General features: G+C 37.2%; 5 protein-coding genes and 1 non-coding gene across 8 annotated transcripts in view; 1 reads left to right on the forward strand and 5 right to left on the reverse strand.

The window, feature by feature from the left end:
* Nucleotides 1-21,238: 21,238 nt before the first annotated feature.
* Nucleotides 21,239-22,668, reverse strand: LOC106394916 (transcription initiation factor TFIID subunit 14). 2 transcript variants are annotated; one of them, XM_048762583.1, is made up of 6 exons: nucleotides 22,498-22,668; nucleotides 22,326-22,414; nucleotides 22,032-22,253; nucleotides 21,781-21,968; nucleotides 21,581-21,708; nucleotides 21,239-21,491 (listed from the first exon to the last, which is right to left on the reverse strand). In XM_048762583.1, the coding sequence occupies exons 1-6, from the start codon at nucleotides 22,576-22,578 to the stop codon at nucleotides 21,429-21,431; spliced, it is 771 nt and encodes a 256-aa protein (XP_048618540.1). In that variant the 5' UTR covers nucleotides 22,579-22,668; the 3' UTR covers nucleotides 21,239-21,428. The 2 variants fall into 2 exon arrangements, with proteins under 2 accessions (XP_048618540.1, XP_022557918.1); XM_022702197.2 differs by having other exon boundaries at nucleotides 21,581-21,968.
* A 764-nt stretch (nucleotides 22,669-23,432) lies between these two features.
* On the reverse strand, nucleotides 23,433-25,560 carry BNAC07G48120D. The gene is made up of 3 exons (XM_013837184.3): nucleotides 25,303-25,560; nucleotides 23,859-24,665; nucleotides 23,433-23,770 (listed from the first exon to the last, which is right to left on the reverse strand). The coding sequence occupies exons 2-3, from the start codon at nucleotides 24,647-24,649 to the stop codon at nucleotides 23,596-23,598; spliced, it is 966 nt and encodes a 321-aa protein (XP_013692638.1). The 5' UTR covers nucleotides 24,650-24,665; nucleotides 25,303-25,560; the 3' UTR covers nucleotides 23,433-23,595.
* Nucleotides 25,561-44,132: 18,572 nt separating this feature from the next.
* On the forward strand, nucleotides 44,133-45,778 carry LOC106451665. 2 transcript variants are annotated; one of them, XM_013893620.3, is made up of 7 exons: nucleotides 44,133-44,393; nucleotides 44,575-44,822; nucleotides 44,912-44,942; nucleotides 45,014-45,087; nucleotides 45,172-45,299; nucleotides 45,384-45,464; nucleotides 45,554-45,778. In XM_013893620.3, the coding sequence occupies exons 1-7, from the start codon at nucleotides 44,228-44,230 to the stop codon at nucleotides 45,606-45,608; spliced, it is 783 nt and encodes a 260-aa protein (XP_013749074.2). In that variant the 5' UTR covers nucleotides 44,133-44,227; the 3' UTR covers nucleotides 45,609-45,778. The 2 variants fall into 2 exon arrangements, with proteins under 2 accessions (XP_013749074.2, XP_048618541.1); XM_048762584.1 differs by having other exon boundaries at nucleotides 44,142-44,393; nucleotides 44,480-44,822.
* Nucleotides 45,611-46,253, reverse strand: LOC106451666. Its single transcript, XM_013893621.3, has one exon. It carries the CDS (start codon nucleotides 46,251-46,253, stop codon nucleotides 45,750-45,752), a length of 504 nt encoding a protein of 167 aa, XP_013749075.2. The 3' UTR covers nucleotides 45,611-45,749.
* Nucleotides 46,254-64,037: 17,784 nt separating this feature from the next.
* LOC125590945 lies at nucleotides 64,038-64,145 on the reverse strand. Its single transcript, XR_007326942.1, has one exon. It is a non-coding gene; the product is annotated as a small nucleolar RNA R71 (small nucleolar RNA).
* A 7,078-nt stretch (nucleotides 64,146-71,223) lies between these two features.
* The window catches only part of LOC111201742 (exopolygalacturonase-like), a 9,041-nt gene continuing 8,175 nt past the window's right edge, over nucleotides 71,224-72,089 (reverse strand). The window contains exon 4 of the mRNA XM_048763820.1: nucleotides 71,224-72,089. This exon is cut by the window's right edge and continues 2,284 nt beyond it. The gene's annotated coding sequence lies outside the window, so the exon portion shown is untranslated.

A 72,089-nucleotide genomic window follows, 5' to 3' on the forward strand; every position in this document is an offset into this window, starting at 1 on the left:
CCCCTCCTCATTCAACTCATTCACACTTCATTCTCTCTTCATTCTCTTTAGTCATAACAATTCCGTGAAAATCATGTCTTCAGAAGTTTATTATCGTTCGTGGATGGATAAACCTCATTTGGATCCGAACACCAATTTGCTTACGGAAGAATACGTTCAAGGGATTGGAGAATTCATGAGGCTTGTTCAACAGCAACCGGATGCAAAAAGTGGTATGTTAAGATGTCCCTGCTCTACTTGCAATAATAATAAGGTTATAAAAGAATTTGATGTTTGGACTCATTTGTATATGAAAGGGTTTTCACGTAATTATAAAGTTTGGTACCTTCATGGGGAAACTGGTTATGAATATGGTAGTACTAGCGAACCTCAGCCTGTTAGTGAACTTCAGCCTGATATTAGGTTAGAAGAATCTAGAACGGATATAGATTATGGTGTAGGTACTGAGCAGATGGTACATGATCATTATAGAGGGGAAGAACCAAATCCCGAATCTAGGAGATTTTTTGACATGTTAGATGCAGGAAAACAACCTTTGTATCAAAATTGTAGAGATGGTCATTCAGTCTTATCATCTGCAACTAGATTAATGGGTATTAAGACAGACTATAATTTGGCTGAAGAATGTATGGATGCGATTACTGATTTTGTCAAAGGTATTCTACCTGAGGATAACCTTGCACCGGGTTCATACTACGAGGTTCAGAAACTTGTTGCCGGTCTTCAACTACCGTATGAAGTGATAGATATATGTATTGACAACTGCATGATCTACTGGAGAGCGGATGAGACACGGAATGTATGCAAATTTTGTGGGAAACCTCGTATCAGGAGACGAGGGGAAGAGTTCCGATCCCATTCAAAAGAATGTGGTATTTAACTTTGACGGAAAGATTGAAGAGGTTGTATCAGTGTGAGCGCACAGCAAAAGCAATGAGATGGCATGCAGAGCATTCCACAAATGGTGAGATTAAACATCCTTCAGATGCGAAGGCTTGGAAACATTTCTAGTCAACATATCCAGAATTTGCGGAAGAGAGAAGAAATGTTTATCTTGGATTATCTACTGATGGTTTCAGCCCATTTGGAAAGCATGGAAGACAGTATTCTCTATGGCCAGTTATTGCGACACCGTACAACTTACGGCCGAGCTTGTGCATGCGACGAGAGTTTTTGTTTCTCTCAATTCTCGTCCCCGGGCCAGATCATCCTAAAAGATCACTAGATGTGTTTCTTCAACCACTGATATATGAGTTGCAACAACTATGGGCGCATGGTTTTGAGACATACGATGTTTCGTGCAAAGAAAACTTTCAGATGCGGGCAGTACTTATGTGGACAATAAGTGACTTTCCAGCATATGGTATGTTATCTGGATGGACAACACATGGGAGGCTATCATGTCCATATTGTCAAGATGACACAGATGCTTTCCAACTAAAGAACGGAAGGAAAACGTGTTGGTTTGACTGTCACAGACGATTTCTACCACCTGATCATCCATACCGCAGGAGTAAGACTTCGTTTACGAAGAACAAGCAGGTGTTTGATGGTCCACCTGAGGAAGTTAGTGGGAAAGATTTGTTGAAGCAGTTTAGGTATTTTGATGCAGAAAGGACGCCAGATGTAGGTGGACATGAAAACATTCGAGTCAGTGCGGTTGGAGAGCTACATAACTGGCACAAAAAGAGTATTTTCTGGGATCTGCCATATTGGGAGAGTCATCTATTGCGGCATAATTTAGATGTCATGCATATTGAGAAGAACTTCTTCGACAATCTGATGAACACAGTCCTTAACATCCAAGGTAAAACGAAGGATAATTTGAAGTCAAGGTTGGATTTAGTCGATATCTGTGATCGTTCTGAACTTCACGTTGATGAGAACGGTACGGCCCCTTTTCCCATTTATCGGCTGGATGGTGCTAGAAAAGAAGAGTTCTTTGATTGGATTACAGATAAAGTGAAATTTCCTGACGGATATGCATCAAATTTGGGGAACTGCGTTGATAGAAGCGAAGGAAAGTTTACTGGCTTGAAGAGTCATGATTGTCATGTAATTATGCAGCGCCTCCTTCCGTTTGCTTTTTCAGCATTATTGCCACGTAATGTTCATGAAGCAATTGCAGGTATCTTATATTTTTACAATTTAATTTATTTTTATATTTAACAATTATGCTTATAAAAACTTAATACTTACGAAAATTATGTCTTTTATCTATGTAGGGATTAGTGTTTTCTTCCGCGACTTATGCAGCAGAGTAGTGACTGAAGAGGGTATTAATAATTTGAAGACAAACGCACCAGTCAGCATGTGCAACCTTGAGAAGATATTTCCTCCATCATTCTTTGATGTAATGGAACATCTTGCTATTCATCTCGCAAGAGAATTGGAACTTGGTGGTCCTGTGCAGTACAGATGGATGTATATTTTTGAGCGTTATATGCATCATCTGAAGAAGATGGTCAAAAATCAAAGCAGGGTGGAAGGATCTATAGTGGCACAGGTGATCAATGAAGAAACTGCAATCTTTGCTGAAAATTATTTTCCACCAGAAGTGCATACAAAACACCGAAGACCTGCTCGGCATGATGATAGAGGGGAGAGAGCAACATATCATGTTACTGTCCCAAGCATGTTCAAGGAAATAGGACGACTTAGTGGAAAATTCACGAAGCGGAGACTTACGGACACTGAGCACGCTCATTTGCAAACATATTTGCTCACCAACTGTGAAGATGTTCTACAATATGAGAGGTAAAAATATTTATTCATTTATTGTTAGATTAATATTCAATAAATTTATTTCATATTGATAATATTTTTTTATATAGTGTATATATGGCGGAGTTGCGTATGACTCACAGGCATGCAACAGAAGATGAGCTTCGACAACTTAGAGATAACGGATTTGCTGCGTGGCTTCGTAGTTATGTGAGTCATATATCATATTACCCTATGCAAATGATTAGTTTAAATTTAATATAAACTAATTAACTTTTCAATCATATATGTTTTTAATTTATAGGTGAATGATGGTTTGGCCAGAGGTCTTGTGTTCGATGATTGGATACGCGAATTTGTGCAGGAACCAAACTATGTGGTCAAATCATATCCTAAATTTTGTACGCGAGGATATGCATTCACAAGGAAAGGTCATTCTAAGACAACATATGATGCTGGTGTTTCATCTTCTTCCGGTGACGATGTCTACTACGGCAACATAAAAGAAATATTGGAAATCCAATTTCCTGGAATGGTTGGATTGCGTTGTGTAGTATTCTATTGTGATTGGTATGACACCACCCCAGATAGAGGAGTGAAGATTGATGCGTTTGGTGTTACATCAGTTCATTCGCGGCGAAAACTTCAATATTATGATCCCTTCATTCTTGGTTCGCAAGCTGATCAGGTATGTCAATCTATTCATAATTTTTTACCAATATAATTAATTAATGTTATATATTTTACTAATACTTGTATAATTGATATGTATAGGTGTGCTACATCAGTTACCCTCGGGTGACGTACAGAGACGATCCATGGGTTACTGTAACGCAAATCAACCCAAGAGGACGAGTGGATGGAACTTCTGATGATGATGAACCATTGCAACCAGAGTCTACCAGCAACGCCCAGGCAGTTGAAGATTTGGAAAATGTTCAACTTGTTGAGAATTTGACTGTGTTTGGACATGATGCTGTTGTACATTCGGAGCCAGAAGCCGAGGTTGGGGAGTTTGATGAAGATTCAGAAGATTCTGATTAGTTTTTTTTTTTTTTTTTTTATTGGTCCGTCGGAAATCCCTCCCAATATACCGACGACATAGCGACGACCAAGGGTTTCGTTGAAGTTTGTAAAGGTCGTCGGTAATTCGTCGGTATATACCGACGACATTCCGACGAACTAGACAAGTTCGTCGGAATATCGTCGGTATATTCCGACGAATTACCGACGACATGTGTTTCTAAAAAATTTCAATCATAAAAATCTATAAATTTAGATGCCAAAACTATGAAAATAACACATAATAAGTGTTTAGTATAGTATTAGATCGCAACCGTTCAAATATAACAAATCATTAAAATATTTATGTATGCATATCATTGTTTTCATAACATCTCATCTTAACACTCATATACTTATACAATCATATTCATATAATCTTACATTACAAAAAATGTTGTTGTGTAAAATCGTGTTATAAAAACATTTTTATTGTTAAATCTTTATGCAAATACTATATATCTTATCAAAGATATGGATTTTGCATTTAGAAACTTGTAATCAACACCCTAAACACTAAGTCGTCGGAATTCCGTCGGAATATACTGACGGACACATTCCGTCGGAAATCCAATTTGCCCGGAAGAACCAAACCGCGTGAAAATTTTCGCGGATCGCCATTTGGTATATTTTAATTATACCGACGGAATACTAACGAACCCGTGTCCGTCGGAATCATCAGATATAATAACCCTTCTTCTTCCTTCTTTGTTATTTCCGCCTCTCTCAAACATCCTCTCTCCGGCGATTTCTCTCTCTCCGGCGATTCCGGCCCTTCTCCACCTCCCTTCACCGGCGAATCCTATTCTCACCCTCATATCTCTTCCCCAAATCCCAAATCATGTAAGAATCATCCCAAACCTTGTTTTATATCAATTGTTTAGGGTTTTGGAAGTTAAATCTCGGATTTTAGGTTGTTTGATTGAAAATTTTAGGATTGAATGGATAGTTTAGGATATATAAGTTAGGATTGTTGTTTGGATTGTTGTTTTAGTTTTTTTTAGAATTTTTTTTTTGTTAAAATTCAAAACGTTTTAATATTTTAAAACGTTTTTTGATTTTTAAAAACGTTTTTCAAGTTTCCAGTAATGAAATATATATAATAAAACGTTTTTAAAATTTTTTTTAAATATTTGACAACATTTTTCTATATTTATAAATTTTTTATAATTTTGTATACATATATATATATATGTATAAATCATGTATAATAAAATTTTTAAAATTTTTTATAAGTTTCCACTAATAAACTATGTATAATAAAACATTTTTTTAAAAAAATTGTTAAATATTTAACAACATTTTTCTACATTTATAAATTTTTTATAATTGTGTATACATATATATATATATATATATATATATATATATATAAATCATGTATAATAAAAAAAATTTAAATTTTTTATTATTTTTTATAAGTTTCTAGTAATAAACTATGTATAATAAAAGGTTTAATAGTTTTTTTAAAAACGTTTATAAAACTTTTTGTAAATATATAAATGAAAACATTAAAAATAGAAATGATTTGAAAATATTTTTGATGTTTTAATTTTTTTTTTAGGCCCCGCCCCACAACCCGTCTTCGACGTAGTTCGGTGAGCAGTTCCCATGCATCGGGATCGTCTCATGACTCGGTTCCCGCATATATTCCCGCTCCAGCTCCCGCTGCCCCTCGCGCTGCTGCTCAACAGGATCCGGGGGTCATGCCAGTTCAACTATTGGTTCAACAACCAGGTCGAGAGCATCTTCCGGTTCTCCAACCCAACCCACGACGAGGACATAGCACTTGGTTAGTATTTTTTTTATTTGTATGTTTTTTTCCTTTAATTAACTTGCTAACTTGTATTTTTTTTAAAGGTTCACCAAGTCGAAAAATGGCATTAGCCGGAGCATCAACCAGATGATGTACTCCATGCTCCGTTTTGGATATCCAAAGTGGAGTATGATCCATTCCGACGAACGAGAGTTGTGGTTTCGTCAGTTTGCGGTATAGTAACTCTTCATTTTTTTAAAGTTTTTACATTTTTTTAAATATATTTACTTATTAAATTATGTTTGTTTTGTAGCAAGAGTTCAACTGGCACTCCGATCTTACGGAAACAGTCCGTAAGAAATTCAACGAAAAGGCCATGGACTCTTATACGAAGCAGATAAACGCGTGGAAGACAGTTTGGCAGAAGAACAAGAGGCCACGGTTCATCAACGGGACGGTGTGGGAGCAGTTGATAGCTCATTGGGAGAAGGAAAAAACTGCAGAGACGTCTTCTAGGAACTCCAAGAACCGGAAGAGCGATCGTGGCGGGAAAGGTATGTATGTGCACAACCTCGGCGCTTGCTCTATGTCTACTAAGGAGGATGAACTTGTAAGTTTTTTATTATTATTTATCTTTATATTTTTTAAATAAATATTTTATATATTCGTTGGCTAATAATGGCGGTTTTTTTAGATCGAAGCAAATGACGGTAATCCCGTTGATCGTCTCCAACTCATTAAGGTGGCTCACACTAACAAGACGACGAGTCAAATTCAGGACCCCGTGATCAAAGGTGTCGTTGATTTGGTGGAAGCTGAAATAGTATCTCAATCTCAGCCTCTCTCTGATGACGGCGATTCTACGGGAGCTTCAACCAACTTGTCTCTATTGCAAATAAATGAGATGGTTGAAAAGGTAATTTTTTTTATTAATATATTTTTTTAATAATGTCGATTACTAACTTGTCTCTTTTTACTAACTTTAAATATTTTTGTAGGCGGTTCCTAAAAGGAAAGGAGGCCGTTTAGTTGGGTTGGCCCGCCGTGCTTCTTCGTATCCGGCATCTTCTTCGCAAGCTCCGTATGCCGATCCAATGATTCTCGAGCAGCTACATGACAAAGATGAACGGATTGGGGCATTGGAGGAGCAGAACACCACTATCCTTTCTGAGAATGCCACTATCCATTCGGAGAATGCCACTATCCTTGCTAGGTTGGCATCCCAGAAGAAGTTCAACACCGAGATAATGCAGAAGCTAGATCGTTTGATGTCTTCGAGTTCATCTTAGTTTTTTCGGCTTTTTAAAACTTTCTGAATGTTTTTTTTTCTATTTCGGTTTGTATGAATTTTAAACTTTCTGAATTTTTTTTTTCTATTTCGGTTTGTGTGAATTTAAATTCTATAATATTATTAGTTTTAAATTTCTGATTTTTTAATTTATTAATTAATTTTTAATATAAAAAAATATATAAAAATGCAAAATTAATTCGTTTTTAAAATTGGTATATTCCGACGAACTCTGGGCGTCGGAATATACCGACGGACAACGGTTCCTCGGAATATACCGACGAACCAACATCCGTCGGAATTTACCGACGAACCAATATCCGTCGGAATATACCGACGAACAAATATCCGTCGGTATATTCCGACGAACCAATGTCCGTCGGTATATTCCGACGAACCAACGTCCGTCGGAATATACCGAGGAATCCACTACGTCGGAATTGTCCGAGGAACGTTCTCCGTCGGTACATAATTTTTCCGATGAACTCTGGTCTCGTTTGTCCGCATCGTAATATCGTCGGAAGTTCGTCAGAATGACGTTTCTCGGTATTCGTCAGAAAGTCGTCGGAAGTTCTGACGAAATTCCGACGAATTTTTTTTTCCGACAAAACGATACCGACGGACAGGTTCGTCAGAAATTCGTCGAAATCGGTCTATTCCGACGAATTTCTGACGATTTCGGCCATCAGAATCCCTCTGTTTTCTTGTAGTGCAAGAACAACCTTCAAACTAGCATGAAGACCGAGTGATAAACTAACTCCTATCCAGACTCATCAGACCAGACTGTTTTCACAGAGCTACACCTCCAACAAGATGACGCCTTATTGAGGGAAAGAGAGATACTTACGCGCTGCCACAATCAAGAGCCCAACTTCAGAAGACAGAGACCACCAAGGAGACGCGGATGCAGTCTCGTGACTCGTCACGTGCTGCCACAGGAACTTCCCTAACTCGGGCGACAACACCGAGAGAAGAAACTCCCCACACGCACTCACGGCTGAGAAACAGCAATGAGATCTTCCTGAAGCTATGCGGAACTGGACGGATCCAAGAAACTGAGGCTTAACCCAGCCAAAGAACATAAACCTCACCGTAGAAAAGGCGTGACAATGAAGAACCGCCGGAAAAGAGATTTATCTAGACTCCACGCGCCGTTACTCTCATGGTCGGAACCCTAGATCCGGGAAAACGTTGTAGAATCTCCATCGACCTGAAGCGAGAAAAGGGATAACGCTGGCCCTAGCGCGCACCTCTCCACCGCTTTGGTACCATCAAATCTACAGCAGGAGCTACAACAAAGATACAAACGGCGACGACCACCCACATAGCCGGCTCCGGGGAGAAACCCTCGCCCTAATCGTTGTCGCGACACCAGACCCGCCACCGTGATGTCCAAATCGCCGAATCTATCGCAAATAGAAGAGGGATCTGAAAGGGGTGGAACAGATCTAGGGCTTTGGCAAGACCGAGAAGAGGAAGGGACTAACCGACGGAACAAGAAAAAAGAAAGCAATAGAGGAAGCCTCCGACGATGGCCTGAAGACCACCACCGCCAGAGCAAAGAGAAGCAAATCTAAATTTGGATTTAGGTTAGAGAAAAAGGAGAGGAAAGTCGTTTAAAGAGAGAAAATCCTTTTTTCACCACAAGAATGTTTCTCCATGATTATAATGAAACTATATTTGTTTTATCTACAAACCAATGGATAAATTTATTTATATCAAATGGCGGAATTTTTATGCACTTTTATTTTAACAAATACTAATAAATGTTATTAATATTTAGCTAGATACCAAAATCTATATATACGCATAATACAATACCTAAGATGGCAAGCATAAATGATCTATGTCCCCATGCGAGAATTACAACAATGATTAGGCTTGAACCTAATCTTTTGTGAATTTATCCTCGAAATTGAGGCTTTGCGTTCACATACTTCTTCGACGTCCTTAATCATTTTCTTAATCGAAATCAACTTCTTCATCGGTTTTTTTCATAATTTCTTATTTGATCATAACCAAACCATAAAGTCTTAGTTTCCACCTTCGATTTATAGTATTCTATTCAATCTATACTCTTTTTTTTTGTAACATATTCTATTCAATCTATACTTGTAAAAACGAATTCTATATGTCAAATCTACAACGAACAATTAAAATAAAATTCCTTATGTTTATCATATTAATTATTGGTGATGACGAATAAAATTATAGAATAACATCAAATTGCGATGATACTAGCATGAAGTTTCATGCAGAACTTCTTGATTTATAAATTATTATATACATCGAATGTTCAATCATTCACAACATTTATATTTTACAGAAATATTTACTCTTTGCATATGCCGTACCGTGAACATGTTAGGTTAATGGTTAGAAGTATTAAACAATGACACTCCTAGTTACTCAATCCAGTATTTTATACGCTATTCCTTTTCATTAAAATTTTTCTTAGTTTCATGATGATGTTGATTAATATGGTTTAGTAGTTACTAGCTAGATTGTAGCCTATCTGAATCAAAGAGCGATAGAAAATGAATCACTATTAGTCAAATCTTCAGAAGAAAACAAAACAATAAACAACAGAAGAATAAACACATTAATAAAAAGTCAAAAGGATGGGTGGTGTAGGATCAATGGGTGGACAGTGAGATGATGGTGGAACAATAACACTCGGCTGACTATAAATGGGACACTTGTTTTGTTGTGGTTACAACTCGGAGACAAAATATCAATCCATTCTTCCTTGACACCAATCGAAAGCCCCAACACACCTTCTTCTGCTTATGATAATCTTCTAATTTCCTGTTCTCACTCAATGATTCTTATTGTAACATTTTTTTCATTTACTAGTTTTTGAAGAAAACTTATCGTTAGGACTTTCACATTAGATCATCTATATCTTATAATATATAACTTTTTTTTTTTTTTTTTGGTAATTCTGGTATCTGGACAGCCACATTCCCAACTATCCCCCGTAGAGGGTCCAGCGCCCCAACGGAAGGGATGGTAAATCTGCTGTAGCCAGGGCTCGAACTCGTGATGGCGGACACCTCAACCGAGGTTCCTATACCACCAGACCACGAGGTCCAATTATAATATATAACTAATTTTCTTGTAAGTTAGTTAGATAATTAACTTTTAAGCGATAAAAATACAAGCTAGAATGACAAAGTGTGATCAAAACTATTTCTTTCAATTTCTTTTATTTTCTCTTCTTCATTATAACCTTTTTATTTAATAGCAAGATACTCATTAAAAATCATTGATGATGATGTCTTTACATGGTTGACAAAGAAAAATATATAGTGTTCATGTATAGGGGATAAGCTAATATATTATAGGCAGTTGATTTTAATTTACAAACTCATGAGACTGAACATAATATCTGCACACGTTGACTATATCAAACTAACCCCAATGCGAGCTAATTTTTTGAAAATCTACACCGAGTCAACTGATACAACGAATCTTACAGTAATATATATAAACTAGGGTTAATTAGCTCAATATACAAAATGTTAGGAAAAAATTAGGTGATCATGCAATTTTTTTATTAATTTGCAAATCATGTTTCGCATAGTTGGAAAAATACAAAACTAACCCTATACCAAAAAATAGGCACACCGAAGAAGCACCTGTAACCGGAATAGGAGTATGACATAATCCTTTTTCAGATACTTGTCAGGATATTGTCTGTAGTAATATAAAATTAAATTTTTTTATCGAAAATTATATTAAAAATTGGGCCAATGTCTCAGAGATAAGGAATTGTGAATTTGGATTTTAGAAGACAATCAGAGATACACATCATTATGCGCAATGTCCCATTTGTGATAAAAACATGTGGTTAGATATTCGCCACAAGAATTTACACTGCTACGATTACAACATAGGTTTAAACTGAAAATACTAGTCTTTCATAATGTAAACAACAATAGAAGTTAATCCTGAACATCTGATTAGGTTGTTTTACTAGTAAATATCAATGTTCTAAAACGCGGCTCAGGAGACCGATTAACGGCGTTGAAGCGTTCACCAGTGGATGGCCAAGGCGATTTTGCCATCCTCGGGCAAAAAAACCGGGTTCATTATTTTGTTTTTGATTTTGAATGACTAAAATTGTAAGAAAATGGTAGATCTACTCATTTAACTATAAAAGGAAGATGATAATGCAAAAAAAAAAAAAAATCAATGGCATATGATGAAAATATGCACCGTGGCCATAAAGTAAATTGCAGAAAAAAGAGAAAGATCTAAGGAAGATGATAAGTTAATTATGATATTGCCACCCATTCAAAAAAAAAAAACCAAGAAAATGCATTGTATCCGGTTTTTTAATTTATAATCGGTTATATGTGGTTGACTAAATTATTTGAACTAAATAGGATGTGAAATAGGTTTCATACTTTATCCGGATAAATAAAATGTAATCTGGTAAAAATAAAAACTATGTAGCAATATATTTTATAGTTGAAAAATGAAAACTAAAAACTAAAAACTGAAAATTCTCAATAATTACTAACATGAGCGTGGAAGAAATTAGCGTGATTCTGAACATGATTGAAAACCCAACACTACAAGAAAACAGCGGTATTCTGACGGACATTCCGACGGAAAATGAAATCCTCGGAATATCCCGAGGAATTTCCGAGGAAACACAAAATTTAGTTTCCTCGGAATTTCCTCGGAATATACCGACGGAATTCCGAGGAAATATCAATCCGTCGGAATATTCCGAGGAAATTCCGAGGAAAAATGTGTTCCTCGGAAAAAACCGATGAATTCCGAGGAAATATTATAACCGTTGGAGAGCCGTTGGGGGATTTTACAAAATTCCGAGGAAATTCCGTCAGCCGTTGGCGTCGGAATTCCGTCAGAATTTCCTCGGTCTGTCGGCAGGATTTAAACTATAAATACAAGCAGTCCTCTTCCTCTTCATTCACTCCATATCTTCATCCTCCCTCTTACTCTATTTACACACGAATTTGATTTATAAAAAATATGTCTTCTTCAAATTATTTTCGTTCTTGGATCGATCGACCTCATTTGGATCCGAACACGAGATTGCTTACGGAAGAATACCAACGAGGTATAATCGAATTCATGGGGTTAGTTCACCGACAACCGGAAGAAAAAACAGGTATGTTAAGATGTCCTTGCTCTAATTGTAAAAATAGAAAGGTTATTAAAGAGTGAGATGTTTGGACTCATCTATATTTGAGTGGGTTTACACGAAGTTACAAAATTTGGCATCATCATGAGGAAACTGATTATGAACATGGTAGTACTAGCGAACCTAGTGTATACCAAGCCCCAAGATGAGAAAATTTGAGTAGATTGAGTGGTCAGTCAGTTTGAATCCTTTGAACATTCTTAAAAGCATGGATGTTGTTGGTTGATCAATGTTTGTGGCTTTTCCATGTTTCACAGCCTGCAGTTGATAGCTGAAAGAATGATACTCAGATATTAGTTATTTGGTTTATCTAGTAAGGCAAAGCTGAATACGAATTAAAAACTACTCAAAACACAACCAAATAAAGATCGATCGATGCATTTTTGTACAAATAAAGATCGATCGATGCGTTTAAAAAAGGCTCCCGAGATTTTGTTCGATCCATCGATGGGATAATCTAATCGATCGATCACATTGCTACGCTTTGGTCCATCTTAGTGATCGATCGATGCGTTTACTGACATATATCCATCGATCGATCCGTTTATACAAAAACTTACAAGATTTTCCGAGGACATTCCGAGGAACGCTTGAGATTATCGATCGATCGATGGGATAATCAAATGGATCGATCACATTGTTACGCTTTGGTCCATCTTAGTGATCGATCGATGCGTTTTCTGACATATATCCATCGATCGATACGTTTATACAAAAACTTACAAGATTTTCCGAGGACATTCCGAGGAACGCTTGAGATTCTCGATCGATCGATGGGATAATCTAATCGATCGATTACATTGTTACGCTTTGGTCCATCTTAGTGATCGATCGATGCGTTTTTGGATATATATACATCGATCGATCCGTTTATAAAAAAACGTACGAGATTTTGCTACCCCAAACCCTTTTTCCTCGGAAAAGCCTCGGAATATTCCGAGGAAATTCCGAGGAACACCTGATATACTCTATCGATCGATGCGTTTTGGTACATATATCCATCGATCGATCCGTTTAAAAAAAAATTGACGTATTGAAACCCCAAACACTAGTTCCTCGGAATATTCTGACGGAATTCCGAGGAAGAAAAGGGTTTCCTCGGAATTCCCTCGGAATAATCCGAGGAAATTCCGAGGAAATAGAGTTTTTAAACCGAAAACAACGTTTTGCGGTTTGAATAACACCTATATAACCCTTATTAAGTGTCTTACGTTCATTATGAAGTCAAAAATTTGTTCCTTACCGTATAATTAACACTTTTCCGATTGTAAGAACGAAATCCCACAACATAAGAGAAACACTTATACCTTTTAATGAACGGTAAAGGGAATACTTTCAATTAGTTTTGAAATTTGTTATTTCATGGTTTATGCTCATCTATACAAAGAATCCTCAATGGTATGCATTACAATTGTATAAGAAATGAAATACGGCAAAAAAAATTGATGTTTTGAAACCCCAAACACTAGTTCCTCGGTATTTCCTCGGAATATTCCGAGGAAATTCCGACGGATATTTTACTATCCGTCGGAATTTCCTCGGAATATTTTCATTTTACCGGGCAAATATTTCGCGAAAATTAAAATTAGAATTCCGACGGAATTCCGACAGATAATATCCGTCGGACCCTAGGTTTTATAACCACGAGCCCCTTCTTCTTCCCATTTCTCTCTTCTTCCTCTGCGCGACTCCTCTCTTCTCTCCGGCGATTTCCCCCTGAAATCCAACGATATCTCCGGCGATCTCCCCCTTCTCTTACACAAATCATGTAAGGACCCTATCCCACTCTCTTAGGTTCTATTTGTTAGGTTTTTGTGTAGTTTTGATAGATTTTTGTTAGGGTGATTGGTTAGGATTGTGATTTGGTTGTATAATAGGTTTAGAATTGTGATTTGGTTGAATAATTTGTTTTGTTGAATTGATTTAGAATTTTTTTTTTTAAATTTTTTAATTTTTTTTGTATTTATAAAATTGATTTTTGTATATAAAATCAATTTTTGTGTATAAAATCGATTTTTGTATTTTACAAAACGATTTTTCTATATAAATTCGATTTTTTGGATTTTACAAAATCTTTTTTGTATATAAATTTGATTTTTTGGATTTTACAAAACATTTTTAATATCTATAAAACTTTTTTTGTGATTAAAAACTATTATTTGAGATTTAAAAATATTTTTAATATATATATATATATATATATATTATTAAAACTATTTTTTGTAATTATTAAACTATTTTTTATTTATTAAAACTATTTTTTGTTTATTAGAACTAATTTTATACATTTATTAAATATTTTTAATATCTATAAATCTTTTTTTGTGATTAAAAACTATTATTTGGGATTTTAAAAAAAAAATTAATTTACATATTTCTGTACTTATTAAAGATATTTTTTTAATTTACAGGTCTCATGATGATCAGACACGGCCTCGACAGCGTCGTGGTCGTGGTGGTACGGGGTGCCAGTCTCGGGATACCAGCCATTTTCAGGATTCCCCTTCGCCAGCAAATGATGGAGATGATGCAGAGGATGTACCCGAACGAGGTGTTCCCGGACGTGCCAGACCCGTAGTTTTTTTTTTCCAAAAACTCGCAATGTTTTATTTATATTTGTGAAACTTTGAATATTAATTAATACGATTTCAATTTTAATTTTAATTTTATATTTTCGAATTTAAATTTCATAAATTTTATTTTTTTTTTAAATTAATATTTTTTACATTCCGAGGAAATTAATTATATTTTTTACTCGATCGATCGATGCGTTTTTGGACATATATCCATCGATCGATCCGTTTATAAAAAAACGTTCGGAATATACCGAGGGACATCTTCCTAGGAATATTCCGAGGAACATGTCCCTCGGTATATTCCGAGGAATTCCTCGGTATATTCCGAACATGTTCCTCGGAATATTCCTAGGAAGATGTCCCTCGGTATATTCCGAACGTTTTTTTATAAACGGATCGATCGATGGATATATGTCCAAAAACACATCGATCGATGAACTTCCGAGGAAATATCCCGACGAAGTTCTCCCTCGGTAAATTCCGAGGAGATTTCCGACAAACTAGTGATCCTCGGAATTTCCTTGGAAATTTGTTTCCTCGGAATTCCGTCGGAAAATTCCGAGGGATTTCCGAGGAAAGAAGAAATTCCGAGGAATTATTTCCGAGGACTTGTTTCGTCGGTATGTCGTCGGAATAACGTTATTCCGACGAAATTCCGACGATTTTTCCCTCAGTATCTTTGCTGTTTTCTTGTAGTGCAAAGCTACAAGAGATCAACTTGCAAAAGCATTTCATTGCTCGTTGTTGAGTCTGATTCATTTTTCGGTTGGTTTGATGTTGTTTTTGTATTGCTTACATAGTCTTTTATTCAACTTGTCTTGGATCTAGCTTCGTGTGCTAGGATGAGGAAGAAAAAAGTTACTTTTTGCAGCCGTCTTCAGGGAAGAAACAACCGGAAAAGAAACAAATATTTGAATATTCAATAATTTAATATAAATATCTGGATATCCAATCATATATAAGCATTATTATTTAAAGAACTAGGAAAACAACCGGATACAGAAAAAAATATCTGGATATTCAACAATTTAATACAAATAGTTTAGTCACTCATATATAAGCATTATTATTTAAAGAACTGGATAAATCATATATAAGCATATCAAATGTGTTAGCTTCAAATAAAACCGATAATAATTTCATTTTACATAGATGATCTGACTTTTCATGTTGATAACTAGAAAATGGTTATTGTATAAAAAAATAAAAAATAATAAAAAATAATATGAATTGACCAAAAAAAATTGACGTTGTTAACTCTATAAGCTAAACCCTTTGATAAAAAAAAGAGAAGCTAAACTCTAAACATTAAATCCTAAACCCTAGGGTTAACAATAAACCCTAAAACTCTAGACCTAAACTCTAAACCCTAAATCCTAAGATTTAGAGTAAACCCTCGAATTTAGAATAAACCCTAAGATTTAGGGTTAACCCTAGGGCTCAGTGTTAACTGTCGGTCTCAGTGTTAATCCTAGGACTTAGAGTTAACCCTAGGATTTAGAGTTAACCATCGAATTTAGAGTTAATCCTTAGGTTTATGATTAACTTAACCATGATATTAAGTTAGAGAACACTGTCATCGTTGCACAAAAAAAAAAAAGAACACCGTCATCAAAACAATATAAACTAGTCATAGATGGTAAAACAACATCAAAATTAGTAATCACTATACCCTAAACCCCCAACATTCCTAAATCCAAATATCATAGGTTTAAACTCTATTAAGTACTTAAACAATTAAACATAAATTATAAACACCCCTTAACCATTGGGTTAAAGTTAATCACACCTACTACAAAACAGTATAACTATTCATACATACTAAATATAAATAGATAATCGTAAAACCAACATCAAAATTATTAATCACTAAACCCTAAACCCTTACATCCCTAAACCCAAATATCATAGGTGTTAACTATGTTAAGTATTTAAACACTTAATCATAACATGATAAATTACTTTGTAACCGAATATATTTATAAGATTCGATAATTCTCTAAATTATTTGTCAAATTTTTTATACTTTATCCGGATACATTTTAATAAAATATAATCCAAAGAAGTTTACAATAATATAGCAATGATCTTTTTTGTAAATTTTATATATTAATTGATTAATAGTACCGGATATACAGTAACAAATCTGATTAAATATTTATAAAATAGGTTTATATTCATCTTGTACACCTATATACTTATTTGTGTGACATATTACATTTTCAAATTAGTAGTATTCAAGAGATATATGTTAAATATCCAAGTATTTATTCTTCTCTCCGGTTGTTTCGTCCATGAAGACTACAAAGCTCTGTCTTCATCGCCTTTCTTGGTTATGTTTCCATCTCTGAATGTTTTTTCTTTTCTATCTCGTAGTTACAGACTATCATATAAATGTGAGAAGAAAAATGAGAAATGAAAATTTCAGAGAGTTTTAACATGAAATAGAAAAAAAAAACATTCAGAGATGGAAAAAAAATTGAGAGGTTGAGACAGAAAAAGGTTAGTAAAGAAGAAAAAAGAGGGAGGATTTAGAAACCTCCCAGGTCCGAGTCCCGATGTACGCCGCTTGGATGGATCTCTTCTGCTCCTCCACCTAGCTCTCTACCACGTGAAGCAGCTCCCCCCTTTCCTCGTGATGATGATGGTGACTGCTCCTCTCTGTCCGCTGTTCAGGCCTCCTCCTGACCCACCACCGTGCAAGTTCCTCCCGTTGGCTTCCCTTTCTCTCGTCACTCCGCCGGAACCACCAGATCCTCCAGATGTATTCTCCGTCGTTGCTCTTCTTCGCTGCCTCAACACCTCTTCCAGTCTCTTTCCTCTGGCGATGACTCAAAACCTAGATCTGGATTTCCCAATTTTGACGCCTGCGTTTCGAGGCCGTGACCTTCCCTTCTTGTTATTTGGGGTTTCATCAGCCGTATGTGGCTGTCTCTTCTCCATACCATCTACTCAAGCTTTTACCCATATCTCAACTCTAAAGCCTCCATCTAGGATGGCGACAAAGAATGGTGGTGGTGGTGGTTCCCTTGTGTCCGCTAGTGACACTTCATTAACCTACGGGTTTCTTTCTCCTGTGATATACAGGTTTGTGTTTGGGTGTGTCGAGTGGCCTTTAATCAGTTCTTGTTTCGACCTCCCTATCACTCCTTCGTGTAAGGTTTTTCAGGGTCATCTTAGCTCCTTTTACTCTGTTAATCTAGAATATTCTAGACAGTTATTTGTGTGGGTGACATTGGAACTGAGGTATAGGACTTTAGTTGGTGATATACCGATGGATTTAGTTTCATTAGGTTCTACCTTTGCGACCTCTAGTAGCATTTATATCGCCTTGGCGCGATCGTCTGCAGTATGCAGTTCTTGTACGGGTTCCATGACGGATGTTGGTGTTGGGCTTGTGTGTCTCTCTTCTTTGTGGCAGGTGGAAGAGAAGTTCATTGTCATTTTCAGGCCGTGGAATATGGATGTGGCGGGTTATGGTTTCCCGCTTGTTCCTCAGTTGAATCAGTCTTCTTTCCTAATATATCCTCCTATATGGAGTGAATTGGATGAACATGTTTCGTTGGTATTGCAAGGATCTTCCTCCCATCGAATGCTCTCTGCGTATGGTGCAGTGTGTGTGGTCCTACGGGTTACACTAGATGCGATCTTTGAAGAAGCTTATGACATTGTTGTGATACGATTTCATATGATTCTTTTTTATGATTTGTATCGCCATTTTATCCCTTATGTTATCGTTGTTGTTTGCTTGGCTGTAATAGCCCCTTTGTATCCTCCTCCTCTGTTGGAGCTTAAACATATTTAAGATTAATGCAAATATGGTTTGATCAAAAAAAAAAAGAAGAAAGAAGAGGAGCTTGGTCTAATAATGGCTATAGATAAGTTTTTACAATTTTGATGTGTGTAACAATGGCTACAGATAAAAAAAGAAAAGGAAGAGGATGGGTGGAGCCTTTTTTTCGATTTCATGGGAGAATTTCTTTTGTCAAGCAAATCTATACTTCAGATTAAGTTTATAACAAGGAAAGAGACGAAATGATAGTGGTAAAGATGGGGTACCGGTTTGGTCAGTACTACACCTAAGTCTAAATATAGGGGCACACTCGTATTAATCAAAAGGTACAGTCTCTATGTCCATTTACCTAATATCAACTCATAATTTGTATATCTACCGCAAATTCCCTATAAACTATCCTATAATCTTGCCTAGCATGAGGTAATATAGTTAACACTTTCATATAAAAATCTAGGTATGTTAAAATATGAATCATGAAAAATGGTACAAGAAGAGTTAGTCCGACTACTGCCCCTAATCAATTACAAGTGTCCATTATTCATCGAAGACTAGGTTAAGATCCGCGCCTTGCGCGGGATAAATATTTTATATACAAACCATATTTATACTATATTATTATTTATTTTATGTTTTTCACATATTATGAAATAATAAAATAATAAATATATATTGAAATATTGAGAAACGGTAATATTACGTATATAATTAAATTGGTTTGCGCATATAAATCAAACAATCACTCTTGTTTTTTAACGATCATTTTATGGTAAATAAATAAAAAAATAAATTTTATCAATTCTATATTATATAATTAAATTTAAATGATATTAACATAGATATAAAATATATTTTTAGTAAATCTGATAATTAAATGAAGTTCTTAATCATATGATTTTATGATTATTTTCATCTAATAACAAAAATTTAAACCATGAATAAACTTTTTAATTTGAAATGTCTAATATTTTTAGTAATTTATAATCATTTTTAATTGAATGCAAATTTCAAAATTAAAAGATATTAGTTACGTTCTCAATATTTGCTCAATGCAAATATCCATATATAGTTTGTATTTTATAGGATATGTAGTTTAATTAAATGATATATATATATATATATATATATATATTAATATAAACACTTATTAAATAAGACTTCTTACTCATGTGGTTTATAACTATTTATATCTTATTATAACAAAAACTTTAAACCATTAATAACAAAAATTTGTTTGAGACTTTTAACAGTTTAGTAATTTATACTCGTTTTTAAAAATTAAAAATACAACATATACGGAAAAATTTAATTTTTTATTATATGGTTAATGCAATTGTGTTTATTTTAATAACAAAGATTTAAACAAAAATGATTGAGTGTATACAAATTGTTAGCAAATCTTTTTTATTGGAAATCATTAATTGCTATATATATGTAATAACATTAGGTAATTCCGTAGTTTTTATTTAAGAAAAAAATGAAAAACAACTTTTAATACTAATAAATGATTTTATGATCAGTTTAATGAAAATTATAGATTATATTTACATGGACTTGCTTTTCTAATGATTCTCGAAAATCATTCTCATGATGACACGTGTCATGCTTCTAATGTTATAATGCTTCTCTTTTAATATATAGATGATTATAATTGATCACTATTGATGATTATCTTATTCTGGTTTGGATAAGATAATCAGGAGGTCTGAGTTTCAATTGATCTAGTGATTTGAGTAAGAGTTCACTAATGTTTCTACACCATAAGGTACGGGTTCCAATTCCCTGGAAAATTTGAATTATACAGAATATCGAAGAAAAGACTTACAAGAGATCTTCGGCATGACGCAATAAGTACCGTCAGAAATGGATCTCATATTGCGGTTCAGGGTGATGCATTCAGTCATGAATCCTCACAAGACATGTAGAATTGTCGGCTGTAATATCATCTATGTAATGTTTCCGATGGTTTGTAATTGCATAATTAACTAGTTTCAAAATAAAACTTATAAGAATTTGAAAGTAAAAAGTATAGGAAACTCATAGACCCACCAACAAAAAGGAAAAAGAAAAAGGTCAGACATGTGATGTTCAACATGTAATTCTACAAAAAGTTAACTAAAATTTTTGTTAAAAAGAAGAAAGAAACCAGCAGACAAGGTATTAGAAAAAAGAAAGCCAAGAGAAATATAAGAAGAGGCTTAAGTGTGAAGGGTCCAATGTCTTGAAATCGTAAGACTCACCCATGTGGGCTACTATCCAAAAACCTAAAACATCACCAGCAACACCAACTAAGCAAAGAGTGTCACAACACATAAGCAGACATATATTCCTCACCATCCAATATGAGCCACCAATTCGATTTTATTTTCTTTGGATCACCTAAGGTGGGGGAGTTGATTTCCCATGTTCTATGGCCACAGAGAAAACCAATGATTTTGACATCTTTGTCTCTCTCTCTCTCTCTTTCGGTTTCCAATTCACATGTGATTATTTTGAATCTTTGAGCTACACCAAACAAGAGCCTGATAAATGTCATTGTCACAAGTCGACCCTACCCACGAGAAGTGAATGTGTGTTTCTTCTAACATAGAAAACAAACTAAACAAATCGGCAAGCGCCTAAAATTTACGCATCCCCACATGTTCTATTGAATGAAAATGACAACAGGCAGATCAAGAAGTTGACTTTCATATAGAAAAGACAAGGAAAATGCCAGTTTTTGAAGTCATTGCTTGCTTCTTCCATTGCCTTTTCTGCTATACAGTTAAGGCATGCATGAAAGATAGAAAGCTTTAATGCCTATGTCTGAGTGAAACTTGGATTAACAAAAAACTTGCAGCATGTGTATGGCAAAGAAAGATTTGAGCTAAAGCATATGCATTTGTACTTCGTCTCATACACCCATGTTTGACCATAAAATGGTTTTTTCTTTACATGTCCTAACCGTTAGAAAAAGTTTTTTTTTTGCACCCCATACAAAGTGTATCACACAAAACTTCCTGGCAAACTTGTCTCTTTTGTTAACATTCACAGCCAGAGGAAGACTAAAACTATTCAGGTTGCGCATCTACCATTACCAACTGTCTTTTTAGCTTGGCGATATCAGCTTGTACCTGTTACAATAGTATATACATTCAGATATTAGCTCGGCTATATCAGCTTGCACCTGTTAAATAACGAAAGGTAAGAAAGCTGCGTAAACCTTCTGACGAGTAGCCGTAAGTCTGAAAAGCTCATCTGCGTCTGAGAACTTCAAAAACCAATGACTGAGAGGATGATCTTTGGTGTCTCCTTTCTTCATCTTATAGTAACTTTCATCATCAGCGTCTCCTGCAACATTACAGTGAAAATCATGCACCAGCAATAACAAGTGATTCAGTAGAGACAATAACAAGAATGCACCTGGAGGAGGCAGGTTGAGTCCCTCTGGGAGCTTAGATACGTGAACAGCCGGGTGATTATTCACACGGGAGAGGAAACACTCAAAAGGGTCAGGGAAGACAATCTCATTGTAAGACTCAGTGACAACAGGTACATTAGGAGACTGAGGGCCACTGTAGATCTCCGGGTTCAGCTTCAACAAGTGAGACCTGAAAGAATTTCATCACAACTTGATCCACTCGAAACTCACAATCACAAAGTGTAAAACTCACAGCTCCAGCTTCCTTTCACAGGCATCAGCGTGGAAGAAGATGGTGATATCGATTTTGAACTCTCCCCAGCCACACTCAGACAATGTGAAAGGAGGCGAGTCGACAACTCTAGTAGGGCTCTTGAAACTTGGATGCAAATGGAAGATGACCTTCCTTATGACCACACCGAGATCCTCATTTGTAGCTCCACGTACGTAGACAGTCCAGTTATGTGTTCGGTATCTACAATAGAGTCAACAAAAGAAAGGTCAAAGACCGAAACTTTGAGGTGGAGTAAGGAAGAAAAAGACTCACTCTTTAGCTTTCTTTCCGCGGTAAAAAGCGATCGATCCACACACAATAGGTACAGAGACTTCAACACCATTGACCCTTCTTCTCCAGTTCTACAAAATCACAGACCAAAATCGAAGCTTTTGCATTGTTCCCAGAAACCTTGAAAACGTCGTCGTATTCATTGTGTGTATACCTTATTATCATCGCCACCATCAATGCCAATGCGTGGCTTCGGCGTAGAAGCTGACAAAATCTCGACAGCAGAATCCTCCATGATTCTGAAATTGCCCTACTGGACGACGGTTCCTCTTTCGCTGATCTTACACACAGTCTCTTACGTACGGATCAGGCCAACACGTGGATTAAGAGTGTTGGTTTATTTTATTGACCACGTCATTTTTGGTTTTGTCACGGTGACAAACTAAATCGGACTTCTTGCCGTCTGATATACAGACGTAAGAGTTACATGCCGTTTTTTTGGAGGAAAATAAAACCATAGAAAATGAGCTTAGAGGAAACTGAATTGGTTTGCACAAAAAAAAAAAAAGGAAACTGAATCGTTTTTGTCTGCCGTTTGATATTCATACGGAAGAACTACCTGTCGTTTTATTGAGGAAAACCCTGAAATGAAACTAAATCAGATTTTGTTGGGACTACCTGCCATTTTTGGAGCAAATTCATGAAAAATGGATTTAGTAGGAAACTAAATCGAAATTGTTGTCGTCTGATATTCAGACGTTAGAACTACCTGTCGTTTTATTGGAGAAAACCCCTGAAGCTGGTAGGAAACTAATTCGGATTTTGTTAGTCGTCTTCTATTCAGACTTTTACTACCTGGCGTTTTAGAAGAAAACCGTGAAAGTTATACTGGTAGAAAACTAAATCAGACTTCTTGCCGTCTGTAAAACCTATCTGCCGTTTTCGAAGGAAAACCATGAAGGGACAACCGTACTTCTTGCCGTCTTATAGACAAACGTAAGAACTACCTGCCTTTATTTTGGAGGAAAACCATAAAAGAAGAACTGATAGAAAACTAAATCGTACTTCTTGCCGCCTGAACTACTTGCCGTTGTTTGGAGGAAAAAACCATAGACGATGGACTAGTAAGGCTCTATAAGCCATGATAAAAGTTATCAAGAATGTTTTTTTTTTTAATCTGAACCAAAGAACAATAGAGTAAGCAGCTTTGCAACAATTTGGAAGATCTTCTCTTTGGAAAAACCATTGCTTTGTCTTAAGAAAGAGAAAAAATCATAACAACAAGAGATGAGGCGAAGAAATAAGCAAATGTTCAGATGTTTGATGCACTTAAAGCCATAACTTTGCATTGTTCATTCAACGCTAAAAGCTGAGCTTCTTTCTTGTCAAGAAGTGCTGTCAATTTCACATTCTCTTCCATCAGTTTCTGTACTTCAACCTCCTTTTGCGCCTTCTCTTCCTCTAGTTGTGTCGTCTTACTCACCAACCTGTTCCACCATCAACAACAACACACACAAAGCTGATGATGTTTTAGTTACACACAAAGGCTGTAACAAAGAAGATAATGAGACAGACCGTTCAAAGAGCTCTTCGATGGTTTTGAACTGTCTCTCAGACGAAAGAAGCGTTTCCCTGACATTGGTGAAAGTGCTGACATAGCTTTTAAGAGACTCGAACTCTCTCTTCACACGACACAGCTCCTCTTCATTCTCCACAGCTTTCTCCCTCTGTCTCATCGTCTCTTCAACTAGCTCCTCAATCCTTTCCCTCATTTCGCTCAGAACACTATTAGTTCCGTGAGCAAACCGCTCCATCTCTTGTAACTTTACGGCCAGATTCTCGATTTGGACCGTCTTCTTACTAAGCTCTTCCTCTCCCAAGAGTACCATCTCCTTTTGAACAGCAGTCTCAGATTCCGCTACTGAAACTCTCTTAACAAGAAACTCAAGCACGTTAGTAACCATCTCTATGGACTGGAGCATCTCACTAGTATAAGCTCCATCCTCTATACCCAAGGAGCCACCACAGTGCCTTCTAGCTTCAGATAATGTATCTTCACAGGAAGATGAACCACCACCGTCTTTAAGTACCATCTGAGATAGATCAGGAATGGCCAAGACTGTAGCTTTTGATCTCAAGTACCGCAACATTGTCGCAGTCGTTCTCACCCTACCAGAAAGAACGCCTAACTCCTTTCTGGCGTCTTCCTCTGAACCGAACTCAAGGCAAGCCTTGACATCCATAAGCTCAGCTTCTAAACTATCTACCTGAAACCGCCGAGATTCCAATTCAGTCCTACATATCTCAGAGTCTTCCCGGGTTAAAGACTCTTGCGCAGATGCATTAGTGTCCTCTTTACAAGCCATCCACAGTCTCTTCAAACTGCAATAAGTCATAAAAACACAGCTTAGAGCCAAAACCAAGGACAGATCTAGATTCTATCTCCTGTAGAACATGTGTTAACTCTGTCCTAGACCGATCAATAGCCTGTTTAGCTTCATTTGAGTTTGAAACAAAGAGTACGAGGAAGTGGGAACATTTCAATTCAGACAACAATGACTGAACTTAACAGCTATAGCCTAATTTCAGGACAGATATAGCTTATATTTTTTTTTAGAACATGTGTTTTAACTCTAGCCTAGACCGATCATTAGCCTTTTAAAGCTTGATTTGAGTATAAAACAAAGAATATGAGGCAATGGGAACATTTCAATTCAGACAAAGATCATTGAACTAAAGGAAAAATAAAAAAAAACTAGGATTAAGACAAGGTAAGGTAAGGTAAGGTAACAAGTGATTTTGTTTGGCGGGTCAAACAAACACAAGGCAGTGGAAAAAAAAAGGAGATAGAGAACCGAGTTGAATTATATAATCTTCAATTATCTTGAGCTATTGAAACGGAATGAGACATAAGGACGCAGGTTGATCATATTTGACGCGAGCAATGACTTAATCCTACATAAATCGAAACTGATCTTAAAGATTATTATACAAAAAAAAAGGGACAAAAAGTTCTCACAATTCGAGATCATAAGCTCCGGCTGCTTGATCGATTGATTGGGGGAACGAATTAGAGGCAAAAAGGATTTGATCTTGCGTTGAGGGTTTGCCGAAGAGAGCGGGTGAGAGAGATTGGAAGGTAGAGGCTGAAATGGGAAAGGAACCCAAAGCTGCTTTGCTTTTGTTTTGTTTTTCCCCCTCCTCTTCCTCCTGTGCTTTAATTTATCGTTTAATTTCTTTGGTTTTTTTTTGGAGATAATTGGCCCGTATACACACCATGGGCATCTTAATTGAAGAAATACCTCGACTTTCGTAAACTAATTTCACTTCTCATTTTGCCCCTACACTTAGGGTTCGACTAGTGACCACCTAAAAAAAATGAACGAATAGAAAAAACGTAAAAGAATAAAATTAGAATGGTTGTTCCTTCTCAAATTTAATAAAAGTCTAACTGAGGACTAAGGAATAAAAATGAATAATGCATTCTTTATTTTTTTATTTTTTTATTTTACCTTTTATAAGGAATAATTTTTCCTTTTCATTCCTTTTCATTCATTTTATTCTAGAGGAATATAGAACAATTTTGTTCCTCCCCAAAATTGATAAGGAATAATTTTCCTTTTCATTCTTATAATTTTATTCCTCTGCATTTTTCCCCTATTCATTCCTAATGTTCCTCTAATGGTCACCAGTTAGACCATTATTTTTTATTTCTCTACCAAAAAAGTAATGGTAGGGAATGAGAAGAAAAAATTATTCCTTGTGAATGGTGATATTTTTTAAGAACGTTAGAGAATGCATTATTCCCCACCGTTCCCTGGTCACCATTCTAGTTCTATTTCTTCTCTTCCTTCTCAGTGTTCTCTCTTATGTTTTTCTTTCTTCTGAAACTTCATCTCTTCTCTTTCATCTCCAACTCTAAATCATTACCCAAATCATTCCAAGATTTTTACCACCTCCTGTTAATTTTTATTAATTTTACTATTACCGCGACGATGATTTACTCAACCGACATCACCTAGCTTTTCCACCATTATCTTGCCTTTGATTTTGAATCACAAGACCATGGATGTAATCCAAGAATCGATTGTTTTTGTCACTTGTCTGGAATCCTCCGCATATGTGACCGTCGAGACCACACCATTTTTTAGCGAAGCTGAGAAAATCTTGATTTACGGAGATTGATGAAAGGGATAGTGGAAAGAAATGTTTTCAGCTGATACATGGTTTTGTTTGATATAATGGTTGGTAAGATGTTACCAAATAGTTATCGTGTATTCAATATAAGTTCCTACATAATCTTCTAAAAATTCATTCGTGAGCAAACCAAATCGGTGAACTTGTTCAAGCCTAAAACATAGAAGAGAAAGTGAATCTGTAACGTTGTTTTATGATTTGGATAACAAAAATGTTAACCGATATTTTCTTTTGTATATGATATTAGTTATGTTTTAATAAAACCCCAATTTACATATTTTTCTTTGAGATGCATGTTTTGTTAGCTCTTATAAAAATTTGCTCCTAACTGGTAAATGATAAGTAAGATTTTACAAATAAATGTTTTTCAGATGATAATTTTTTTCAAATGACTTAAAATTTCAAGTCAAACACAAAAATAACTCATGCTTTTTTGAAACTTTGTTTTTCCCTATTCACCCTTGAAGTTCAAGTTATTCACAAAAATGCCATTACATTTTTTTTTTGAAAATGATTTTTTTACCTTATCATCCTCGTCTTCACCAAATATTTACAATATTGTCATTGTCATCAATATAAACCACCATGAACAACCAATTTGAAGCTCTTAATGCACCAAAGTTTCGATTTTTACTCTTTATTTCTCATTACTTATGCACACAAATCACATCTCTTTCACTCTCTCTTCAAATTCATCCAAAAACACCCAAGATTTTGATTCCAAGCTTTGTAAGGCTCATAGAGATATTGAAGCTCATGATTCGTAGTCATTAACGACTTGGTAGCTTTTGTAGTGAAGTTCTAAGTGCGTGGAGAAGCTAAGCAAGTAATCTCACAGGCTCAAGGTATGACATCATTTTTTTTCTCAGATTGTTCGCGAAGACTTTCAGAAGACTTAGTAAAATTTTAGAAAACTTCGCTAGATGTGTTCTCCATCAAGAAGACTTCTTCTAACTTTCCTTTATTAAGAAAAAAACCGAAAATCCTCGGATAAATAGGTTAGTTTTGCAATTGACCAAAGTTTGTCAGAAATTTGACTTTTTATAGAAGACTTCTCGGTAAAAACTTCTATAGAAGTCTTCTAAAAGTTTTCCTGAAGTCTTCTCACTGTCGGAAGAAGTCTGCGTGGGTTACTTTTGCAATTGAAAAATAATAGTGAAACATTTAATATTAATGAGAAGACTTCTCTGGAAAAGTCAAATATAGTCAATTGCAAAAGTATCCGAGGTACACTTCTTGTGACATTGAGAAGACTTTCAGAAGACTTCTATAGAAGTCTTCCCCGAGAAGACTTCCCGAGAAACTTTGGTCAATTGTAAAACTAACATGTTTATCCGAGAAGACTTCTCAAGATGTCTTCCGTAGAGTATACTTCTTAAAAATTCTTCATTCATAAATTTGCAATTGCAAAAATGACCTAAATAGAAGACTTCTTCTCAGAAGTTTTTTACGTCAATGTTTAATAATCTTTCATTTTCTCTACAATTAAAATGACTTTTTAATATTTTCTTATTAATTCATGTGTATTAGTCAATATTGAGGCTCCTTGATGAAATTCATAACTTATTTGGTAATAATTATGAGATTTCAAATATTTATGTTTACTAATGTTTCTAGCTAATTCGAGAAGACTTCTTAAGAAGTCTTCTACGTTAGATTTTCAAGAGTGTTAAGTAACTTTAAGGTATGTTTTTAACTTTCAAAAATGTTAAGTAACTTCAAGAATATCAAGTCATGTGGTTTAATGTGTCTTTTTAGATCATAAGGTATAATTTTTAACTTACATGAGATTTAAAATTTCAACTTTCACTTAAAATTCAAGTTGATATTTTGTGGATTTGAGTAAGTTTTCTTGTGAGGTCTTCCCTCTTAGTTTTTAGTAAATTTGACTAAGTTTTTGTGTTGTTGTGTTTTGTTATGAGTAGAATGGTTAAAAAAATTTCTTGGTACGTTGTATCAGTAACATCAATAATATCAAGTACTTTTGGAAAAACATGAACATATATACCAAATTCTTTTGATTAACATCTCTTCAAGTTTACAAAAAAATTCACAACTAAATAGTAGACATACAAATCATAAAACAGACCATAAACAAAACTATTACTCATGGAGCTAGATACCATTCCTCAACATAGATAAACTTGGACTCCACTTGAGATCATTCCTTTGTACCACTTTGGGCAGAAGACTTCAGAAGACTTCCCGAAGACTTCCAAGAATACATTTGAAAACTTCCCAAGAAGTCTTCCAAGAGTTTTCCGAGAGTCTTCCGAGAATCTTCCAAGAGTTTTCTGAGAAGTCTTCCAAAGTCTGACTCAGATCTGAAAAAAATCTGCATATTCAAAAGCATTCAAATGACTTCAAAACAAAGAAAACTTCAAAAATAAATTCCTTATGCTTAAAGAATGAACAAAACAATCAAATTAGGTTGAATCTATAACTTCTTAGAATCTAATATATAAAACACACAAAATACATATACAAAATTTGTACCACTTTGGGCAGAAGACTTCAGAAGACTTCCTGAAGATTTTGTGGGAAGTCTTCTAGCATAAAATGCATTAGAAGACTTGCTTAAAGTCTTCCGAGAGTCTGAGAAGTCTTTCAAAGTCTGTCTCAGATCTGAAAAAACTGCAAATTCAAAAACATTCAAATGGCGTCAAAACAGAGAAAAACTTCAAAAATATAATTTTATGCTTAAATAATAAACAAAAAAGTCACATTAGGTTTAATTTATAGCATTTTAGAATCTAATAAATAAAACACACAATAATATATATCCAAAATTTATAGATTTACCTTTGAAGGAGTGAAGGATGAGAACCATGTAATGAAAAACCTGCAAAAAGAAGATAAATTAGTGACAAGACATAAGAAAAAAATGAGAAATAGAATTAAAGTTTGGTGTTTTGATGTTCTAATTAGGTTAAATATTTTTGATACAAAAAACTTCTTGGGAAGTCTTCTGAGAGAAAACTTCTTGAGAAGTATTTTAGACCCTAAAGTCAAATACATGAGAAGACTTTTGGAAGACTTCGCTTTAGGTGGAAAACCTAAATTCTACTAAAATTTTAGACCCTAAAGTCAATATCCCTTTGTGTCTAATCATGTGCACTCCTCTAATTTCACTCCCAAATGAGGGTACTTGGCTAAATCTCCATTTTTTTGTTGGTATAATAATGCAACCATATGCAAAATATCACTAATTCTTTTTTTTTTTTTTGCAAAATAACACTAATTCGTTTCAACATTTTAGCAAAAACAAATAAATGTGACACATAAGTTTTAAATTTGTTGACTGTGCAACCTATTAATAAATAATTATTGAACAAATATGATATAATAAATAAAAAAATACAAATTTTTTATATATATATACATATATATATATATATAAATATATATTAAAAATATAAAAAATCATCATCATTTTTATGATAATTGTTTTCAACACAATTTATTACCAAATAATAGAATGTTATACTGATATTTTTAAATTTCTAATATTTTAAACAATAAATTTTTATTTCAAAATATAAATAAGACGGTGAATAAAATTCATCAATTTCTACACTTATAACAAATCATTTAATATTTATTTTTATCAGTTAGTTATATATCTAAATAGGTTTGAGATGAATAGAATTTGTTATTTTAGTAATTTAAATATAAATAAACTGAAATAATATGATTTTTTTTTGAAGATTGGTTGGAAGTTCAGTTTTTAGTTTCAAATTTAGAGTTTTAATTTCTTTTTGGTTTTTATTAACAATTGATTTTTCATCATAATTATTTATTTGTTTGTTAGTCTTTCAATTGTTTGGCATTTCTCTTCTTTTTGTGGATTGTTGATAACTTTTGTGCATTTAAAAGTTTCTTCATAAAAATTGCGATGAATTAAACATACATAGATTTGCATTTCAAAGTAAAACAAACTCCAATCTAATGTTTATGATATAATTTAGTAAACAAAATATTATCTAACTAAACTATATCGTTTATTCATAGTATTGTATTATTGGTTAAAACATCATTTATCATCAATATATAAAAAAAAAACTATATAAATAACATGAGAGACAAAATTTAATTCTCAGATTGAATATTACAATATTATAAATAATACGGTTTTAATTTTTATATTAAGGTTTAGAACAAAAAACGTATCAAAAATGTTTACTAAAAAATATTCTAAAAGAATTTGGAGTTATGCAAATGAGTAGACATGTCGTGTTTAATATTTCACGTCGATTTCATTTCCATCTGAAAATTCAATTTTTTCCCTTGTTGTTTTCTCTTTCTCTTGCAAATAAAAAATCCAAAAATCATAAATGCCAAAACGCATGACTATTCATAATCATTTTAGACCAGTTTTGAAAAGAGTAGGATTAATCATGTGTCTTCTTCTATCCTTGTTCAACTTTGGTATTTCTCTGTTTAATTTCTTGTACAATCTCTCTGATTATTTGGTGATGTGTTTAGCTTCAGTGTTTTCCGTTGTTTTTATTCATTGGTTCAACCTTATGTCTTTTTTTTTTTTTGGAAGATTGGTTGGAGCCATTTACAGTTTAGTTTTAATTTCTTTTGGTTTTGGTTAACAATTCATTTGCAATCATAGTTATTTATGTGTTTGTTAGTCTTTCAGTTTTTTTTTTTAGTTTTTTGACAATTCTTTTCTTTTTGTGGATTGCTCATGAGTTTTGTGTATTCAAAAGTTTCTTCATAAAAGTTAGAAATAATTAAACATACAAAAATTTGCATTTTTAAAGTAAAACAAACTCTAATCTAATGTTTATTATATAATTCAGTAAACGAACTCTTATCTAAGTAAACTATATTGTTTATTTATAATATTGTAATATTGGTAAAAACATCATCCATCAGCAATATGTTAAAAACTATATAAACAACATGAGAGACAAATTTTTATGTTAAGATTAACTATTACAATATTATATGATATATTTTATTTAATAAGGTTTTATTTTTGTAATAAGATTCAAAACAAAACACTTATTAAAAATGTTTATTAACAATTACTCTATCTTGTTTACCAATCAAAGTGAGAAAAAAATATATTTGAAGTTATGCAAATGAGTAGACACGTTGTGTTTATTACTTCACGTCGTTGTCACTTCCATCTGACAATTCAAATTTCTCTCGTTCTTTTCTTTCTTTTGCACTTAGTAGAGGCAGTAGAGATCTTTACCATAAAGATTGTATGTCCTTACAGTCTCGAAGCAATGTGGTAAAATTTATGTTCCTTAGAGGTAACTCACTTGCTTGTTCTGATATGATGTTCTGCCGAGCTGCCTAGCTAGAATAAAACAAAACAATGGCAAAACGCATGACAACTCCTAATCATTTAGACCAATTTTGAAAAGATTGGGAATAGTCACGCGTTTTTTTCTATCCTTGCTCATTATTGTTAATTCTCTGTTTAATTTAGTGTACAAACTCTCTAATTATTTGGTGAAGTGTTTAGCTTCAGTGTTTTTTTTTATTCATTGGTTCAATCTCAATGTCTTTTAGTTTTTTTTTAAGATTGGTTGGAAGTGTTCACGGTTTTTAGTTTCAACTTTAGAGTTTTATTTTCTTTTGGTTTAGGTTAACGATTCATTTTTCATCATAGTTTTTATGTGTCTGTTCTTTCAAATATTTGGTATTTTTCTTCCTTATGTGGATTGTTATTAGTTTTCTGTATACAAATGTTTCTTCATAAAAGTTGGGAAGAATTAAACATACAAAGATTTGTATTCTAAATTAAAACAAACTCTAATCTAATACTTATTATATAATTCAGTAAACAAACTCTTATCTAAGTAACCTATATTTTTTATTTATAATATTGTAATATTAAATATTGTCTCCTTCTGCTCTTTTTAATTATTGGTATTTTTGGTTCAGTTTCTTCTACATTTTCTTTAATTATTTGGCGAAGTGTTTAGTTATAGTGTTTTCTATTGTTTTTATTCGTTGGTTCATTTTCAAAGTATTTTAATTATTTTTGAATATTAATTGGAAGCTTTTTATGTTTTTAGATCCAAATTTATATTTTCAATATCTTTTTGTTCTAGTTAACAATTCATTTTTCATCATAGTTGTTTATGTGTTTATTAGTTTCCAAATATTTAAAAATTCTTTACTTTTTGTGGATTATTGATTTTGTTAACTTTCTTTGTATGACAGCTAGATTTGTTTGACATTTATAACTGTGATGATTTTGTTGTATAACTCTTTCAATTTTAACATAAGCGCCTGTCTCTCATATTATTTGTAGATTTTTTTTAATGTATTATCAATGAGGATGCTTTAAAATTTTGATAAGTTACAAAACACCCAACAACTGATGAATCTTCTGTATTCAAAAGTTTTTTCATGAAAACCTGAGAAGAATTAAGCAGAATTTTTGTTCTAAGCTAAATCAAACTCTTATCTTTTAAGTGTATTTGATCATACATTTTCCAATCATACTCTTGTATTCATTACAGTAAAATAAATTAATGTGGTTTGAAACTGAAACCATATCAAGCATATCCATAACATTGACTTTAGTTTGGTAGTAAATTTTCTTTATAAACAAAAAAGATAAAAATAATTACCCAGAATGAGCACTAGTAAATATAAAATCATTGAAGAGTGATTTGTTTGACGAACAAAAAAATGGTTAGGTCAAGCTCTGTACCTGTAAAGAGAATGTTTTGAGTTGGAACACGTGTTTTCTTTGATTTGCGTTCGGTCAAAATCAGTTGAGTATAGTTAAAGGGTGTAAAGGTAAATCAACATACAAAGGTGTGTGGCAAGTCGAGTGTGACTTCTCCTGTAAATGAAAAGTGAAAAAGTGTCATAGAGAATAATTTTCTCTCTGAATTATCAATATGGTGGCTCTGATCTCGGGTTAGAATTGTTTACTCTAATGATGAATCGAAAAAAAAACTTTAATACAATATATTTAAATGTATTGATAGGCCTAATGGAAAATTAAAACATAGGTTACTACATATTCGTTCTCCTTTGGAGTTCGAACATCAATGACTAAAGTATATAGTATGATCTTTCTTTAAACATGCATTAATTAACTTTGACAAACACGTTACTGTTTAGCAAACACGTTACTGTTTAGCAAACACGGTACGGTTTAGTTATAATCAGTTAGTTTGCGTTCAAAATGAAAAAAAATTGGGATAAAAAAAGAAACAAATCACTTTGAAAATAATTAACGCTGACAAATAAAATCAGATGATGAACAAAGAAACAAATCACTGGAATACTAATTAACTTTGTAAAATATAATCAGTTGAAAATGGAAAAAATTATGTGAAAAAATAAGTAAATTATCAAAATAAAGTACAATATGGAAACAAATAAACAAACAAATCTTAGTCAAAAGTAAATAATTGTGAAAAAAAAAAATTTATGATATATCAGTTATCTTAAAATTAAGAAAAGTAAATGACAAAATAAACAAATCCATCTAACCTACAAAAGAAAAAAGTGAAAGAATCAGATAGACTCGGGACGTAGCCTGAGTCAGGTACGAGTCATATAACTTACAATCTTTTCATGTAATTATATAAATAGATCTCTTTCATAGTCAAGTTCTGGTCATCAAACCAGATCTTAGAAATATACAATTTTGGTTTGTTTGATTTTGTTTTGACTATATAATCTTGGTTTGTTAAGAAACTGAGTAGTAGAAAGAGTATTAGAAATGGATTCCTTCAAACTGATGGTTATTTTCACTCTTCTTGCTATGACGGCCATTTCATGTGATTTCTTTTATGGTATATTTTTCTTTTCAAAATATATCTTTCATATTTATTGTATAATTTTGTATGCCCTCCAATTTTTTTTTTCTGATGATTCGTAGTTGAAGCGGAAATTTTTGTGCAAGCTGCGTATCCGATATGTGGACCAGATTGTAACGATACATTCTCATTTCAAGAATGCTATAACCATTGTGTTGAATTAGGTTATAAAAACGGTTTTTGCATTCTATCCGAACCTGTTAGATATCGTTGTTGTTGTCCTTCTAAGTGATAAAATATTTGTTTCCTAAAAGTGTCAGAAAAAATATGTTGTGTCCTTTAAATCTAAAACTATGGTAGTGTTATTTTTGTAGTGGGATGATCAAATAAATCTATGAATAATAAGTATGTCATTTTTTGTGACATAAATAAAAAAAGTCTATTTTATGACATGTTATTTAATTTTTATTTTGGCATTCCGGTAAACACATTTTGCTAGCAAATGATTTTAAAATAAAATATGCATAAATCAGTAGTTAAATATATAATAAAATCGATGATTTTGTTTCTTAAATGAGATATTGTTAACAAAATTAATTCTTTTTTTGTTTCCTATTTATATTATTTCCAAATAACATATATAATAAAAGAAGCATTTGTTAAAAGAAACAATTATTATATTAGATTATACATTCATAAAAAGGAAGGTTCACAAAAAATGATGTTGATATTAAAAATAATATATTTATTTTAAAACATAATCTTAAATAACATAATATATATATATTTAACTAATAAAATTATTTTCTTTAAATCAAGATATTTTTTTCATATGATTAAAAACAATTTCAATAACATAAATCAAAATATCTTTAGTGACTTAAAATTATTTTTGAATTAAAACTACATAGATATTTTTTTTAACTGAGTTTACCAAAATATGAGGGATGTTTTCAGATGCCTGGAGTTCATTCTACATCCCCAAATCTACTAAAAAATGACAAATATAGAAGAGATGAAGTCATGGAGATAATGAGGAAAGTCATATAACAGATCAAGATAAGATGTTCCATGATTTCTACCAAACGATTGACATACTCTTCTACCCCCTCAAAAACAGTATTGGAATATACCCAATGGATCATTGACAAACATGAAGACCACTAACCAGAGGAGAAGAAGTAATCAAGAGCTTTGTTGCTACCTGGTTCGAGATGAGCAAAAAAGATGTTGACACTTGTTTTCCAACAACAAGTCAATTACCTCCATACTAGTCAAACACCTGCAAAAAGTCAAGGTAAATGACTATAACAAAACCCTTAATGGGAGACAATCCATTGGTAAGTTCTACTTAGTTTTATTTAAAATTTTTATTGATTTTTTGCATTTAATTAATTTCAGTTTAAACAAAAAGATCTAAGGAGACGATTGCACTGAGCATCGACTGATAGGACAGATCGGTATCGATCGAAAAAGCTTCACCAGCGGCGATCAATCGCCACTTAACTGTGTTGATTGACACTCATACCCAGCGAGCATGTAAATCTTTTTTCCTTGTTTAATTGTGTACTTTTGATTTATGTTCTCGCCAATCTTTGACTGAATAACACTGGAGATAATGTTGTTTAAGTTTGGGGGGAAGTTTACTGATATTTGTGCTTTATTTTGTGTGTTTATTGAGTTTTTACTAAGTTCTTATAAAGTTTTTATTGAGTCAAGAAAGAGATAATGATCTTATTACAATTTGATTGCTACTCTAACCATTCTCTAGCACCATCTAGATTTATTGACTGCAAGATTTATTAGATGGAAACACTGCAGTGTATCATATACCACTAACATCCACACCTACTGAGAATGTCTAGAGAAAGCAGAACTGATTTCCAACCTTAATCAACTTCACTCGCTTGTTTTGGGGCTTGTGGGAACCAAAATTCGCACTGTCGATTTCCGTTGATTTAGGAAGGCTAAGAAAACCTAACTTTCTCAGAGTCCCGGATACCTGCTAAACCACACGCCAAACAATCAAACACGATAGTAAACAGATGAAACATAAATACAAAATACGAAATATGAATGAGTAAAGAGCAAGAGGAGATCTTATTTCGACTTTGTGTTTGAACGATTACAGACGACAAGAGCCTCGGCCACAAGAGTTGTTGGCGAGTTCCTTAGTTCAAGTAACCTAAGACTGCCAAACCTAATCGAATCAAAGTTCGATAACAAAAAGGAAATATTGCCTAATGCTCTAATTGCTAAGTTTGCTTTGGGTATAAATTTTTGCGTCCTTCTGCCTCTTCAACCTCGACGTCCGTATATACTCCTCTTAGAGGCGGTTTGCTCTTTCCCTTTCTGCCTTTGTTCGGGTTTATCGCTTCGCAGAAATATTCCATTTTCCTTCGATCTTCGTGTTTATCCTTGGAAATTTCACATTTATCCTCTGAACTTGACATTTATCATCTCCTGCAAAATAAAAGATAAACCGTCATAACGATTGTGCTTGATTTCGTATAAAATCGTGAGTGGGCTTTTACCCGCGTTCTGGACCCTTTCGGGCCGTTTTCCGAAAAGCGTTTTTACGATTTATTGAAAGAGCGCTTCCGAAACGACGTTGATTCCGAAGAAAGTTCGAATTTCTCGTATAGTGGAGGCAGTTCAAGGTGTTTAGTTAACCGTTACCATTTTATATGATCAATTCAAATTTTATACGAGAAAACGAGTTCTTGCGGTTTTTAAATCGTAAAGTTCCAATGATGACTCCGATCAAGATGAAACAAGAGCAAGTTCGATCTGATCTCGAAAGAGGGAGCTACGAGTACGGGATGAAGACAAATTAGTTGATCCAACTCACCGAACGGGCGAGTTGGACTGCTTGGTCGGTCCAACTCGCCGAACGGGCGAGTTGGACGATAGAGCCCTATAGTTGTTTCGTTGTTTGGGATTCGTTTGTCCGAGGTCCAGAGTAACCTTTCTCGAGGACTTATAGTATGAATCCTTTTCGGAATTGATACGAAACTCGATTTAGGCTTTCCCGCTTTTACATTTTATCTCTCTTTTTCAAGGAGGACATTTCCCGGGAAGTTTCTGACATTGATTCCATCGTAACCGATTTTGACCCCAACAGAGCTTGGTATACATTGGTTCGGAGTCCTCATGCAAGTCTGGAAGGTATTAGAGTCTGTGTGTTTCTAATTCTTCTTTCACTTCTCTTCAGCAGCTATAAGTATAAAAGATTGAGATGATTTCCTGAAAGATGCAGAGGGGTAGAAAATTTTTCCATGACCCCATTATTCTAATTCAGAAAGAAATGATCGCACATTGTTGTAAGCGAGGGGTAGATAAATTACCTATGACCACATTATTCGCTTACACTTTGTCATATTAAAAGAAACAATAATATATATATATATATATATATATATATATATATATATATATATATATAATCGAACGAAAGATGGGCAAGATGGATTGCATCAGCATCATTGTTCATTGGAATTGAGGTAATAAGATTCAGAGAAGAGAGAAGAGAGAGGGAAATAGTCAGAAAAGACTTCATGGTTGTCCACATACTTGCTTGAGTTGATTTCATGTGTTCAGTGATCGATACTCCCAAGATGTAGCATATACATGTATGTTTATACTGAAATGAGGTCAGTAGAAGGGTATGTCAGACAATATTAATGGAGTTGTGTGTTGTATGGTAGAGTGTAGTACATTGAAACATCTCTAAGGTTAGTATTGAATCATTACAATCTATTCATATATGCAGAAGTGAGAGTAGTGGTTTTAAATTATGTGATTCCCTGCTGAGTTCTTAAACCTCTTTCATAGACTACTCTATGTTGTGCTTGAAGACAAGTAAAATGGTAAGTATGGAGGAGTTGATATATCATTGACTTTACCAGTTTTCAGCAATGGTATATAGTTATTTTAGAGTCTATTTATTATGTTTTAGAGTCTTTTTTGAGTCTTTACAGGTTCATGTATGTTAAAGACTTCATGTTGCTAAAAAAAAAGAGTCTTTTTAGAGTCTTTACAGGTTCATGTATGTTTTGGAATAATGTGGTGTTATGGAGCATTTTGGAGCTAAAGATAGAAGAAACTAGTAGCTGTTCAAGGAGCCAGCCAGAGTCGACATTCAGAGACAATCGTCGATCGACAAACATCTCTTGTCGTCGTTCGACATCGAAGCGCGAGAGACCCGACTTGATTCCTAGCTGACTTACGGCCAAAGATCCACATATTTACAAGACTTCCCATGGTCGACTTTAACGTAATATTTAAGTGATCTGCCATTGTATTAGGTGACACACACTTTTTTTCTTTCATTCACACCATACAGTTTTAAGGTTTTTAGTAGTTTAGAGAGAAGATCCAAGACTCCTTTAGAGCTTGTAATGAAACTCTAGTTTTTCATACCTATTCTGTTTTATGCATTTTATTCAGTTATTTATCATGCTTTGCTTGATCACGTCTGAGTAGATCCACATTGTTAGATTTAGGGCTAATTAGGGTTATGAAAGATTAGCCAAAACTATAGAATTGCTAAGGTGATAATTATATATATTTCATTAGAATTGTTATTACTGCTTGTGTTCTAGAGTAGCTAAGTAGAACCCTCATATTATGATTGTAGACAACTACCATGGTAGGAGAAGCGGTTAAGAGTAGGGGTGTCAAAATAAGCTACCTCGCTCAACTCAGCTCAACTCATAGTGAGCTCGGATCTTTCATGAGCTAGCTCAGCTCAGCTCATTTATTATATGAGCTTCCATATGTAAACTCGAACTCAGATCATCTAGATCATGAGTTAAATGAGCTAACTCCCGATCAAATATAAAAATAAAAATTATAAATTAAAATATAAAATAAAATAATGTTCATAATATAATTTAAAAATTAAATACTAAAAATCCAAAACATTAATATTAAATACTGAATAAAACCAAAACCTAATAATAAATTAAATAAAAGCAAAATTAGTGATCCAAAAATTTATTCCACATACAAGTCTTAAGATGATTCATCTTCAAAGTCTTCATCTATTCAAATCATAAAGATATATATTCTGCATGAGAGTCTTACGAATATCTTGTTTTACATTTTAATTCTAAACATATATGATATAAGGATTGATATCGATATTCATTTACATTCTTATATATATTTAAAACTTTTTTATTTTACATTTTAATTTCAGAAGATAAATATGATTAGTATAGAAACTATATTTTCTTACATAAGAAAATTAGAAGTCATCCACACACACACACACACACACACATATATATATATATATATAAAGTATAAAACGACCAAGCTCATGAGTTAGCTCATGTTCGTTAAACATCATTCATATTACTCGTGTAATTTAAGCTCGATCATTAAGCTCATTTATTAAATGAGCCTAAAATACAGAAATCATTAGTCAAAGGCAAAGCAGAGGAAGCACTTAAACACCACGTGAGTACCATCATAGATGATGATCTCTGGCAATTAGTTAAGCAGGAGAAGCTTCAAGAGGATGGTTTTGAAGTTGAGAGTTCGATAAGTTACGGAAGTAGTTGAGAGTTCGATAAGTTACGGCAGTTCACATGGTGTCGATCGACACCATGAGAGCATCACCGATGTCAGTAGACGAACACCGACCGACACACCTTGTTCAGCATCGTTCGACACCATCAATGGACTCAGTTGGATTGTGCGAGACAGTGAGGATTATGACGCACGATGAGTTCGAAGCTCGACACCCTTATCCCCCTATGCCATACCGTGTAACCAAGGACGACATCAATTGGCAACAGCAATCAGTCACCAATCAACATCAGCAGTCAGGCGATGATTAACAGGAGCTTTCCAGCAGCGATCGACACCCGCCTTTCACTTATCGAGTGTGGTTACCAAGCATCGATATATCCAAACTGAATGCACATAGAAACCCATCCAAACCTTCAGAGACACCAGTTCACGACAACCAACAATCTGAAGATGCAGCAGAGCCTGTGATTATTGGCAAAGCTACTGAGGGACACAATTTGAGGAGAAGGAAAGAAAAAGTTCCAAGCATCTAAGGAGAGGAGCTAATGAGAAAGATAAGGATAATTTCACAAAAAGGTACTAAAGATCCCTATGGACAAGTCATTCGATGAAACTTTTTACTCACAGATTGTGGATGTTTTTCAGAGAGACCAAGGAGACTGAAAACGACATTGAGAGGATGTTTCATCAAGTCAGACAGAAGATGAAGCAAAAGGTTACACTGAAGAAGAAGAGTGATCATGAGAAGTTTGTGGTTTCATCCTTGATAGGAAGAATAGACTATCATGGTGCGCTCGGTGATACAGGTTCTTCAGTCAACATCTTACCTAAGGTGATGGCAGACCAACTGGGTGTGAAGATAAAACCTTCTGAGGATTCATTCAGTTTTGTGGATTGCTCCAAGGTGAATTCAAGAGGAATCATCAAAAACCTTCAAGTGCAAATAGGCAAAGCCCTAGTTCCAATGAACTTTCATGCGATGGATATCAAGATAGACTGGAATTCTTTTATCCTACTTGGGAGAGCTTTCAGGCTACTGTAGGAGCAGTTTGCAACATGCAGACAAATCAGTTATGCCTGACACTCATATACCCTAATGTCTATTATGATCTAGTAAGAATTGCGTTTCATTGAATCCATGGTGTGGACAATCCCTCTGATATGACTTGAATCTGATCCAAGAGCTTCTGAAAGACTCTGCCGGCTCATGTGTGAATGTAGCAATCTTGCTTCTTAAGTCCTCAACGCGTGCATCATCAAAGAAATTACGCAATAATGTGTTGTTGATGTCAGTCCATGAGTTTTCTTTGCGGATTGAATGTTTCAAACGTGCAGGATCTGAGAAGAGTAGTGTGTTTTCCTTGTTGCTTCTGGGACTGCTGGGCATGCACATGAAAGACAAGACAATTTTTTTTTATGAAAAAAAACTTAAAAGAAAAATAACCGAGACTAAATCAAACTAATTGATTCTAATGACGAATCCAATGCTCCCCAGTAACGGCGCCAAATTTGATATCACTCAAATTACCCTTAACAACTTTACTCTCTAAAATAAGAGGTTCAGTTGTAGTACTTAGAGATCGAATCCACATGTAGTGTGGCCACACAATAAACTCAAAAAAGTCGCGATTAAGCTAGGAAATAAATATGAAAGCAGTAAATAAAGTAAAGCAGATTGAACAAGGCAGTTGTTCAGTTAGTTGATTGGTTTGTAAGCAATACGAATAAATAGCTAGATCTAGGGTTTCAGCCAATCATGATTATATGGATATAAAATGCTTCAGGTGTGAGGATGAGAACTCGATATCTAATGCAAAAGATGTCCAGCTTCTGCTGCGAATCTAATTTATTGACTAAGTCATGTATCTCATATGTCGCTTGTTAACACAGATCGAGCGTTGATCGATGCTATTGAGTTAGCTTCGATCGATGCTTCCTTAGGCAAGCGTTATAAAACTGATCGATTAGGTTCACTATTCCTACTAGATCAGATGTCGCATGTTTCTAACAATCCTAGCTCAAGAGAATCTATTCTAAAGAAGAACCTACTGTGGTACTTGTCTACAATCCTAATATCAGGATTCTAGTTAGCTACTCTATAACACAAGTAGTAAGAACAATTCTAATGAAATATGTTTAATTATCACCTAAGTAATTCTATAGTTTTGGCTATTCCTTCATAACCCTAACTAACCCTAAATCTAACAATGTGGATCTACTCAGACATTATCAAGCAAAGCATGATAAATAACTGAATAGAATGCATAAAATAGAGTATGTATGAAAAACTAGAGTTTCATTATAATCTCTGAAGGAGTCTTGGATCTTCTCTCCAAACTACTAAAAACCCTAAAGTTGTATGCTGTGAATGAAAGAAAGAAAGAAAGCATGTGTTGCCTAATACAACAGCAGAGTACTTAAATATTATGTTAAAGTCGACTAGGGTCAGTCATGTAAATATGTGGATCTTTGGGCTTAAGTCGGCCAGGAATCAAGTCGGGGGTCTCGCGCTTCGTTGTCAATCGAGGACAAGAGATGTTTGTCGATCAACGATTGTCTCTGAATGTCGACTCTTGTTGGTTCCTTGAATAGTTACGAATTTCTTATATCTTTAGCTCCAAAATGCTCCATGATAATCACTACATTGCTCCAAAACATATATGAACGTGTAAAGACTCTAAAAAGGCTCCAAAACATAATAAATAGACTCTAAAACAACTATATACCATGACTGAAAACTGGTAAATTCTATGGTATATAAGATTTTTTATATCCCATGGAAACAAATTTGTTTCTTGATTAAAAAGCTATAGTTCCGGGAACATGATTTTATATCATCAATCCTTCATGGATTTTATCTGCAACCAAAAACAGAAATTTTTTCCTATCTATTCTACAGTGATAAACACCGTTCGTTCGTTCACAAACAACAAGAGAGATAGATTGTACATAAGAGAAGTTACAATCTGTTTCTGGCGTAGATTGAGAGCCATGGAAGCATGAAAACTGTATCGTCTTTTAGCCGTTTTGCAAATCTCAATCTCAGATCGAGATTACGTGATTACACTAAACAAGTTCTGACAGATTCATGTAAACAATGGGGGAAAATAAGAAACCTTAATATGAATCCTAAGACGACTGAGAGAAACTTCAAAACCGAGAAGCAGAGATGAGTGATGAACATGTATGTAACGTGTGATGTAGATTGGAAAGGAGAACGACGACATAAGCAAAAACCTTCTGATCCGAGGAAATGAAAATGTGTCAAATGGGTCTAATTGGCTGAGTGAGCCTATTGTGATTAATAGGCCTAGTAGACCGAGTAATTTTAACAATAAAATGTTTTCCTATAAAAAAAAATGTTTTCCTATCTTTTTTTGAACACCAAAAGTGTCCAATATATGTTGTTGTTTTCTTTGACTCTTCTCCCTTCTTTATATGCATTGGGTGCTTGGATACCCATTCAAATTTTGATCAGATTTTTTTTGAGGTTTGTGAATTCAATCTCTTAAATCTTATTCAGATTTCATATATCTTCGAATTAGATTTGGTTAATAATACTTTAAATTGAATATATTTTATAATTTTATATATGACACATTTTAGACCCAAATTCGAGATCAGATAATTTTAGATCGGTTTGAATATTTTTATTTCTCACATCAAAAGAAACATAAAAATGTATTTGAAATATCTAGTTAGGTTTTAAATGCTATTGCATATACTAATATAGATTTTGAGGTCGGATTTTTGAGTTACTCATTCGGGTTTGATTAATTTACATTTCGAATTCAAATACATTCTATACCATTCTACTTAATCCAGTCATGTATTTTTACAGCTTGGATCAGATATGAAATCAGGTTTCTAGTTCAAGTTTTGTTCTAATCGCGGGTTTCACATTTTTGCCTAAATTTGAGCACATTTATTTGGAACCAAAGCACTGTCGCAAACCAAACCAAAAAATGATATTCAGTTTGGGTTTCGAACCTATCAACTATCAGAACGGATCCTATATTTGTAAAACCAAAAAATGAAACCAAACCGAATAGATACCCGAATTTCTACGATATAGTTTATATATCTATAGATATAGTAACTACATTTAGTTTTAAAGTTTAAAGTAATCAAATAATTTAAAAATGTTATTTATAAACCAAAATACCAAAAACTAAATTACCATAATATCTTTTATCCGAAATATTTAAAAAATTTCGAATTATCCGAATTTTTATTCGAAAACCAATTTTTTGCCCATGCCTACTTCATATTTATCGTACCCTTCCTTCTTCTAATGTGCATAATGGGTCTAATGTGTTTTATGGGCCTAGTTTTATAATAAAAGGTTGGCCCATTTATATTCCTGCTTTCTTCAATTCTTCAACGAAAAGGTGGAGACCGGAGATTCGTCGCCGGAGACTGAAGCTTCGGAGAGGAGGAGGAGCAGCAGGAGAAATGGGAGATGGAAGAGAAGGAGATTGGGAGTGTTTAGGTTGCAATAACAGGAACTACGCGTTTCGATCATTCTGCAACAGATGCAAGCAGCCTCGTCTATTCATGGATAACAACACCTCCCAAAATTCCAAGTGGCTTCCTCGTATCGGTGATTGGATCTGCACTGGTTCGTCCCTCTTCCTCTTCTTCAGTTCAATTGTTCGATTGCTCAATACTCAGATTGTGGATGATTAGATTAGATTTTTGGATTAGGCCTTAGGTTGAGATGTTTTTGTGTATTCTGTTGTATATGGAACTCGCTGGTGTGGTGTGCGTGCGTTTGGGTGTGTGTGGTGACGTGGCAATAGGTTGCACTAACAACAATTATGCATCACGAGAAAAGTGTAAGAAGTGCGGACAACCAAAGGAAGTAGCAGCTTTGTCAGCAGCAGCTTCTCTTCAGAGTCATCTCAGTTACTTCGCCCGTGGACCTGATCCAGTCGACCAACTTGGTTCTTTACTCCCTTTCTCTAATCAAGCTTCGGCTGTTAAAGAGTGGAGGAGCGGTGACTGGATCTGCGCATGTGGGTTTCACAACTATTCCTCTCGTATACAGGTGAGGATCAAGTGGGGTTTAGAGTTTAGGGTCTAGGCACTTTTCGGATTCTTGTTTACTCATTTTCGCTTTCCTGTGTGTCTATGCAGTGCAAAAAGTGCAATGAAACAGCGCCACTAGGTATGGCTGTTTGTCTAGTTTGAACACATGCCAATGCTGTGCTATGTTGTCATTTTTTCTTTGGTTTGCAGCACTTGGAGTGAAGAGATTAGCATCAGAAGTTTTGGCTCATGAATGGGATAGCAAAAGATTGAATCAAGGATATGTAAGCATTACTCAAGCCTGCATAAGAATTGATTCTAAGAACACATTCTAGTTGCATAGTCTTAGCTAAGTGTCTTGTGTGTAGGCAAGCATGCAACCACAGTCATCGTTATATGCATCTTTTCCCGGTATAAGCTCAGGCAGTATCTCAAACTGGCAACTTCCTCTCCCGTTTCTTCAGCAACAGTTAACACCTGCTTTACTTGGAAAGGGGTACGGTTTCTGATCTCTGGTCTCCACTGCTTACTTCGTTTCTCCATAACTTGGCTGATTCTCCATTTGTGACTGATTAAGTAGAGCAAAACAATGGCGTGATGGAGACTGGATGTGCACAAACTGCAAGAATCATAATTATGCATCTCGATCAGAGTGCAATAGGTGGGTTTCAACTCTCTTCTAGTTTACATTTGTTTCTTTGCATTAAGTTAAGGTTAGCAAAAAAATGTTCATTTTGGTTTTCATTTCAGGTGCAAGACTAAACGAGATATTATTGAGCAAGCCATAACTCCGGCACAATCTTGAAGAATCAAGAAGAGTGTTCTTTTACTATCATTACAAAAATACTCAGTATCTCAACCTTGTTTGATTTGGGTACACATTACTCGAAACTGGCAAGAATATAAGCCCCAAAATGTTCTATAACAGAGAAAGCGAAAAGCTTGTTTAGCCCTTCAAGATGTTTTTAGGATCAAGAGGAGGTGTATCAAGCTGATAAAGATTCAAAGCCGGTCCAACAAACCGGAAAAGAATCCAACCACCAATCACAATGTAGATTGAGGCATAAGCCAATTTGTTCAGCCAAAACAACAAACCTTTCTCCCCAACATAAAGCTCCAACGCTTTCTCATTCAATGTCATCTCTTCCCATGTCTTCTGAACAGTTTTCTCCACTTTCTTTCCGTTTTGCCCTTCACCTGAACCTTCTTCCCTCATTCTCCTTCTTGACCCTCGTTTGAACCTTATCTCCACTCCATCCAACGGCTGAGAGACCTTCTCTTCACTGCTATTGTTGTTGCCACTGTTTGAGCAGTTTATCGAGAGAGATCGTCTTTCTTGACGACGCAACACGAACTGGGTCTGCGTTATTGCTCCGTAAGATTGTTGCTTCAGATTGATGATGATAGTTGGTTTAGCTGAACTGGGAGCTAAGAAGTGAAGAGTTTTCATTTTTGTTTAGTTGGAAGTTTCTGCAGCTACGAAGAGGATAAGCTCTTTTATCTTCAACCATTGAGAATTAAGATACCTTGCCCTTTCACACGTAGTAACCCGAAACTAGTGGACTTTACTGAAATTAAAAAGCCCATAAAAACGGCAAAGTGGCCAATAAGCCCGTAAATCATTGAGATAACAAGTGTTATGTCAGGGAACTTGTCACAAATCAGAGGGTAAACGCGGCTGGGCTGCGTGGAAACGTCTTCGGGGGCTGGATGGAGATAAAAAAATTGTTCATTTAGGACCGTTTGTTTCGACATCTTTTATCTCCGTCCAGATGATCCATTTGTATTATCTATCCAGATGATCCATTCAAATTTTTGAAACTGTTTGTTTGTCCATCCAGACAGTTCATCTAGATGAATCATCTAAATAAATCTTATGTTTGTTTTTTCATTTTCATTTACATCCAAATAAATTTAGTAAACAAATTACCAAAATACTTTTATGTTGATTTAATCATAGATTAAAATTTTACTACAATAATAACTTTCAATAAACAAAAAAAATTGATAAACATGTATTTGAAAAAAAACTTTAGAGTTTCAAACTAAAAAGAATATTAATAATAAACAGACTGTAACTTCGGTTTTGGCAGAAAACAATTTTTTTTTGGTTTTGACGGAAAAAATGAGGCTTTCCGATTTAGACGGAAAAACGAGATTTTTCGATTTTGGCGGGAAAATACAATTTTTGATTTTGGCGAGAAAACGCGTTTTTACGCTTTTGGCGGGAAAATACATTTTTGGCGGAAAAACACATTTTTGCGATTTTGGAGAGAAAATGAGATTTTTTCGGTTTTGGCGGGAAAACGAGATTTTTCGGTTTTGGCGGGAAATTACAATTTTCGGTTTTTGCGAGAAAACATGTTTTGTGGTTTTGGTGGGAAAACGCGTTTTTGCGGTTTTGGCAGGAAAACGAGATTTTCAGTTTTGGCGGAAAAACATGTTTTTCGGTTTTGGCGGAAAAATGCGTTTTGGGGTTTTGGCGTGAAAACACGTTTTGTGATTTTGGCATGAAAACACGTTTTTGCGATTTTTTTGTGGGAAAACACTTTTTTGCAATTTTGTCCGGAAATGCGTTTTAAGGGCTTTGGCGTGAAAAATTAGTTTTTAGGTTTTCGCGGGACAATGCGTTTTTGTGGTCTTGTCAGTTTTCGTATGTAAAAAACAATGATATTATGTTTAGGTTTGTAATTTGTGAATTACATCAGGGGCATAATAGAAATTATACCATATTGAATGAACCATCTCCATTCAATGGCTCATCCAAATTGATTCAGCTAAATGGACATTAAAATTAAGCCTAAATTTTCGAAAGTCATCCGGATGATCCATCTAGATGAGTTGCACTTTTAGTGCCTAAATGAACAAAACTCTCATCTCCATCCAGATGGTTCATCCGAATGGAAAAACGAACATGCCCTTAGGCATTAAAAGTAAAAGTCATCTCGATAGTTCATCCAAATTTAGCTTTAATTTTGAAAATAAGCTGGCTGATCCAAATTGAATCATCTGGATGGAGATAGTTCTACCAAAATATATAATGTCTATTATACCCTAATATAATTGACAAATTACAAACCTAAACCCAATAATCCATGAAAAATGACAAAATCGCAAAAAGTATTTTTCGCCAAAATCATAGAAAAGCGTTTTTCCGCCAAAACAGAAAGTGGCGTTTTTATCGCCAAAACCGAAAAATCTCGATTTTCTGCCAAAACCAAAACATTTGTTTTCCCGCAACAACCAAAAATCTTTTTTTCCCCTAAAAACCAAAAATCTTTGTTTTCTGTTAAAACTAAAAAAAAAACTCGTTTTTATGTCAAAACCAAAAATAGTGGTTTCCCGCCAAACACGAAATCTCGTTTTCCCAACAAAAAAACTTTTTTTCCGCCAAAACAGGAAAATTATGTTTTCCTGTCAAAACAGGAAGTCCCGTTTTTCCGCCAAAATGAAAAATAGTTTTTGCCCACCAAAACAGAAAACTCGCATTTTCGCGACAAAACCAATAAAAATTCATTTTTCCGCCAAAGCAACAAATCCCGTTTTCCCGCCAAAATTGAAAAACGCACTTTCCCGCAATAACCGAAAAATCTCGCCTTCCGCCAAAGCAAAGAAAAAACGTTTTTCTGTCTAAATTGGAAAATCCCATTTTCGCAAAAAAACGAAAAAAAATCTTGTTTTCCCGCAAAAATGGAAAATCATGTTTTCCCACTAAAACCAAAAAATTGTGTTTTCCGGCAAAACCGAAAATATCATTTTTTCGTAAAAAAGAAACAAAAATTTCATTTTTCCAACAAAACCAGAAAATCTCATTTTCTCGCCAAAACGAGAAAATGATGGATTATCTAGATGGACAAACAAAGAGTCCCCATAAATTATGAATGGATCATCTAGGTGGATCATACAAATGTATCGACTGGATGGAGATGACAAATGGTGAAATAAACAGCCCTTTCAATGCACAAAACAACAAGGTGGACGGGGTAGGCTTCAAGGATCTTGATTGTTTTAATCATGCTTTTTTGACGTCGTCTACTATTGTCATTTTCTACACCAGCGTTGTCATAACAGTCTCCTCATCTCTTCTGTTGTTTTTTTTTCTTCAATTTCGGGTACCAACAACCATAATCAATTGTTTTATGTTATTTGTGTAATAAATATAATATATAGTTTTGTAAATCGTTACTGATATAAAAAAGCATTTGGTCCATTTCTATGGAAAATTGTCACTCCAAACTTTACTTTATTATATGGTCATTTGGTGAATATTATCTCTTAAGACTATTTGCAATGAAGTAGTTGAATTATAAATTCAACATTTGAAGGCGTGCAATAAGCATGTTGAATGAAAAAAAAGCAGGCTTGGATTTCTCTCCGTTGAATGGACAAAAAGTGGACCCCAACGACACATGGCGACGACTGAGTGGAGAGAAAGTGAGAGAGTGAAACCCACGACCATCTTTTGGAAAACAAAATCTCATTTATCTTAAAAAAATATGTTACTATATTCTCATTGGTTGGCAAGTTTCTGTGTGTCTAAGTCTTTATGAATTAATAATCAGTATCTTTCTACTTTAATTATGTGTGTTTGTTTTTCTACTTTAATAATGTGTGTTTGTTTTTTCTACTTAAATAGTATGTGTTTGTTTCGTTCTATTTAATAATGTGTATGTCTCTTTCAACTTTAATAATTTTGTTTGTATACAATCCGTGACTTTCGGTTTTTGTGGGAGAATCTAATTTTATCTGTTAATTATGTCATTTTAATATTGGTATGAAGTACAAAAATTTCAGCCACTCATTTTTTTTTTTATAAATGGAGACTCTTTATTTCATAAATGTACCAACAACACAAATCATAGCTTACAAAAATATCAATAAATCCTTCAGAATTTCTTTTTGATATTGAAGCTTACAAAAAATAGTCTGAAATTGAAGAGAGATATGTCGTTAATCGGTTTAGAGAACGTCGAAAAATATTGCTGAAGACCAAACACCTCGTAGCAAGAGGAAATACTTCAAACGGGATCATGTTGCAGCAAATCAAATGCTTATTGATGATTACTTTGCAAATCAACCAACATATGATGATGCAATATTTCGTCGGTGATTCAGAATGCGAAAACAAGTTTTTCTTCGGATAGTAGGAGAACTATCAAGCAGTGACAACTACTTCACCCAACGAGTTGATGCATCCAATAAAGAAGGTGTATCTCCATTGGCAAAATGTACCACTGCCATGCGAATGCTAGCATATGGTGTTGCGGCCGATGCAGTCGACGAATTTATCAAAATAGGAGGTACTCGAGCATTGGAGTGCTTGCGTCGATTCTGTAAGGGAATCATACAACTGTATGAGCAAGAGTATCTTAGAGCTCCAACTCAAGAGGACCTTCAAAGAATTCTGCAAGTTAGTGAAATGCGGGGGTTTCCAGGGATGATCGGGAGCATTGATTGCATGCATTGGGAATGGAAAAATTGTCCAACGGCGTGGGGGAAGGTCAATTTACTAGATGAGATAAGGGAACCACCACTGTTATACTTGAAGCAGTTGCTTCTCATGATATATGGATTGGGCATGCATTTTTTGGATGTCCAGACACATTAAACGACATAAACGTTCTAGATCGTTCTCCGGTGATTGATGATGTTTAACAAGGAAATACTCCAAGAGTGAAATTTTTCGTGAATCAACGTCCGTATGACATGGCATACTATATAGCTGATGGTATTTATCCTTCTTATCCAACTTTCGTCAAATCAATCTGACTTCCTCAAAGTGAGCCATACAAGTTATTTGCAAAATATCAAGAAGGATGTCAGAAGGACATCGAACGTGCATTTGGAGTGTTACATGCTCGATTAAAAATCATTCGTGAACCAGCTCGCATGTGGGATATATCCGATTTGGCTATCATCATGCGGTCATGTATCATATTGCATAATATGATTGTTGAAGATGAACGAGATACATATGCTCAACATTGGACCGATTATGATCAATCTGAGGCAAGTGGTTCTAGTACATCACAACCATTTTCGATCGAGGTGTTACCCGTTTTTGCAAATCATGTGCATGCTAGATCTGAATTACGTGATTCAAATGTACATCACGAATTGCAAGCAGATCTAGTCAAACACATATGGGCAAAATTCGGAATGTTTCAAAATTAAAACGACTTTACGTTGTGTGTGATTTAAGAATTTTATTGTTTTTGAATTGAGTTTATTGTACCAATTAAGTTATGTGTTTTTATTAGTTGTTTGTGTATTATATCGTGTGTATTTGAAATTTCATAATTTTATTTGTTTAATAAAAAAATATTGTATTTTTTAAATAGTTAAGAATATAAATAATTTTTTTAATATGTTTTTTTAATTATTTATGTTAATTACACTCGAAATTATTATTTATGAAACTATTAAATTGTAAAAGATAAAAAATATGATTTAAAAATTGCGATGTAGGATGTTGAATTTTATTAAACAAAACTATTGTAGAGGTTAAAAATGAAGTGAATGTTGAATAATTAGGTGTAAGAGACAGAAGATGATGTGGAGTGTTTTTTTTTTTTTTTTTTTGACGTCGAAACGGTCATTCTATTACTCAAGCTTGAGGTGGTCTGGGTAACCAGACCGGAATAGAACAACCAATGAAAAGTAACTCCCTACGAAAGGTCCTAGCAGTCTTAGCTAAAAAATCAGAAAACTGGTTACGCAATCGTGGCACATGGGTGATTTTGAAGTCCGGGAAACAAATCTGCAGCGTCTCTATCTTCTCCAATTAATTCTGTCGCGAAGCTTGGCCACTCATGGGGTTCCTTTATCATTGCAATCAGCTCCTTGCAGTCTGTTCTAAAGCTCTGGCATGGCGAGTGTTGAAGCATATTCTCCATCGCCCATCGCAGTGCTTCTAACTCCGAATGCAATACTGATTCACATCAAGTGAAATTCTGTGTTCCCATAAGTTGTATGTTCTCCCCACTATCCATCCAGACCCATCCACATCCACTAAAGCGACCAGAAGCTGTCCAAGATCCATCTAACATGCAAATATTACCCAAGCTTAAGACTTGGCTTTCCTCAATATTGCTGGCCTGTACTACTGGTGGTATCTTCTCGTTTGCATTAAACCAGACTTGACATTCACTTTCTGCGTATCAAACTAGTTCCAAGGGGTCTCTGTCTATTCCCCTGAAAAGTTTATCATTACGAGCCTTCCAAATATACCATATTATCCAGGGATAAGGATCCCTGTCTTGGTCTGGTTCTAAGATATCATTCTTCCTCCAGAATTGATAGTCCATGTTTGTGTAGATGCTTGACACTGGAAATATATCTGGGCTTGTAGGAGTTGCTGATAAGGACCATACTTGGAGAGCTGGAGGGCATTCAAAAATTACATGAGTTACAGATTCTTCTATTTCTCCACACCTTGGGCAATAATTATCGCACCTCATATTCCGCCTTACTAGATTCCTCGTTACTGCAACCTGACCCGTTATCAATTGCCATATAAGATGGCACATCTTCCTTTGCGCTTTCAACTTCCAAGCAAAGGCTTGAAGTTTAGTCATACTTGGTTCCAGTATTTCATTTTCCTCTTCTGGCTTCAACAGATTTTAAGCAACCCAGTATCCAGATTTAACTGTGTATTGGCCATTCCTCGTATAGTTCCAGCAGAAAGTATCACGGCGATGCGTAGAGCTTATGGCCATACTACGTATGAGTGGTATATCATCGGGGTTGACATAATCCTCTAGTAGCCCTACGTCCCATTCCTTCGATTCCTGATTAATGAGGTCACTAACTCTCATATTCGGATGCATTACAGGTGCTATAGGTGTAGCTGGTCTAGCAGGTATCGTTGGAATCCACGGATCCTCCCACCCCTTGACTTCATAACAGAATGAATCTTCTGTCTGATCCCCAGAAGCAAAAGCTTCCTTGCGGCGTAAATGCTTGTCCACACATATGATGGACTACTTGCAGAGATTGCTCCTAATAGCGAGGTCATTTTATAATATATGCCCCTCAAGACTCGGGCAACCAGTGAATCAGGGTACCGAACCAATCTCCATAATTGTTTTGCCAATAGTGCTAGATTAAACTCATGGATTAAAAGGAAGCCAATCCCACCCCCTTCTCTTGGTAGACAAACCTTTTCCCATTTCGCCCAGTGTATTCCTCTTTTTGGTAGATTCGAACTCCACCAAAATTGTGCAATGGCGCTAGCGAGGTTTTCACAAATCTCCAATGGGAGCAGAAACGTCGACATAACGTATGTCGGAAGAGCGAGTAAAATGGATTTGATCATTACCTCCTTCCCCCCTTTTGAGAGCCATCTACATGTCCATCCATTTACTCTATGCATCAGGTTATCCTTTAGAAATGCAAAGAGTTTGCATTTGGAGCCACTAATATCCTCTTGGATTCCCAAGTACTTTCCCATCCCACCATCATTATGTATTCCAAGTACATCTTTAATCTCTTGCCTAGTAGTTGCATTAATCCTCTTACCAAAGAGTAAGGAAGATTTGTCAAAGTTAATACAATGGGTAAATGCTTTACCATATGTCCTGACTACTTTCATTACTTCTTCACATTCACGGGGCTCCGCCTTACAGAAGAAAAGGCTATCATCAGTAAAGAGAAGGTGGGATACCGAAGGACATGTGCGTGTGACACGCATCCCTGTTATCTTCCTTTGGTTCTCTGCATGATTGAGAAGGCTAACGTGCGCTTCCGTGCACATAATAAAAATGAAAGGAGACAAAGGATCTCCTTGACGCATGCCTCTACCTGGAACAATATTTCCTCTTGGCTGTCCATTCATAAGAACTTTATATTTTAACGACGTAATGCACCTCATGATCCAGGTGATCCATGTTTCGGAGCAACCCATGTTTCGCATCACAACTTCAATAAACGACCATTCCATCCTATCATATGCTTTACTCATATCTGTCTTGATGGCCATCATCTTATCACGTCCACTCGGTTTAGTTCGCAAGGCATGGAACATTTCTTGAGCAATCATGATATTATCTGAAATCTGTCTTCCTGCAACAAAGGCTGACTGGGTTTCTAATATCAATCCTGGCAAGACTTTCTTTAGTATCTGGCATAAGACCTTAGAGACGATCTTGTAGCTGACATTGCACAAGCTTATGGTCTGAATTGAGCCATGTCATTGGGCTTAGTTGTCTTTGGGATAAGACATATATTTGTATCATTCAGACCATTGGCCATAGTCCCATCAAAAAGGAATTTATTAACCATAAGAGTTAAATCCTCCTTGACTATATCCCAAAACTTCTGGTAAAAATGTGTAGTCATCCCATCTGGTCCCGGCGCCTTATCGAGATTCATGGCAAAAAGAGCTAATTTGACTTCCCATTTGTAGAACCTAAAATCTACACTAAGTATTCGATAGTGATTGGAAGTTTGATCTAGGGAAGATAAAAGATGTAGGCAACGATATATTTAGAACACAACGATGTTAACAGTTTCCAGTAGGCAAAAATGGACTTTATTGATAAATAGGATCGAATACAATAAGTTGAACTAGATCGAATTATACAAGTGAGATCGGTAAAGAAATGGATCTAAGAACAGGAGAAAACAAGGTCGATGTATGTGTGTAGCTCTCTCAAGGGTTTTCAACCTGTTCTTCTTCATGTCCCGTCTTCTTTCTTTATAGTACGTCGACCTCGTGATGTTTCGTAACGGTTCCGAGATCTTCGTCTCTTGTTCCGCAATCTCTGACGACCTCGACGACTCTTCTTTGAACTCGACTATTCGCTATGGGCTTCAGCTCCCTAAGGCCCATGTCTTTGATCGCGGCCCGTTAAGGTATAACCCAAAATTGGGTCCAACATTTGCCCCCCAGCCTTTTTGGTTTTCTTGGGAAACCGAAAAGGTGAAAATTACCGTTATCCGGCGGCGGCGTGATTCTTGGGAAGTGGTACGTCACGCGCATCGGCTTGATTTGACTTGTCGGCCATTTTCGAATCGTGCGGTTAAGATCGAGGGTTCGTGGCCGGTTAGATTTTAGCGTTTCGGGAACCGTTTTTTTTTATATATGTATATATATTATACTTTAACTGAACATATCGTCTTCTTCAACACTGCGCTTCTTCTTTCTCATCGCCTTTCTCTTCTCTGTTTTGAATCTATGGCGAACGAAAAATTCGGTCCTCATCACCCAACGATTATCGAGGCGAAACACGTCGAGGCCCTTTACGAGCTCTGGGGAATCGACTACGCCGTTGAGATCGAAGCAGCCGAAGATGGAGAAACTCCAGAGACTGTGAGGCCGGGGTATTGTGTGGCGTACACATCGCATTTCCAAGACGGAGGTTTGTCATTTCCTCTTCCACGCTTCCTTCTCGAGGCGCTTGCAGAGCTTGGGATGGCTTTTGCTCAAATGGCGCCTAATTTCTGGCGCTATTTCTTGGCTTCGTGGATCCGAGCTAGGAAGTAAGTCCTTAGGTTTGGTCTCGAGGAATTGAAGCAGCTGTTCTCTATTAAGAGGAACATCGGCTTTCCTAGGCCGATGATTCTTGCTTCTCGGTCTGGCCGCTCTATTATAGATGGTATTCCTAATAGAGATGATCGGTGGAGGGAGAAATTTTTTATTTTTAAGATCAACCCGGCATCGGTCGGCGACTTCGAATTCGAGACGATCCCTAGGTAGTGGTCCAACGAGATTGGTAGAGTTTCGAATCTCCTCTTTCCCTTTTTATTTCTTTTGGCGTTTTCTAACCCCTCTCCGTTTATTTGTAGAGCCCTTTGGCTCTGCACCTATGACTCCCGAGCTTCGTGGGCTAATCGCCACTTTGCGGCGAGGTAACCCTCGATGGCTCGCGTTTACTGCAGAGCGAATTCAAGCTGCTTATGCTCTTCCACCGGGCGAGAACCGTGCCACTCCCGTTGGTCCGGTGGTACCTGTTCGACCAGAAAAAGGTCATCGTGCTAAGAGTAAGTTGATCTTTTCTCACCTGAAAAATTTGAATGTTTACGCGTCGCTTAATTCTCCGAGTATGTTTTGTTCAGGGGCGAGGGAGAAGGAGGTGCTGCCCGACCGTCCTGATGAGTCTTCCGAAGTTGGGTCGCTGGAGCGAGCTCAGAAGACTCGGCATGGACCGAGACCCTTAGGTCGAGGTCACATAGTCAGTCTCCGGGTCTTTTGGCTAGGCCGGTGTCGGTCGCTGTTCCTGCTGGTGGGGTTCAGAGGGCGCCGAATGCTTCGACTGGTTCTGTTGGTGATCAGGCCCTGAACGACGAGATAGATTCGCCGACTCACTGGCGCCGATGTCGAGCTCACAAGGGGACCAACTCTGTGAGTTTGAAATCACCGAGCTCGGGGCATCCTCCGCCGTTGCGAGTTCTTGGCGGAGGTACTTCACAAGCTGATCCGAGCGCTCGTATCCCGGATGCGCAGGAGACTTCTTCGTGGAGATTTTCGTATGAGGACGAAGTACCAGTCCTTGAGAACCCCAAAGGTCTCGCCCTGATTTGGCGCAAGATCAGAGGGAAGGGATGCGAGCTTCCTCCTCTAGATGATATGCGTGAGCGCGATGCCTACGTGCAGATGGCGGTCGTGAATGCTAAGGTAATTTTGTCTCGTAAGTGCTCTTGATGCTCTGTCCGGTTAGCTGACAATTGTTCGACCTTCGTTGTTGTTTTTGCTTTAGGCTATGGAGGCGAGTAATGAATACGCTGCTTTGATGGAGAAGCGCTTGGCTGATTTTCCGAGTAAAGAGGAGGTCGGTGGTCATCTTCTTACGATTCAACAGCTCCGGGGCGAGTTGGAGGCCGTTCGAGTAACAGAGAAACAGCGCGAGGTCGAGATCGAGGGGCTGAAGGGGAAGTTGGTCGCTACTGAGGCGGAGAGGGTCGCTCTTCAAACTGATCTTGATTCGATTAGGGAAACACATAGGAGGGAGATTGAGCAGTCTTGCTCGTCGGTCTCTTGCTCAAGAATACGACGCGTTTCTTGCCGTGGTGAAGGATAAACTCCGGAAGAAGAAAGAAGAGACGGCTGCAGAGATTTATTTGCAGGAGGTGCGAGCTCGCATTGAGGCTTTGACCGAGTATAGCGAAGGCGGTTTCGAGCTCGAAGAGGAAATTGGTGCGTCTTAAAGATCGGGAGACCTCACTCGATCTTGATTATGGCGTTGCCTTGGTGTCAGATCCTTCCCTTAGTCGCCTCGATCTTCCTGAGGTTTCTAGTGATTCGGTTGACCAAGAATGACGCGAGTGTTAGTTTGTTTTATTTGGGATTTGTAGTTTCTGCGTCTTTGTTTTGTCTTTTGGTTTGTTTGGAGAAACATAAATATGTCTTCAGTAAATGGATTATCGGGTTAATACCTTTCCTAATCGAATGTTTAGCTTTAGCTTCATTGAGCTTGTTCCTTTTAATATTTAAAAGGTGTGTGTAGAACAGAGACTGATCAGGAATCTGTTTTGTGGGCCTTTATATGGCCTGATAGCAAGCCGGGCTATGTTTGGTGGTTGAATGTTCTAAGTGTTAGAAGAAAGGTGACAAGTGTTTATTCGGTTGTTTGGGCTGCGCTCGGTGTCGAGCTGCCTACGTACCCTTTTCGAGGGATCAAGCTATTTCGTAGTTCATGTTTTTCTTTGACCGAGCTGCAGGTCGAGGTCGGTAGCCTCCCAGCTCGAAGCTTCGACAGTTATCGTCTGGGATTACAGCTTCGACTCCGTTAGATAGTGAGAAAGGTGTTTCTTGGGTTGCTGTGTGGGGGGTCGTTCTGTAGGCCCACAGGACATCGTGCAGCTCTTTGCCCAACCTTTCTTTCTTGAGGTTGTTCATGATAGTTTTATTCGCAGCCTCCACATGACCGTTGCATTTCAGGTATCGGGGGCTTGCGGGCTTAATTTTGATTTTCCACTTTACGCAAAACTCGTTGAACATTTTTGACATGACTTGTGGTCCATTGTCGGTTACTATCTCGTACGGTAAACCGTGTCGACAGATGATGTTTTTCCAAATGAAGCTGGTTACTGTCGTAGAGGTGACGTTGGAGAATGCTTCGGCTTCAATCCATTTGGTAAAATAGTCGGTCAGTACCAGGAGGAATCGTAACTGGGCTGGCCCAGAAGGTACTAGTGGGCCTACTACGTCCATGGACCATTTCATAAAAGGATATGGCGACGATATCGTCGATAATTTTTGAGTCGGTTGGTGTATCATTGGTGCGTGCCTTTGGCATTTGTCGCATTTTAACGTGAATTGCTCGCTGTCGTCTGCGATGGTTGGCCAGAAGTAGCCAAGTTTCTTTATCCTGATTGCTAAGGATCGCCCGCCAGAGTGGCTTCCGCATGATCCTCCATGTGTTTGTTTAAGGATTGTGAATGCGTCTTTGGGTGATACCCCCAACAAGTAAGGGTCGTCTAGGCTTCTTTTGTACAATTTTTCTTCCATAATACAATAGCGTGAGCTTCGGGATTTTATTTTTCGGGCTTCCCATCTTTCAGCGGGGAGTTCGCCGTCTTTTATGTACTTTACTATTGGGATTTTCCAATCCGGTCTAGCTTCGAGCTCTTTTTTGAAGGCGTCATGTGCCTCGTTGTTAGTTTCATGGACGGCTTCTTCGGGGTCGGTGGTCGTGGTCGTGGTTCTTCTAGTTCTGACGCGCGACGTGCTTGGGGCCGATGGACTGTTGAGCTCGCTGCTGGTATTATCGAGCTCTTGGCTTTCTTTTTGTGCTCTGCTTCGCGTGGTGATTGCGTCGATGCGCGGGAGGAGATCCCCTTGGAGATCGCTTTCTTTGCGCGAGAGATATATGCTAGGTTGGACGTCGAAGCTAGCGCGGCTAGAGCATTGGCCGACGTGTTGTCTCCTCTTGGGATTTTGGTGAGCTCGAATTTATCGAATTGTTGGGCGATCTCTTTTAGGATTGTCAGATATGCTTCCATTCTTTTGTTTTTCGCTTCGTATTCGCCGTGGAATTGGCTTGTGACTAACTGCGAGTCGCTGAAGGCGCTTATTTCCCGAGCTCCGACGCTTCGCGCAAGTCGTAGGCCGGCGATCAAAGACTCATATTCGGCTTCGTTGGTTGACGCGCTGAATCCTAGACGAAATGATTGCTCGATCATTTCCCCTGTCGGGGATTCGAGTTGTATTCCGATTCCGGACCCCTGCCTCGACGAGGCCCCATCAACGTGTAATTTCCACGTCTGGGAATTCGATCTCGTGCTGTTTTCTTTTGGGACGAGTTTGATCACAAAATCGGCTAGCACTTGCGCTTTCGAGCTCGTTCATGGTTTGTATTCGATATCGTATTCACTGAGCTCGATCGCCCATTTTGCCAATTTTCCTGATTGGCTCGGACTATGGAGCACTGTTTACAGGGGTTGCGATGTCATGACCGTGATTGAATGTGACTGAAAATAAGGTCTTAATTTTTGGGCCGCGGTTAAGACTGCTAGTGCCAGTTTTTCCATCAAGGGATATCTGGTTTCAGCGTCCACCAACGATCTACTTATATAGTATATCGGTCCTTTTTCTCCGCTTTCTTCGCGAATCAGCACTCCGTTTACTGCGTGTTCGGAGGTCGCTACGTACAAAAGGAGGATCTCTCCTATGATTGGTTTTGACAGAACGGGCGGCTCGCTGATTTATGTCTTAAGCTCTTTCAGGGCGGAGTCGCATTCGGTGTTCCACTCGAATTTCTTATTTCCTTTCAACAGCTTGTAGAAAGGAAGACATCTGTCGGTTGACCTGGAAATGAAGCGGTTTAATGCGGCCATTTTACCGGTGAGGCGCTGTACCTCTCGGATCGATCTGGGAGGCAAAGTATAGATGAGCGCAGCAATCTGTTTCGGGTTGGACTCGATTCCCCTTTCGGTTACGAGGTATCCGAGGAACTCGCCAGAGGCCACTCCAAAAGTGCATTTTGTAGGATTCAGTTTCATCCCGAACTTATAAAGAATGTTGAAACATTCTTGGAGCTGCAGAACGTGGTCGTTGGCCTTTGACGATTTTACTAGCATATCGTCTATATACTAGTCTTTGATAGGTAGCTCCGACGTTCTTTATCCCGAACGGCATTACTTTGTAGCAATAGGTGCCTCGCTCGGTGATGAAACTGGTTTTTTCCTGGTCATAGGGATTCATGACGATCTGATTGTAGCCGGAAAATGCGTCCATGAACGAGAGTAGTTCGTGACCGGCCGTGGCTTCTACTAGTCGGTCAATATGCGGTAATGGGAAGCTATCTTTTGGGCAAGCTTTGTTGAGATCGGTGAAGTCGATGCACACTCTCCACTTTCCGTTTTTCTTTTTTACTGCGACTGGGTTTGCAAGCCAGTCGGGATATTGGACTTCGTAAATGGAACCAATTTTCAGGAGCTTGTCGACTTCGTCGTTTACCGCTTTGGCTCGTTCAGGTCCTAGCTTTCTTCATTTCTGTTTTACTTGTTTGAACGTAGGATCGACATTCAGATCATGAGAGGTGATGTTGATGTCGATTCCAGGCATGTTTGCCGCAGACCATGCGAATGTTTTAATATTTTGCTTGAGGAAAGATACGAGGTCGTTTCTAACCATGGGAGGGAGATCGTTCCTGATGTTAACGCCCTTCTCGGGGGAGCTCTCGTCTAGGGCGACGATGCTCGATAGGTCTTTGGCGGGATCTTTTACCGAGAGGTCGCGTGTGAGTGGGATATTCTCCTCCTTTTGCGGCATCTTTCGAAATTCGGATAGGTAACAGGCGCGGGCCTGTTTTTGGCTTCCGAGCATGGTTTTCGCGCCGGTTGGAGATAAAAACTTCACGCATTGGTGATAAACCGAGGGAACTGCCCTCATCTGGTGCAACCAGGGGCGCCCTACGATGGCATCGAAGGGTATAAGATGATCGATTACGGTGAATTATGCTTTCAGTTTCAGATCGTGAGCTCTGGTGTTTAACACTATGGTCCCGAGCGAGCGGATCGAATTTCCATCGAAGCTAGCGAGGGATGTCGTTTTTGGTTTGATCGTTGGGATCGGTTGCTCGAGCGACCGTAGCGTTTTTTGTGAGATGATGTCGACAGCACTTCCAGTGTCGATGAGGATTTTCGAGAAGGTGGCGCCCTCGATTTCCAATGCGATCACCAAGGCATCGTCGTGAGGCATGTCGAGCTTTGCAGTTTCGTGTTCGTGGAAGATCACGATTTCTCCTTTTGGTATTATAACCTCGAGGGCGGTGATGGTGGAATCGCTAGTCGTTTCTCGCGAAGGGCAGGATCGCTTGTCGAGAGTATCGATTTTTCTCGATGCGATCGGCTTCATCGATCTGGAGAGATCGAGATCGATCGATTCGACGCAGTTAGATCGGGTTGGGGTAGGATCCATTGTCGCGCTTAGGAAACTTAGATCGGTTTCCCCACAGTCGGCGCCAAAATGTAGAACCTAAAATCTACACTATGTATTTGATAGTGATCGGAAGTTTGATCTAGGGAAGATAAAAGATGTAGGCAACGATATCTTTAGAACACAACGATGTTAACAGTTTCCAGTTGGCAAAAATGGACTTTATTGCTGAATAGGATCGAATACAATAAGTTGAACTAGATCGAATTACACAAGTGAGATTGGTAAAGAAAAGGATCTAAGAACAGGAGAAAACAAGGTCGATGTATGTGTGTAGCTCTCTCAAGGGTTTTCAACGTGTTCTTCTTCATGTCCCATCTTCTTCCTTTATAGTAAGTCAACCTCGTGATGTTTCATAACGGTTCCGAGATTTTCGTCTCTTGTTCCACGATCTCCGACGACCTCGATGACTCTCCTTCGAACTTGACTATTCGCTATGGGCTTCGGCTCCCTAAGGCCCATGTCTTTGATCGCGGCCCGTTAAGGTATTACCAAAATTGTGTCCAACACCATTGAGAAACAGGAGCTGTGAGGCTGTCATCATTGATCCCGTAATCGTCGTAGGAACTGCAGATAGCGCCTCTTCAATGTCTTCTGGAGTAGAAGACTCAAAGATTTGCCGAAAATAGCTTGTAGCTGATATACCATGGATTTGACTCATTTCCATCCATGGTATATAAGTGTTTTACTATCTATATATTATATATTCTATCCTATTAGGTATGTTTTCAGGTTCAGCAGTATCTTGGAGTAAAGTGATGATTATGGAGCATTTAGGAGCTTAAAAGAGATTTCATCTGAGCTGACCATTAGAGGTCGATACGAAGAAAAAGCAATCGTTCGATGCACATCCAGTGCCATCGATCGATACATAAGAGAAGCCTCGACTATTGAAGATTATGATCGATCGATGTACATCCTGTACCATCGATCGATGTCGAGACGCGAGATGCGCGACTTGGTTCCAGCCGACTTTAAACCCAAGGCTTCACCAAATTACAAGATTACCCCTGACGAGTTTTTAACCTAATAGTTATATACTTGCCTAAGTGTTAGGAGGCAGAGAGTTTTGAGCCACCATTGTATTCTTACTTTCAGCAAGAGAGAGAGAGAGAGAGAGAGAGAGGTTTAGGAGAGAAAATCATAGAGAGATTTGTGATTGGAACTCCATTGATTCATCTATTCTATTCTATGCAGTGTTTATCTATATTTTGTGTCATGAATTGCTTAGCTATGTCTGAGTAGTTTACTTGTTAGATTCAGGGTTCAAATAGGTTAGAGAGACTAGCCCCAACTATAGATTTGTTGAGTTGTGATATTCATTGATTGATTGTTCTTAATGCTTATTTTAGCCTTGCTAACTAGAACATGAACCTAGGAATTTGCATGTGTCAAGCATCCTTGATCATCCTGTCCTGAATCTAATCTGTCATGATAGGACTGCTAGAGAGAGCTAACCGCTGATCTAGGAGACTAGTGAGTATTATCAACCCGTGCCTAGGGCTTAGCTAGAAGCTATCGATCGATATTGTCTTCTGATAATCGATCGATATTGCGAAAGGTGTATCGATCGACACTTTCTTGTGATCAAAAGACGACAGTTGAGATCCAAGATCTATTTAGTTAACCAGTGAAACATTGCCATCGCTGATCACTGTGATTAAGGAGTTGAGCTCTAATATATCATGCATGCAACTGTTAGGCATCTAAAGGATTATAATCTCTAACACCTAAATAGAAACCTTGCATCTAATATCTTCCAATAAAGTTACACCCCCAGTCATCTTGTTAGTCAAGCAATAGACTTGCTCAATTAGGATTGCTATTTACTTTTAAACCATAAAACAACAAACACCTAGAATTAATAACCTGACTAGATTTAATAGGTTCCCTAGCTCCTTGTGGATTCGATCCCTAAGTACTGCAACTGAACCTCTTATTTGAGAGAGTAATTCACTCCTTAGGATAATTTGAGTGGTACCAAATTTGGCGCCGTTGCCGGGGAGCTTTGATCGCCATTAGATTTAGTGTTATTGATTTTTATTCTTTTCTCTACCCCCATTCTGACACAAAAATTTTTTCTTGTCTTTTCGGGTGCATGCCCAACAGTACCAGAAGCAACAAGGACAAACACCTGCTATTCTCAGAAGATCCTGCTCACTTGGAACGCGCGATCCGCAAAGACCAACGTTCCACATCGCTCGACGAAACAGCTTTCACATCGACTGATTCTCGCACCCAACAGTCGACCGACACCCGACCTTCATCGTCGACATCGATCGATACTACACCGAGTACATCGATCGATCATCAGTCGCGAAACATGGTTGCGATTGTTATTCTCAGACATGACGAGAATGGAGACATGTATGACCAGGATGGTCATCTGCGTAATGCAACAGGTCAGAAACTAGACGCTCAAGGGAATGTAATCCCTGATACTGATGCTACAGGAGCTGCTCAACCTGTAGAAGAGGCTGCTTGACCAAGGGCACTGGCTGACTACAATCGTCCAGATGAGTACTACGCCAACAGATCAGCTATTTGACTTCCAGAGATTCAGAAGCAGAATTTTGAGCTGAAGCCTCAGTACTACACACTCGTGTCGCAGATACCCTACTCTGGGTTACAGCCCGAGCATCCTATGGACCATCAGGAGAGGTTCGAGGATCTTATCGCTGCTATTCGTATGGATGGATTCCCCGAGGACTACCTATTGTGCAAGCTCTTCAAGTATTCTCTGGCTGGAGAAGTGATGCACTGGCTTAAGCAGCTACCCACAGGTTCTCTAACATCCTGGGCCGACATTAAGAATGCTTTCTTGCGAAACTTCTTCGATGAGGCATGCGCTGAAGACTTGAGGAGCAAAATTGCTACATTCGCGCAGGAGACTGGAGAGTCTTTCAAAGATGCGTGGATCAGATTCAAGTTCTTCCAGCGAGACTGTCCACACCACGGATTCAACGAAGTGCAACTGCTGAGCACTTTCTTCAGAGGTATCGCCTTGAGGTATCAGATGGCTCGTGATACATCTAGCGAGGAAAATTTTAACACCAGGAATCCGGTGGAGGCTGTGAGACTGATAGAAAATCTAGCAAACAGCAGCAGCACCAAGAACACTGACTTTGAGAGGAAGAAGTCTGTTGCATCCCTAGGAAAGGAGCATATGGACGAAGTTAGAGCAAAGTTAGATGTAGTTCATGAGCTTCTTAGGAAGCAGGTCTGCTCAGCTGAAGGAGAAGAAGCTGTAGACATGGAAGGAGAAGAAGATGTGAACTACATTGGAGGTACTGGATTTCAGAGGTCTGGAAACCAGGGTGGAAACAGAAACTTCTTTGGCAATGATCAGAGGAGTAACCAGAGTTCACAGTTCCAGAAACCTTTCAGCAACAACAGCAGAGGCTATGGAAACTCATTCTACCAAAATCCACCACAGACTCAGGAAAGCAAGATTGAAGCGATGCTTGACAGAGTTCTGGAAGGACAGCAACAACTCACTGTGGATTTCAATGGGAAGATAGATTCCGGCTACAATAGTCTGAACACAAGAATTGAGACCTTAGGGACTCAGGTGAGGAAGCTTGAAATGCAAGTGGTTCAGACTGAAGACACTTTAAAGAGGCAAGAAGCCTTGGCTAGAGAGGCAGCAGTTGAGAAAGCAAAACACCACGTAAATGCCATCATAGATGATGATTTCTTGCAAGTGGTGAAGCATGAGAAGCTTGGAGAAGGAGACTTCGATGTTGAAAGCTCCATGAGTTTCAGCGGATCACATTGGTGTCGACCGATGTTAATAGATACACATCGCTCGACAGACCATGACGAAGATCGATCGACAGATTACTCTAAACATCGATCGACGTCATCTGCTGAATCGACTGCGGAGTGTAGTGCAGTTCGAATCATGACTCATGAGGAATTCGCAGAAAAACATCCTCACCCACCCTCCTCTTTCTACGTCAAAATCGATCGACAGCATGAGCCAGCAGTCGACCGACAGAGAGAGACCGATATCGATCGACCCCCCTCACCTCCCATCGATCGATGGGAACCTCTCACCTACCGAGTGCAGTTATCATCTATTGATAATGACCGAATCAACGCACTCAGACCACCACCTAAACCTTTAGCAAACCCACCAGAACCTACAACCAACCCTTCAGACACTACACTAGCGCCTATGCAAGTTGATGAGGCAACTGAAGGAAGAAGGTTAAGGAAAAGGAAGGAGAAGATTCCTAAGAACCTTAAGAGGGAAGCTAATGAGAAGGAGATGGATAGTTTCACTAAGAGAGTCCTCAAAATCCCAGTGGAGAAACCTTTTGATGAAGTTTATTTCACACACCGGTTGTGGATGTTCTTCAAAGAGACTAAGGAGACTGAGGAGAACATTAGGAGAAGGTTTCATCATGTCAGGGAAAGGATGAAACTAAGGATCACATTGAAGAAGAAGAGTGATCCTGGGAAGTTTGCAATACCATGTGTGGTGAAGGGTATTGAATTTCCCCATGCACATTGTGACACAGGAGCATCAGTCAGCATACTACCTAAGGTTATGGCAGACTAGCTGGGTCTGAAAATAGAGCCCTCATCAGAATCTTTCACCTTCGTAGACCTTTCAGAAAGAAGCTCAGTAGGCATCATAAGAGCTTGAGGTACAGATTGGTAATGCCCTTGTCCCAGTAGATTTTCATGTCCTGGACATCAAGCTTAACTAGAACTCTTCACTTCTACTTGGAAGAGATTTCCTGGCTACAGAAGGAGCTGTATGTGACATGAACACCAACAGATTGTGTCTGACACTGATAGATCCAGACGTCCACTATGACCCAGTTTGAGTTGTGAGACAACAGGTCAACCTCGTGGAGCTTGGAAATGGTCTTGGCTACATTGCAGCATGCCATTGTGGAGCAGAGTACGAAATAGAGTACTCAGAATCGATCGACACTCACACTGCATCATCGATCGATTCCAATGAGTCACCGACGACCGATGAACACTATCCCACGTCGCTCGACGGGAAGCATCCGGTTGACCACTTCACGTTACCAGATCAGTGTTATCCAAACTTTTCCTTTCAATAACCCAACAAAAGAGGACGTGATGACTATTCCATAGGCAGTTGGGCAGACAGTGGATTCCATGAAAGTTTTGCAGTAGAGACTGTAATTCCTTCATCCAATGAGGATCCTACTGAGGAGTATGATGAGGATTACTGGAAGGAAAGAGCTATAGAGATTGCTATGCATGATGATAGATATTCAAGCCATTCCTGCAACAACACGTCTCCACCATCGATCGACAGAGTCTACTCAGCATCGGTCGATACCCACCCTCATCCAGCAAAACGATCTTATGCATCGATCGATACCACACCTGGTACATCGATCGATATTAAAGCCGTCGCCTTAAAAAAGGAGAAAGGGAATATTCCAATCCCAAGTAGGTTTACCAACACCTATATAAGGAGTTTTGCACCCCATATAACTTATCACGACACCGAAGCAGAAAAGATGAATGCTCTCACTAACCAATCAGAAGGAACATCAAGGAAGAGCATTCGATCCAAAAACCCTAATTCAGCAGACAAACGTCTACCATCGATCGATACTCCAATATCAACATCGATCGAATCTCATTATAAACCTAAACTTTCTTTATTTACTAAGAAGAATATGAGTATTGATTACGGTTTTCTAACTCCTGATGAATTTGGTATTTTCAGGGACCCAGATGGCCATGCAAGAGCAATGGATGGAAGGATTCTACAAGTATCCAGAGAGGACATAGTAGTCATTCTTCAGGTGGCCAATGGACCAGACAACTTGTTTATGCAGCAACGCATCATTCCAGACAACATTCCATCTGTTCCAGACGAATATCCAAGGGCCGACACAACAGAAATTGGTTCACACCAATCGTGCCGACCAGTTGGCCAAGCATCGATCGACAAGGTTTCTCCTACATCGTTCGAGAGGGTAACACCAATGTCGCTCGACAAGGAACCTTCACCATCAATCGACAGACGTTACGAATTTGGACATCGCGCTTATGACATCTATGGAGCCAGAAAGTTCAGATGGGAACAGAAGGACGAATATGGTGTCTACAGAGATGAGTCTGGATATGCAAGGAGCGTAGCTGGTGAGATGATCCCTGTTACCAAGGACAACATCAGAAAAATTCTGGAGAGAGCATCCCTATTTTAATTTCACACCTAGAAAACTGGCACCAGAGATCTACACCAAGGATGAGATTAATGAGATGGTGACTGGTGTTTATGGAGCTCAGGAAAAGCTAGGAGATGAACTCAATACATTGGTAGATGACACTTATCAGCCTTTGGACAAAGGTTACAATGAGCTTTTCAGAAGTATGGCAGAGATGAGGACAGAGATTGAGAGTATGCAGCACAACCTTGAGAAAGAAGCTACGACATCACCATCGATTTACGCCAACAAAGCAACATTGATCGACGTCAAGCCATAGACATCCCAAATTCCTGCAGAACCGGAAAGTTTGGCAGAGAAAAAAGATGAATGGGAGATCGCATACATCAACACGGGGATTAACGACGTATACAACCCTCTCAAAAACAACGTGGACTGGTTAATCACGAGAATTGATCTGCTACAACAAGATTTGGACACCATTCGCAAGAAGGATCCACAACCAGCCACATCGATCGATATCTGCACCATCACATCGATCGACAGCAAATTCGCAGCCATGGAAGATAGGTTACAAACCTACGAGGATATGCACGACCGTTTCACCTCACCTATCATGCGATACTTGGACACCTTGTCTACACAGATGATGAATGTCCCGAGGGACATTGGCAAGCTTAATGATCAACATGATTTTCAGGAAGAAGGTTCAACATCGATCGATAGGTTCCGTAGGGCCTAGCTTGATGGCAAGAAACCTACAGAACATCTTCCCTACACAACAGCAGAAGTTGATCAGATCACATCAAAGCTTTACACAGCTCTAGACACCATGGAGGAATGACTTGAGAAGCGGTGTGATGACATCTAGTTTCCATTCGACGTCAGACTCGGTGGACTGGATAACCAAGCAGAGTGGTTACAGAAGAAAGTCAAAGCCACTAAGAGACAACTCGCATCTCAACACCAGATATCAGCATCGATCACCTGAAATCGCTCCAAATCGATCGACAGTAAGGCACCAGTATCGACCGATAAACACTTGGTCGCATCGATCGATACCACGTCTACACCAGACGACGAGCAGCTGATACAAAACAAAATGGAGTTAATGCATGAGGAACTAAACGAGCTATCAGCATACGCCTACGACAAGATAGGATGGCATCAGTTCAGCATTGAAAACATCCTAGAAAGGCTACAAAACATCTCAAATGCAATACAGAAGATGGATGAGCGATGGACCAGAAATGATGAGGCCACAAGAAGTTTCATTGTAGCTTGGTCCAGAATGTGCAGAGATGAGGTGGATGCTTGTTTCCCAACAAGTAGCTGTCTTTCCACCAATTAGCCACATACCTCCACAGTCAAGCTAAATGACTATAACAAAGCGCTGAGTGGGAGGCAACCCACTATTAGGTAATTTTAATTGGTTTTCTTAGTTACTAGTATTTACTTTCGTTTTCATTCTTTCAGATTTATTGCAAGACCCAAGTAGGATGATTACCAACATATCGACCGTGGACGAGACGTCGACATCGATCGACCTACAATCACATACGACGATCGATGCATACCGATGCACTTCGATCGATTCCCATTACGGTCAGGTTTATCTTCCTAACTTGTTACATTGAGTACTTATGATTTATTTCCACCATAACCCCGACTGTGTTACACTGGGACAGTGTAATTTAAGTCTGAGGGAAGGTTTACTGATATTATTTATTATGATTCTTATAAAAGGATTTTAATAAAGTTATGCTTAGCTATGTGAAAGGGACTATGATCTTATTATTGATTTATACTTGAATGTGTAACCACTCTTTAGCACCATTCTAGATTTACTGATTGCAGATAATACTAAAGATGCTAAAGTGGATCAACCTGTCAACTATACATACTTGCCTTGATTGTTTGAAGGAACCAAAGCTGACCTCCAACATTAAACCTGACATAATCGCTTGTCTTGGGGCTTGGTATACATGGGATCGGATTCTTCAGACAAGTCTGGAAGGTAACGCCTTGTGTAGATTCATTTATCACATTTTCTCTCTCTATTTTCGACCCAAGAGTAGTTATGATATTATCAACAAAAAAAAAAATCGAAATTTATTACTTAATTAGGACTTAGGATCTAGTTAGGAGGAGTCTGAACATGACTTGGTGGCTAAAACCATTAAGGCTTGATTCATAAAGATTCCAATAAAAGAATTCGAACGGGACTTGGAGGCGGCAATCTCCAAGGCTCGCTTAACAAAGAATTCTTGGATATATGTCAAACAGAAGTGAACAGGGCTTGGTGGCAACCACCATTAAGTCTTGATTCATGGAAGCCTGTCCAATCTTGGTCACTGATCCTGCAATGGAAGCAGACTTTGACTCAAGAGAGAAATTAGAGAGAGAGAAATTAGAAACTAACTTTACCTGCATTTCCAGATACTTGTCTGAAAATCCTTGCATCATGTGCTCGACACTCCCAAGGTAAAGCATGCACTTTTATATTTATGCTAAGAAATGAAGTTAGTAGAGAGGAATGTCAGACATGATTTGCTGAGTTGTAGACTAGTTGAATTTGGTTGCTAAGCTAGGATATTGCATAATGTGCTTTTGTTATTAGGACTTTTTAGATGTGGTTTGCGAAATTGTAGAGGTGATGATTTCTATGTTTTAAATTTGTGAGTCCCTGCTGTTTTCAAACCTCTTTCAGAGAGACTGCCTGTTTATTTTGCTTGAGGACAAGCAAAAGGGTAAGTCTGGGGGAGTTGATATACCATGGATTTGATCCATTTTCATCCATGGTATATAAGTGTTTTACTATCTATATATTATATATATTCTATCCTATTAGGTATATTTTCAGGTTCAGCAGTATCTTGGAGTAAAGTGATGATTATGGAGCATTTAGGAGCTTAAAAGAGATTTCATCCGAGCTGACCATTAGAGGTCGATACGATGAAGAAGTAATCGTTCGATGCACATCCAGTGCCGTCGATCGATACAGAAGAGAAGCCTCGACAATTGAAGATTATGATCGATCGATGTACATCCTGTACCATCGATCGATGTCGAGACGCGAGATGCGCGACTTGGTTCCAGCTGACTTTAAACCTAAGGCTTCACTAAATTACAAGATTACCCCTGACGAGTTTTTAACCTAATAGTTATATACTTGCCTAAGTGTTAGGAGGCAGAGAGTTTTGAGCCACCATTGTATTCTTACTTTCAACAAGAGATAGAGAGAGTTTTAGGAGAGAAAATCATAGAGAGATTTGTGATTGGAACTCCATTGATTCATCTATTCTATTCTATGCATTTTTTATCTATATTTTGTGTCATGAATTGCTTAGCTATGTCTGAGTAGTTTACTTGTTAGATTCAGGGTTCAAATAGGTTAGAGGGATTAGCCCCAACTATAGATTTGCTGAGTTGTGATATTCATTGATTGATTGTTCTTAATGCTTGTTTTAGCCTTGCTAACTAGAACATGAACCTAGGAATTTGCATGTGTCAAGCATCCTTGATCATCCTGTCCTGAATCTAATATGTCATGATAGGACTGCTAGAGAGAGCTAACCGCTGATATAGGAGACTAGTGAGCATTATCAACCCGCGCCTAGGGCTTATCTAGAAGCTATCGATCGATATTGTCTTCTGACAATCGATCGATATTGCGAAAGGTGTATAGATCGATATCCATATAGGATCATCGATCGACACTTTCTTGTGATCAAAAGACGACAGTTATCCAAGATCTAGTTAGTTAACCAGTGAAACATTGCCATCGCTGATCACTGTGATTAAGGAGTTGAGCTCTAATATATCATGCATGCAACTGTTAGGCATCTATAGGATTATAATCTCTAACACCTGAATAGAAACCATGCATCTAATATCTTCCAATAAAGTTACACCCCCAATCATCTTGTTAGTCGAGCAATAGACTTGCTCAATTAGGATTGCTATTTACTTTTAAACCATAAAACAACAAACACCTAGAATTAATAACTTGAGTATATTTAATAGGTTCCCTAGCTCCTTGTGGATTCGATCCCTAAGTACTGCAACTGAACCTCTTATTTGAGAGAGTAATTCACTCCTTAGGGTAATTTGAGTGGTATCAGTAGCAATTGCTACCAGACCTTCCTCGTCCTCAACTATGTTACCATTTGCATCCAGTAGCTGCGTGATTTTGTTCCTTGCTCTCCTCTGCTTCGTTAAGGCATGGAAGAATTTTGTATTTTTATCTTCCTCTCTCAGCCAAAACACTCTACTCTTCTGTATCCAGAACATTTCTTCTGCTTTAAGAGCATCCGAGAGTTCCTTCAACGCTGCTGCAATTTCCTCAGTCATCGCATTATCGCCTGCGTATAAACCCTTGACTTTCTCCTTGAGCTCCTCCACTAGCTTCGCCGAGTTAATATTGTGTTGTTTCCTCCAGTCACTCAAGGCTTTTCGGCAGCTGGAGATATGTTCCATTATAGTCGCATTGGGGGGAAGATCAGGAGATTTTCATCCCTCCAGAATGACTTGCCTTAGTTCCTCATTGTCTAGCCATCTTCTGTCGAATTTGAATTTTTTTTATTTTCTCGTTGGCTTTATGAGTATGTCTGCAAGAATCGGGCTATGGTCTGATCCCCATAACCTCATATACTTCACAGTCGAGTGGGAAAACTTCTCATGCCAATCGGCATTTCCTAATGCTTTGTCTAAGCGACATCGAATTGTTGTTCCT

The sequence above is a fragment of the Brassica napus genome, chromosome C7, assembly GCF_020379485.1.
Source record: "Brassica napus cultivar Da-Ae chromosome C7, Da-Ae, whole genome shotgun sequence".
NCBI classification, from domain to species: Eukaryota; Viridiplantae; Streptophyta; class Magnoliopsida; order Brassicales; family Brassicaceae; genus Brassica; species Brassica napus.

Bases quoted from the DNA above. Each gene is read 5' to 3' on its own strand.
- LOC106451665 (XM_013893620.3), top strand. From the start codon at position 44,228: ATGGGAGATGGAAGAGAAGGAGATTGGGAGTGTTTAGGTTGCAATAAC. The intron at 44,394-44,574 runs GTTCGTCCCTCT...ACGTGGCAATAG, and splicing joins CGGTGATTGGATCTGCACTG to GTTGCACTAACAACAATTAT. The intron at 44,823-44,911 runs GTGAGGATCAAG...GTGTCTATGCAG, and splicing joins ACTATTCCTCTCGTATACAG to TGCAAAAAGTGCAATGAAAC.
- BNAC07G48120D (XM_013837184.3), bottom strand. From the start codon at position 24,649: ATGGCTTGTAAAGAGGACACTAATGCATCTGCGCAAGAGTCTTTAACC. The intron at 23,771-23,858 runs GTCTGTCTCATT...ATGGTGGAACAG, and splicing joins ATCGAAGAGCTCTTTGAACG to GTTGGTGAGTAAGACGACAC.
- LOC106394916 (XM_022702197.2), bottom strand. From the start codon at position 22,578: ATGGAGGATTCTGCTGTCGAGATTTTGTCAGCTTCTACGCCGAAGCCA. The intron at 21,969-22,031 runs GTGAGTTTTACA...AAATTCTTTCAG, and splicing joins TGTGAAAGGAAGCTGGAGCT to GTCTCACTTGTTGAAGCTGA. The intron at 21,492-21,580 runs GTTTACGCAGCT...CTATTGTAACAG, and splicing joins TTACGGCTACTCGTCAGAAG to GTACAAGCTGATATCGCCAA.
- LOC106451666 (XM_013893621.3), bottom strand. From the start codon at position 46,253: ATGAAAACTCTTCACTTCTTAGCTCCCAGTTCAGCTAAACCAACTATC.